Genomic DNA, 69,318 nt, shown 5'->3' with positions numbered 1-69,318 from the left:
CACCAACTGCACGATGTAGCCAGCCCATAATTACCACAATAAACCTAACAAAGACTATAGTTTCTATAACATACTTCTCTTAGTAAATTAAGCAAACAGGTGTAAAAAATGCTCATAATGCTCTATATCCGAACAGTTAATGTAAAACCTTTTGCTTTCTAAAATTCTACCTGAATGTCAGCAATGAGGGACCTTCATTGTTATCATGTAGCAAAAAGAAAGGACCTTCATCGACTAAATTTCCTTGTATAATGTTTTTGACCCTTCTCTCCCACACACACACAGACACACATCCAAATTTCTATTGCTTACAAATAGAAGATACCTTGGAACCTACATACCTTCGGCATCAAACAGCAGGTTGGAGTAGCCCACCAGATCTATTTCACTTGTAAGGAGCAAAAATGATTGATGAGTTGTGACCACCAAACCCAAATGAATTAGACAACGCCACTTTAATGTCCAGTCTCTCTTTCTTTGAGCCCACCAGCACATTTGTGTCCTGAATTCATACATTAGCAACATCAGATAATACGATGCTTGGAGTTAAATCATCATTTTTTTTTATTTTTTTTTTTGGGATGAATAATGTAAGTGTGCGCATCCAGGGAGTGTTGAATCCCAGGCTCCCTGGATTTGCAGTCCCGCAGCCTAACTAAATTGAAGTTAAATCATCACGTTTAAGGAAGAAATAATGCCATGGAACATCATGATATCAATGAAAAGTGATAAAAGATAAAATGGGCAAACACACCACGCCTTCATCTGGGTTTTCCAGGTTGATATTTGGATGAACCCACCCTGTCCGTATTGCCTATATGAAGAAACACAACAGCATGCATATCAATAAGCAAAAAACTGCAACTTGTTATGTCTGCTTTCTTAAATTGAAATTACACCTGCTCAAGGACAAAAGAAAAACAATTCCTATAAACCCTTTGAGAATATGGTTTTTCGAATTTAAAATCACGATACTGGAGACATAAATTGTTTACCTGTACTGCTGCAACAGCTTCCACAGCACCAGCTGCTCCCAATAGGTGACCGGTCATAGATTTTGTAGAATTCACTCTTAACTGTAGAAAGCAGAGATCTTATTCAAGAATGGCAATATCGGAATCCTGTCTTTTATTTGCAACATGATAATATTAGAACCTAGTGACATGACGGACAAACATTATGCATCCAAGTTACCTCAGTATTCTGGCCGAAACAGTGAATAAGAGCTTGGTACTCTTTCAGGTCTCCAGCTGGTGTGGATGTAGCATGTGCATTTATGTAATTCACATCCTCCTTGGATACCCCAGAGTGAGCTAATGCTTTTTCTATGCAGAGGATAACACCGGCCCCTGTTTTTGAAGGGATATGAGAGACATGAATTACAAATTTTAGCCCAAGATGTTATGGAAGGATACAAGGTCCAAAAGCGGTGGTGAACAATATACTTAACTTGAGTGGGGAAAATAAAAAAGCATGCTCGAAAGAAAGTGCTTGTAGCAATTCTGGATGTACTAAGCCATGAATAATTTTGTAAATATCTTCAAGTACTAATAACTATTTCTGGAAATTTATAAACATAAATTAGGTGAAAACTAGTCCAGATAGTAGGAGCTGAAACTTTTAGAATTAAACAATGATAGACATGAACAAGAATGTCATGTATCAAAATTGGCACAAGTTTTGGACATAAAAAGTCCTACACAGGGACACTACCATACGCTCCTACAGACACTACCATACGCTTATGAATCTCCCTAAGGAGCCTGCCTCAGCTTCCAATGTGACACCAACCAGAACAGTTACTACATGACTGTATATAGAAATGTTTATCAAACTTACTTATCCATGGCAGTTTGTATGTGTATATAATGGAATTTAACCCGTCAACTAGGCACCTTGGCAGTTTCAACACAAGTAGGTTGCCAATCATGTTGGTTTGGCCTACCTTTTTTTTTTTTACAAAGATACTTTCTTAAGAGAGGATACGGTTCCAGATAGTCTAACTGAGTGGAGCTTTGACAATTATGTGACTAGTTTTCAGGTTTTATTTGTCCTTCCTGCGCCGTAGTCCTTTGGTATCAATATTTTTGGTACAAAAAAGCATTTTATGATTTGGTCAACTGCAACTCAAATTTCAAGATAGTTAAGATTAAACAGGGATACAATTTCAGAGCAGCATCATATAAATATGAGCAAAAATTATCATGATGAAAAAGAATTCAAGAAGAGTTGGTGCAGGCCATGCGTCCATAGTGCATGTTCACTGAAGACTTTCTTTTTTGGGATAAGTAAAGTCAAAAAAGAAATACAGGTGAAGGTGAATTTCAAAAAAGAAATTTTTTGAAAGAAATACGGCGTTTTCTAGTACCAAAGAGAAGGCAAATTACCATCAGGGCGTGGCTCAGTCATGTGATAAGCATCACAGGAGAAGCTTCCACCAAGAAATTCTGCATAGATATTTGCACCTCTTCTCTGCAATTTTTTTTTTTTTTTTTTTTTTTTTTTAAAAAAAGGGAAATCAGCTGACAGAATTAATCACCCAGAAGAAACATCTTATCACAGGTTATGCAAGGAAATGATTGAGCTTCACTACTTTTTAGCAAGCACGAAAATATAGATAGGAAGATCAATTCATGAAGAATCAGAGGCAGTGGCAGTTGAGAATAACACAATGAAAAGTCATCTCATGATTCACTCCTGTAAGTTGAATACCAATGGATATACAGAGGGGCAGCAGAAATGCCATTGAAAGGGGGTTAAGGTACGTAATGGACAACAATCTAAAAGAAAGTGAGCCACAAGAAGAGCTCACTGGCAAAAATGAAAGTGCCTACAGACATATATTCAATTTAGGGTGAAATACCTTAGCATGCTCTAATTCTTCTAGGAGCAAAACCCCAGCTCCTTCTCCCATAACAAATCCATCACGATTCTGTTCAATAACAAAAATCAGATCTCATGGTAAGTAGTACACATGAAGCTATCAGGATTGAGGTCTCAAATATCTTCCCTCAATCAGCAATCGTAGAATGAATGAAGTAACTTTGTGAGAATTGCTTAAATTTCATTTGGTAGAGAAAATCAGATCCAGAACTTCTTAGTTATCAACATAAGAGCTATATATTGACTACATATAATATCAAGAAATTATGAACATAGTTTCCTATTTCTATGAGAAAATAGAACACTAAATCCACATGACCCATAAATCCAGGTTTGTTTACCCTTTGAATCACAACACTTACAATAACTAGTTTCGCTGACAAGAACACAATGTATAGTTGATCCATTCCTATTTTTATTTATTATTTTCATATTTCAAAAAATATTTTCTAAAAGTTCTGAGATGTAAACAATGACAAGAAAAAAAGAAGATACGGAAGCAAAAGGATTGTTGATAACATACACTATCCCAAGGCCGTGAAGCTTTTGTTGGTTCACCATTCCTCTGGGAAAGTGCTCTACATGCCACAAAACCTCCCAAGCCTGCATCAACAAGTAGAAAATAGATTATGTAAACTTCATGCCATTACAAGTTGCTGAATGATGAGATAAATTTGATATAGGGAAGTAAAAAAGAGATACCAATAGGTATGATTGCTGCATCTGAGCCGCCACAAAGCATTACATCCTGCACAATAATTTTGGTAAATATTGCAATTTATTTTGGACTTATTTCATTGTTAGTTTTTCTTTTCCAGGTTGGACCTATACAAACTAAAATAATACAAGACTCCCACAGTTCCATGGCAGAGCAAGAGTAAATGCAAGACACTTACAGCTTCGCCTCTAATGATATGGTTTGCTGCACTCAATATACAAAAGTTGCTTGTAGCACAGGCGGTAGAGATAGAGTAGTTTGGGCCCATCCATCCCTGTAATTTGATAAGCAAATGAGCCATTAAAATGTCAAGTCCCAAATTGCAAGTCGTATCAAAAGTTTAAAAAATATGTATATTAAGTTAACCAGATCCATCGCAAGCATGGCAGAACCCATGTTTGTAGTTGCAAAAGGGACACAGAAAGGATTCATCTTCTTGTATGAGACCCTTAAAGCTTCAATCGCATCGTTAAAAACCTGTTCAAAACACAGAACACCCAAAAGAAGCAGTCAATTCATAATTAATGCTAACTCGCATAATTAATCTAATTTCCCATCCCATCTGCAGGTCATGTGGCTTCATGTAAGGCAGTATAATTTGGATTCCATTTCCTGCCAGGAACTCATTACAGCCAGAGAGAGAAAGAAAACAAGTTTGGAACATGCACCATTCCAGTACCAAAGCATGTAGCAAATGCTAGAACTTGATTTAAATTGCAAATTTCAGTGCAGTAGGAAACCACATAGGCAGCAGACATGACAGCAACTTACAGTCTTCAGAATTCTCTTGTTGTCAATCAGATTGCATATTAATCAGTATAAGCTCAGGTTAACTTAATATTTTTCAACCATGTTCCATTCTCATTATATATTGAATATCAAACTGCTGAAGGCTTGATGTTACCTTCATGCCACCCATTCCTGAGCCAATCAAAACTCCACATTTTGTTTTATCTAACTCATTCATTACATCTTCTGTAATTCCACCATCTGCCAAGGCTTTTTTACCAGCAGTAAGCATGTAAAGCATAAATTTGTCCATCCTCTTGGAAAGTTTTGGCGCAATCCATCCATCAGTTGAAAAAGACTTGATCTCTCCAGCAATTCTCTGGAGAAAAAGAATTCTAAGAACAAACTGCAGAGCGAGCAGCAGAAGAAGAGAGATCTTAAATATGGTTTACCGTTGGAAATTGGGCACAATCAAAAGTCTCAATCTCACTTATGCCACTGACACCCTCAAGCAAATTATTGTAGAAGACATCTGGCTCATGACCAAGTGGGGTCACCACACCCATCCCTGTCACAACTACTCGCCTTTGCTTTGTGAGAGGTTTCTTTCTTGTGGTGACTTCCTCGACAGGTTGCACTGCTACAGCCATGGCTTCCCCTGGAGTATTCATAAATTCACAAAGGTGGCGTGTGTATGTAGTTAGCACATCAGCACAACTTTATAATTTCAAAGCTTTATCAAAAAAAGATTTATGTATCAAAACAATAAATACTAACACCTGCGTAAGTGAAGACAACCCATAAATATCAAGATTATGATATGAAATTCAGTCCAAAACCAAAGAATAAATATCTACATTAGGTTGAGCAGACAATTCAGTCCACAACCACAAAGAAAAAAATATCAACATTAAGGTTTGAATTGACAGGACTGCTGCAAGCCCTCAACATCAATAATTCTACAAAGCCAAGAAAGTGGGAATACGCCAGCAAGGCCCAAAAATTAATAATCATGTCTGTTGATGACAATATAACAATCAAGATAAGTGGACCATTTTCAAGTAACCAACCCATTCACCAGGGACAGACAGAGAGAGAGCTGCATTATTCTATGTATTTAAAAATGACGAGCCACAATACTCTTGTACTTTGCAAAATTAGAACTTCCATTTCATACACATGCTATAACAAGAACCACCTGATTGTAATTTTCTTCAGAATACTTGTCAGAGATAACATGCCAAAGATAGCCACATGTGCAACTAGAAACAACCTAAGATGTGCTACATTTTCAATCCTAACTCCAGGTATCCCCATTTAACTATATATAAAAAACGAATAAATGAATGATCCGCGTTCTACAATCAGTTCTCACAGAACAAAAACACAAATTGAAACATCCCCTGTTAGTATCAATTTCCCCACCTTCCATAGCTTTGGCATGCAAGTAATATGAAGAACTCTTTTTCCAATAAGCCAAACCAGTAACTGGAGTGGACTGCAGGTCCAATATTGTAAAGAATTCCAGACTCAATTATTTAAATTCTTCGTCTTTTCATAGTTCATTATGCACCAAATGAAGCATGAATAAAACCAAATTTCGACACCACATAAGAAAAACAAGAAACTAAATTAATCAGTCAAATCCACCTACATGCACATAAGAAATCCCATTAAAATTAAGATATTCGAAGCAAACCCATAAAAGATGAACACACGAGAGCAAATAGGAAATATAAGGAATGTTAACAAAATCCCAGATTTCCAATTCAATGAATAAAAATTAAAAAAACAAAAGAGAAAGAGAGGAAAACGAACTTAATTACCAGTCACCAATAACGGCTCAAGCTAAGTATAGCATCACAGAAAGAAGATTACCGGAATGGGGTGGTCGACTCAAACGCCTCTGTCTACGATTCAGAGGAACACTCTTGGATCCGAACAGGGAGGAAAATCCCATAGAAGAGAGGCCCTTGGAGCTATAGTACTCATTGCAGGGCTCGAAAGCGAGGCACGTACTCATGAGGCCCTGAATGCTGGATCCACAGAGGGAGGGAATCAAGCCCCTCTGGAATTCAGAACTGCATTTGGACAAGACCCTCCTCTTGCATTTGTTCGGTCTCTTGCAGGAAGCGAACATGGACGGGCTCGTGGAGTGGTCTGCGCCGCACGTGACAGACATGCAAGCAGCGACCAGCCACGTGCAGAGCGGAGATGTGAAGGACGAAGCAGCCATGAGAGCGATGATTCGATGTATTAGTGGTAGTAGAAGAAGAAGATGATGAAGAAAACAAAGAAGACCCAGAAGCTGAAATCGAAAACCCAGAAGGAAAGAAACAAACTTGGATTGGATTCTGTTAATCTAGGCGAGGAAGAAGATGCAGAGGCTCATGGATGGTGATGGAAATGTGGGAGAGGGAGAGGCAGAGAGATGGCAGTGATAGCGCAGATAAACAGAGGGTGAGAAGGGAAAGTGGTATTCGATTTTTGAGTGTTTGGATTGGGAAAGCTTGGAGACGCCAAGTTTTGGGCTATCTGAGTCGTCCTCGGAAGAGAATGCCAAGTGCTCTGTCTCTCTTCCTCTCTATTTTGTTCGACTACTATATTATGATATGAGAGACCAGAGCACATTACAATTTTTTTTTTTTTTTAAATGTTATCGAAGGATCTTCGACCAGAAATAATCTTAAAAATCATTGGACTTTTTTTTTTTTTTAATCTGTTAATTAAAGGGTGGATGCAATCGGACGCTGGGTGGTGTTGCCAAAGGTTGTCATCCTGTTTTCGCCATTTTGAGCACTACCCTTCCAGTCGTCAAAAAGACATTGCTACCCTCCCCTTGTTGTATATATATATATATGTATTATTGTTATTTTTTTTAAGATGTGCAGCCATATTTGATTATTCTTCAGAAAGCTAACCTATAATTACTTCTCGGCTAATCCTACTCTTCCCACGGGATTTGACTTTGGTGCAGTTAAAAATAATTACAAGAGATTTTTTTTTGTAAACGATGAAGATTTTATTTCAAGTTTTCCTTGAGAAAAAAAGATAAAAGATAAAAGCCTGTTTGAATAGGGGTAAAAATTTAAAATAGCTAACCGCTTTTGAAAGTGGTTATTAAAAACTACGGTTGTTAGCGGTTAGCGGTTATTGAGTTTTTAAAAACCTCTAACCGCTAACCACTTTATATATATATATATATATATATATATATATATATATAATATATATTTATTTGTATGTTGTGTACAAAACTACAAGTGAAGTGATGATTTACAAAAATTGTTATAATTTTATTTGTATTATATGTTGTATAGATTTATAGAAGGTGACCAACAAGAATTTTAGTATATAGCAATTTTTAATGCTAAAATGGCCATGAAAAGGAAAAGAAAAATTGTTTAAAGTGAGCCCCAGAACCGGCCAAAAAAAAAAACCCAATAAAAGGCAAAAAAAAAAAGTGGTTAGTAAAAAAGCGGTTATTCGGATGCAGTTAACCGCCTAGTGGTTAGTGGAGGCGGTTACTAACTACCTAGGTGGTTGCGGTTAGCGGTTTTAGCCACTAACCACTAACTGCAATTGCATTTTCACCCATGGATTGTGTTTGAGAAATAAAGCTTTTAAGTCGAAAAAAGAGCGTTTGGACAAAAGCTTCATTTTTAAGTTTTTGTCAAAAGTGCGTTTTGGACATTTTTAAGTTTTTTAGACTCTTAAAAGCGCTTTTAATTTTTTTATCAAACGAGTACCTTTTTTTTTTCAAACAGATTTTTTTTAATATTAAAAGCACTTTTAGGCCCTCAAATGCAATCCCAAACAGACCCTAAATTTTGAGGGTTGAAAAAACTTGTAGTTTTCTTTTCTTTTTTCCACACTTATTTTGCACCCGATTGACGTAATATTATTTTAAATGACTTTTCATGATAGTCATTAAAAAACAATAACCAAAATGACAGATAACTTGAAATACGTCATATCAAAATGTGTGAAATGCGTCTGATAAATTGTTGTAAATAATAACATTACTCTAATTTGTTATTAAACATTGAAGTCACTTCGGTTACTAAAAAACATTTTATGAACTCTAATCACATATTAACACCTAACAAAAAAGGGTTGTCAAAAAAATTATATCAAATTTATTCATTTTTCTATAATTATTGGGTTATTAGCACGACCCTCTATTAGCAACTGAGCTAATAGGCCAGTTTCTTCTATGATTATTGATAAACACTTATATTAGCCCCCAATACTCAATCCTATTACTAAATAAATTTAGGATTGAATTTTGTATTTGTCGCTTTGGCCACAACAACAGACTTTGTGGTCCTCTAGTGTTTGTCTTTTTGTTTTGCCCGTCGGCCATGGGCTGGGGATTTTGCTTAAAGTGGTAGTAAACCTGTTGTGAGACGCAATTGACATTTATATACAAGTTTAGTGACAAATTTTTGGATTTTTAAATCTGAGCCCTCCATTATATCTAGCGGTCAGTATAAATGCAGAGGTTAGTGTTACCGAGATAAATAATTTTAGTTTTTTTTTTTTTTTTTTTTTTTTTTACGTGTCCGCGTAAGAGGGGGGAGAGGGATTCGAACTAGTGTTATTCGCTTAATTAGGCGTGGTCCCAGCCGATTGAACTACCTCTTGGGAACCTTACAACAACAATTTAAATGAAATTACAAAGCTTAAAGAATAATATATCCATCCTTAACTTTTAATCCAAATCCCTAACAAAACTCTTAATGATAATTAATATTCAGAATCCTAATAAGATTAGATGTCATAAATGACAATAATCTAAAGTCCAGGCAATTACCCTTGCGTTGAAAACTTCTCATGCTCATGTGGGTCCATAACACCTACAAAACGGAAGGTAGAGCAAAAAATTCAATATTCACACTCATTTTTTTATCACATCAACCAATTTTCAACCTCCTACATCAACTCCCACGTTCAACATTTCACGTCACTACTCCTACATAAACTCTTGCATCAACTAATACGTTGCTTTCTTCCTAGGTAGTAGCTAAATTAATTAATTAATTAGTTAGTTATGAAATGGAAGTTAATTACTAAGTAAAATTTATATTAGATTTCACATCATTTTAATTATATGACATTCGTATAAAAATTTATTAAACAACATTATTCTTAACGGTATCTAATAGTATACATAGTATCACAACATTTAAAAATTTTACATAGCATGACAACATAAAAAAACATATGTCATTAGTGGATGGAGAGTGTCACAAATTGTTGCGTTGCTTGTAGGGGTGAAAAAACGGTTACGGTTAGTGATTATTGGCTAAAACAGCTAACCGTAACCGCCTTTAATAAAATTCACTAACCCTCTGCTAAACCGCCTAGACCGTTAACCGGCGGTTGGCGATTAGTAACTCTAATAATTTTTTAAAAATAAAAATAATAAAAAACCCAAAACTATGTGGTTTCTATGGTAATACAATAATATTATACTACATACGACATCGTTTTTAAATTTTTATATATCTTTAAAATTTTAAACACAAAAGCGACATTGTTTCATATATATATATATATATATAGCAGTTAATAATTAGCAAAATATAAAATTACTAACTGTACTCACTTAGGAAGTTAGTACGGTTAGCGGGCGGTTAATAACCATCCGTCTTTTCATTCCTGGCTGCTTGTATATGGAAATGAGTGCCAAAAGAGTAATAAATTAATATGCATGTGTGTACTTACAACTCTTTTTATAACTTATACACGTTTCAATACGTGCTTAGGTGTTAATATAGCTACTGAAACGTGTCAACAAATTGTTCAATTATATTCTTCAATTAGCTAAAAATAAATTTATATTCTTCAATTATATATACTGAAACGTGTCAACAAATTGTTAAAAAAAAAAAAAATGCTGTCCTTTTATTTCGATCTATTTCTAAGCCATGTGTTGGGTGCAGAGAACGAAGTGTAACAAGAGGGGGAAGCCACAAAACTGAAATATAATATACTAGTAGCTTTGCATACCTCCAACTAAAATCTATAAATTAATAAACATAAAATCAGCAAGTCCTATTTTCCTGGAGTTTATTAGTCACCCCAGCACGTGAGTATGGTCGAATATATATATATTATATGAGGATTTTTGTTCATTTGGTCGATGATTAAGCATGCATTAAGAATCAAATATTGTTAGAAAAAAATTTATTAAATAATTGGTGATTTAACAAACATTATTGACCTTTTTTCATTCTTTGGAACCCGTTGGCGTGGTACTTCGATACAGCAATTTTTTTTTTTTAACCGTACAAATTAACCATAAGATTTGAGACAATAACATTGGCTTTTCAATATGAGAGGAGTTTCATTTATAGTTTCGGGTAATTAATGAATTTGAAGCATTGAGCAATTGAGTTCACAATGTTTGGTAATATATATACATCATGCATCGAGAGAGTCGATCAAGAGTGATGGTCCATGATCAACAATATTAAAGAATCCTCTCTCTTGAGTCTCTTTCATTATTAATTCGGGTATTTTTTTTTTTCTTTTTCGTTCATTTCTTCCAATATTAATTAAAATAATTATGCTAAAATTAAGCTTAAAATATCTAGCAGTTTGGACATTAAGAGAAAGAAAGAAAGAACGAAAAAAAAAAAGGCTAAAAGATTTGCAGTAGGAAGTTACGAAGCAGCAGTGAAAGAAACAATGATGTACAACAGTAAGAACAAACTACCCAACATTTGCAACAACGTAGGAAACGTGAATTCAATAGTTGTTGTGTGTCGGAAGAGCCGAGCATCCCACTAGTTAGGCATTTTGTCGGTGCTTTTTGTGTTTGGTTTGAAAAGAGTGCTATTTATGACGCCTGTTTTTAAGATCGAGTGTTTAGTGTTTTGGGTGCAAATCCTTGAGTTGAGAGAAGCGTGGTTTACCTCCTTGTTGCTTGGGTGGCATTCAACAGAGTTTGTAGTGGCGGTCAATGGTGTGGTTTTCTCTAGCTACCACACGTGAATCGTGTTTCCGTGAGAAGAGAAACAAAAATATTGACAAACCTAACCAATTGAAGTTATGGTACTGGATCCGACTAGCCCAAGTTGACCAACCACATCACTAGAAAGCTCTTGCCTAGGAAGCGCCTTCATTCTAAGAAGGAAAGTGCCCCCTTTTTTAAAAGGCGCCCCTTTTTAAAAAGACGGCGTTTTTACCATTAAGTGCTCCCTTTTTTAAAAGGGGGCGCTTTGTTCCAAACGTCCCATTTTTGAAGCGTTTTTTAGTAAAAAAACGTTTCAAACTTAAATTATAGTCGCCATAAAAACCGACGTGTCCCAAGTGCCCCTAATCAAGCAGTGCGAAATCAATAGAGACTTTTTTTTGGCAAAAAAATGCCCCAAATAACAATGTTGTAACCTTATATAAACACTATTTTGCAATAAAGTTGGCAAAGAATTATTTAGCAGAAATCAACACTTGTGTGTTGTGAGGTTTGAGGTCCCTTTAAGGCCTTACGTTAACCATAGGGAAGTCACACATGACTTATCCTATCAACTTTTATGTCCAAGGTCCTATTATGCGGTATGTTTCCGGGCTCATAATAACTTAGTATTAGAGTCAACAATGACTTCATCTTCCTAATCACCTTTTGAGCAACAATTGAAATAATTGGAGACCAAACTAGATTATGAGATGAAGGAGATGCAGGAGCTCTTTGCAACCATGAATTCCAAGTTTGATCAATTGATTGATGATTGGCGCTCTAACACTGAGAGCGAATCTAATAATCGCAATAGAGGGTCATGAATTACCCAAATTGGTTCAAGCACTAGCGGATCTACAACCCCTAAGGTGGCTAAACTAGGCTTTCCATGATGTTGTGGTAACAATGATCTGACGAGTTGGATATATCGTGTCAAGCAATTTTTCGAATTTCATGGCACCAACGAGAATGAGAGACTACCCTTAGTAGCCTACCACCTTAACGGTGATGCTCAATTATGGTACTAGCTATCTCGGGAAGGGAAGACAATCGAGGTCGTGTGAGAAGCCTTAAAAAAGGACCTCCACGCCAAGTATGCTCCAACTCTATTTGTGGATTTTTTTTGGAGCTTTATGTAAATTAGAATTGGTGATACATGCACACGTTATTACAATGTAATAAATACAATTTTATTGCACAAGATTTAGTTAACAAATGTATATGTGTCGAAATCAACATCATGCACCCTCGTTTCAAACGAATAGTATGCAACTCAATAAAGTCATGGCCAATAAAATTAATGGCGGGATTAGAACTGTTAGTTTGAGGGGGCACAATTCTTTTTTTAAAAAAATTATTGGGGGATAAAATTTAATTTTTTTTATACCACCCTATAATTTGGGGGGCTAAAAAGGATAGTTCGGCACTAAAATGAAATAATTCTACGCAAATTGTCAACAAAATAATTATTTGCCAAATCCCGTACTTTGTTCTCTATTTGTGTGATCCACGTGCTATTAATGATTTTGATAAATCACTCACAAACCCATTGACCAAATCTTATCATGCCTATGCCCAGTCATTATCAACTAAACCTGATAAAATTACCGCTAAACAAACTCCAAGGGATCACGATGCCCTTCATATACATTTTCTGAACCAATTATTCTTTTAGGTACAGGGACTTTGAAAAAACTAAAAGCGCTAGGCATTCAACAGGTGGTTGAGAGGTTGGGAAGAAGAAGCAAAAAACCTAGTACAAACTGCTAAATGAATAGTGGACAAGGATGTCCTATATATATATATATATGGGCAAGAATAGATTGAAGAAATATTTATTTATTTATTTATTTGTATTAAATGCAAATACAGAAAAATGATATGTGGAGAGAAAGAGCAAAGAGGGCACGTGCAGTGCAGAACCAAATGGGAAGTCAGAAATTGGTGACCCAAACTCCATCTTCTCAACCAAATTCCCAGATTCTCTCTTCTTCGCTCAAACGACACACTTGACCCTGTGAGTAGAAAAATATCCAAGAGAATGACGTCAAGACCAACTTTCATTTAAGTCTCAACCATCATTAAATTTTTAAGACTTGAGCCTTTCATAAAAAAGACAACATAACATGGGTTCCCATGATGAGCTTCTCATCTCCAATAGTTGAAAAAACATTGGAGGTCCAATAAATATTTCTTCTTTTTTTTTTTTTTTTTTTTTTTTTAAATGGCATTGTAGCTGATAGAGAAACTATTTTACAATTAATATTTTAAAAATAAAAATAAAATAAAACATGGTGCGGGTTCCACTTAATTTAAGATTAAAAATGACACGACAACATATATATAATATTAATTTTGTGAAATCAAGACTTGAAAAGGAAGAGGATTCCAATCTCTGTTAACAAGAACCTATTTTAATTTGTTAACAAGTTGGAAAATTTTAACCTATGTAAGTCGGAATAGGATCCTCTCCAGTCTAAAATGAACTGAAAAATATTTAATTCATGGCTAAGATTTATTCTTAGAAATCCTAAAGTCACAAATAGAACACATGTCCACTAACTAAAAATAATAATAAAATATTATTTTAAATTTAAATAAAAATAAAAAACAAAATAATGAAATATTAAGGGGTGGTCCGGCCACCCCCAAGGGCCAAACGATTTGATATATATATATATATTTTTTTAAGATTTGGCCCTTGGGGCCCCAACCCCAGACTGGGGAGGTTCGGCCACCCCTTAATATTTTATTATTTATTTTATTTAAATATAAAATAATATTTTATTATTATTTTTAGTTAGTGGACAAGTGTCCTATTTGTGGCTTTAAGATTTCTTCTTAGAAATCCTAACCATGAACTGAATATTCTCCGGTCCATTTTAAATTGGAAAGGATCCTATCCTATGTGAGCCAGATAGTTAAAATTGGTAAATTAGGCACAATACCTCTTGGGCTGACCAAAACGGCCCAACAACAAGAAGTTTCAACTGAAGAGCCTGCCAGCATCAACTTACAGAAGTTGACGACATTCTGAGGAGAAGACAATAGCCCAGTGGGCTAAATACTGGCCGTATAATCCCCATGAACTAGAAAAAAGGGTTGCCAAAATGTTGGTCCCAGTACCCAGCCCCTATTGACGCTAGAAATTGCACATTTTACCAAGTCATGGGCCGTTCATTCCGATAAGTCCTGCCACCTTTTGCCCACCCAAGGGTTTAAGAAACCATATCCAGCTATAAGAATCTTCTCAAGAAAGATCATTTTATGGTTCAAGGAAAAAACCACATTTGCATTAAAATTCATAACATTACAAAGGCCAAGTCCATCAACAATCACATGTCCTGTTTCCATCTATATATTTAGTTGACCAACCTCACTTTTCTTCAACAGTGACAGCCAATATCTAGGGGTAAACCAGATTTAAAGACAAAATAAAAAAAACATAAAAAAACATACAGAGACCCTGAGAGGGATGATCAATCAAGATATGTATTTAAGATAATTCATCTGTCAGTAGGTGATAAAATACAAACTAAATGAAATGACCAACCCCATATAGTCAATGGGACTAGTCCAACCTTGTCCACCAACATGAACATGTAAACAATTAAGCAAATACAATTCAATAGTAATTATGAAACTTTTCTAGGTCTAAAGTATCACTCCTGGGATGGTGGCTCAGACACAAATACTAGTATGTGTGTTGGTTCTCAGTCCAAATGGCAAGATATGATATTATTATGTCACTTTGCATCCTGCACTGTAGATTAAGATCTAGGTCAACTTAGGAATAATAACCAGTATACCAACATAACAAAATTAAGGACAAGCACAAAAAACACCAAGTATAAGAATATTCAAGCAACAATCCTATAAATACAGAGTACAGTAAAAGCGTAATCAACTTAAACTTTCATCAAATTCACTTGTATTTTGAAGTTAATTTCTGCCTAAATGAATCTGTTGAACCTTGTCTATATAACATTAACTTTGTCCATGAACCTAAACAGGCTTCTTCAACACAATTTTCTCAAAGTGTATTTACAAGCTGAATTTCACATTCCAAAGGATCAGGATGTTCCAGTCAGTCAATAGACAATAATAAGCTAAAGCCCATGCGACTATAAATAGTTATATCACACACACAAAAACACACATGTTGGATGGTTAGGATTCTGAAACTGCCCCATGGATTACCAATCCAAGAGGCTGCCCATTCATTGGAGGGTCCATACTCTTTTGAAAGACAAGTAAAAGCTTGACGGAAGCAATTAGGATTGCCACATAGTGATGCACTTGGAAGCTTGCCACCAGTCACCCCTAGTAGACTAAGGTTGGTGCAACTACATGTCCATTCAGTTTATTATTCAAAAGATTCAGCTTCTGCATAAAAGAGATGTCCAATAAAGCAAAGTCCACAAGCCAGAAAATGGTCATTCTATTGAGCATTATGAGCTTACTTACCTCACTCTATAGGTTCTTCTGTTTGAGACTGTTGCTCCTCAATTAAAGTTTGAACTCTCTGTGGTGGATACAAGACATATGTATATGATAAGAAAAGAGCGCATACCCAACTTATGGTAGTAAATAAGTCTTGTATTGGTTTCCTACCTTCATAGAACTTCCAACCTCCTCTAGTTTTTGTAGTAGTATTAGGTCCCCAGAATGCGGAAAAGAATCATGCCTGAGATATTTTGATGGAGACGCCAGCTGTTGACAAAAAGTGAGACATATATTGAGAGAGAGAGAGAGAGAGAGAGCGAGAGAGATTCAGTAAATACAATCAAGATGGCTACATAGCTAGCATTTTGATTTCCCTACAGGGTTACTAGGCTCGAGACTAAAATGCTAGAATCATGATTTCACAAGAATGCCAAAAGTAACATAATCCAATACATTAGTGCGTAAAATTAAGTGATGATACCGGTTAATGCTTCTAGTAGCATGTCCGCATATATAAGCATATGATGAATGACCTACCCTTAAATTTGGAATGTCTTCAATTGTGGAAACCTGTCTAGAGAAAGCCTCAGTTCTCATATTCGCGAGACGCATAAGAACAGCCTGAAAAGGGCATCAAGGGAGATAAAGGAAATCATATCCAGCAACTTGAAGTCACCAGACAAATGTGATTTGAAACTAGAGATTACCTTCCTGAAAGCACTTGGATTGGCAATGCCATGGATTTTAACATCGTCACTTGGAGGCCGTCTTACACCAACATTTTCGATTCTAAGAGAGTAGACACCAAACAGGGATTGCAAATACCCTGAAGGTAACAATAAATATTTCTAAAATATTACCGGGATTGAGGTAATTGGAGACCCTACAAATGAAAATTCAAATACATAGCCCCGTATGCGTATCTCCATGCATGTGAAAAGCAAAAGCAGCAGGAATAATTGAAGGTCCAACTTAAGTTATATATTTTGTTCATACTTGGGCATGAACATTGTGTAACAACTAGGTTCTACCAAACCTATTATGTAACAACCAGTAACTCAGGGTCAACCAAACTGCAATCATCTAGTACTTTAACTATGAGGTGAAACATAAATTGAAACACTCCGGTCCCATATTGGAAAGATGAGGAGTAACTCACATATAACATGTGGTTTATAAAAATATTCATGAGTGCTAAGTCCCACATTGCCTAATTACTAGGTGAAACTGGGCTTTATTTTGACTAATCATTTTGGGGTGATAATGCAGATGTGACAAGCGCTTTTTCCTGGGTCATTACAAATGGAATCAGAGCTAAATTAGTAATGCTACGCCGTGGTACTGAAGCACTGCATGAGTTTGTAACACCTATAGTTCCATATTGGGAAGATGGGGAATAGCTTACATAAAGTGAGTGGTTTATAAAGATAGTAATGGGTGTTAAATCCTATGTTGCTTAGTTTTTAGGTGAAATTGGGCTTTTATAAAGAATTTTAGGGAAGTTTCAAATTAACTAGTCCTTTTGCGGTGATAGCACAAATGTGGCTATCGCTATTCCTTGGGTCGTTACATCAGTCCTCACTAGTTATCATTTTTTCCCCCTTACTTTGGGCTAGTAAAAAGCAATTAACCATTACTTAATCCTAATTAAAGAGCAAGTTTGATAGAAATAATCAACAATAGAACACTGATGAAATTTGCCAGAAATTTGAGATAATGCAAAAGAGTAATGCCAACACTTTCTACCTTGTTCAATTACAAGGTCGGCAACCGAAGGCAACAAGACATGCTTCTCTTTCTTCAACACTCCAAAGCATGGAAACGGTACGGGCCTCGTAACCTGAGCTAAAGAAACAGAGTATTATCCAAATGGTTTCCACATATAGTACACTTTCCGCATAGCATCAAGAAAAGCATTGTCTTAAATCCATGAAAGGGGATCCAACAATTTTCACGAGTAATTACCGACGAACTACTCAAAGGAACAAAGGCAAAAAATTCGAAAACTATAAGTGATCGCAGTTTCTAATATCAATTTTGCATGTGATCCAAAAGAATTAACTTGAAAATGGAATTGCTGATTTTACTTTGTATACAATGGCGTTTTGAGTGAGATAGAGCTTTCGGGAGCGGATATCTTTGCGCACTATATATCTTCGGACTGGTAGATAAAGCAACATGAACAAACCAACCCCCCAGGCCAGAATCAGAAGCAACGAGTAGAGAACCCACTGAGCCGTCTGATGCTTGACGAAATTCTCTTCCGTCTCTTGGAACGACGCCGTATACAGAACTGTTTCGTCTTCGGCCTCGGCTTCCAGTTTCTGCTGGGACAACAACAAACCTTTCTCCAAGTTATCGATTTCTTCGACCTCATTTCTCGACGCCATCGAATAAGCCTTCAATCTTCGGCAACTTCTCTGTTTGGTTCCAGCGAAATTAGCCAAGCTTTTCGAAATCTCAATCAAGCTGGAACTTGTTTCAAGAACCGAAATGCAAAACCCTAATCTATACCAAAAACCAAACAACGCCAAGTAACAGAGTCCAGGCACAGAGAAAGGGGCGAGAGCTATTGAAAGCTTATTACCTGAGCAATTGATTTGACGCTCTTTCAACGGAAGTTTTCACAGCTGACTTACAAGTAGTAGACGGAGGGTCGGACCTGATAATTGCTCTAGGATCGGGCTCCGGTGCTGATCCGGCCCAATCAAGCCCACTGGTAGTGGAGCATGGTATACCTTGGCGTTCGGGTCGGTTTCCGGGTAGTGAAATACAAGTACTGTACAAACCGATAAGACCCTGATCCAGACTCTATAAAATGGATAAAGAAAACGACACCGTTCCGATTTAGGTTAAGAACCTGAAGCGGAAGAAGGTCCTCCCCCTCCTCCAAGTCATGGCGACGAAGAGAAGCGAAAAAGCCAGTAGTAAAGAAGCAGAGACGAAGAGCAAGGAACTCAAAGATAGCGAGATATTCGCATCATGCTCTTTCTCCAGCCTCGGCCTCCAAGTCTCCTTATGCGACCAGCTCCGAGGTCTCTCTCTCTCTCTCTCTCTCTCTCTCATTGTACTGAACCTGTGAGAAATCTATGTTACTGATTACATAGAACCCAGCTAGAAATTTGGAAAAAGAAACCTTCTTTTGTTTAATATTTTGGTTGAAATTAGCTTCACTAATCGGAAACGCATTGCTTTGTTATAAACAGAAAGGATGGGCTTCGAAGTCCCGACCCTGGTACAGGCCCAAGCGATTCCGGTTATTCTCTCCGGGCGTCACGTGTATGCTTCTCTTTTCTCTCTTCTCCTTCTTCTTCTTCTACTTGTTGGTGTTTGTCTCTTCTTTAGAGAGTTTCATCTGTTTGCTGTTTTGTGCTCTTCAATATTGAGTGCTGTAGACTTGTGAATGCTGCTACTGGGACGGGCAAAACGGTGGCGTACTTGGCTCCGATTATTCATCACTTGCAGGGGGACCAACCTCGTGTTCAGCGCTCTGATGGAACTTTTGGTGCGTGGTCTCTTTAATGGAGAATAAAACATCCTCGTACTCTTTAGTCATGCATATGCTTTGCTTGTTGAGCTTTCCATGTTATGTTCTTTTAGAGAGACATAAAATGATAGTGGTGGGATTCAAATCCAGGCATTGAACGAGCGTCTTAGTAACTCTATTCATGGTTATGAAAGTGGAATTTTGAGTTTTTTGTAGCTGATTTTGCTCAATCACGTTTTACTGGAGAAATAATATTGGTTTTTAACATGTTTTTATTGTTAGAACCAAGATATATTGCCATTCATTCCTGTCAATGCCATTATAGGCTCTCTTTTTTTTTTTCTTATTCTTTTCGTTTTTTCTTTTTTTTAATCCTCAACTTTAATTGATCTGCTGGTTATAGCGTTGGTCCTTGTACCAACGCGGGAGCTATGCATGCAGGTTTATGAAATTTTGCAGAAGTTATTGCACCGATTTCATTGGATTGTCCCGGGTTATATAACGGGTGGTGAAAACAGGTCAAAGGAGAAAGCCAGGCTGCGCAAAGGTAAGAAATTGTGTCTAGTTTTGATATAATAAATCAGTTTCCTTTCTATTGTCATATCTTTGGACACGTCCATAAAAATATATTGGATATTCTATGTTGTCCGTTTGCAGGCATATCTATTCTTGTTGCAACTCCTGGGCGCCTTTTGGACCACTTAAAGAATACAACATCCTTCTTGCACACTAATTTGCGTTGGATAATCTTTGACGAAGCAGATAGGTATAGTCTAAACCCTACAATCTCTGGTTCCTATGGTACTTTTAACCATGACATATATAGTACTGTTATAACGATGTATCTCCCTGTGCTTTACAGGATTTTGGAATTAGGATTTGGGAAAGAAATAAAGGAAATACTAGATCTTTTGGGTTCCAGGAAAAAGGGCCATGTTGGCAAGGAGAATGATGATTCATATAATTCTAAACCTCAGAGGCAGAATGTGTTATTATCAGCTACCTTAAATGAAAAAGTAAATCATCTTGCTAAAATTAGTTTAGAGAATCCTGTTATGATTGGCCTTGATGACAAGAAGATACAGCCGGTATTATCATTTAAAGGTTTGGGATCTAACGTGAATGATGAATTTGAATATCCTGTTAAATCCACGAGCTCTTCAATTGGAGATTTCCGGGTTCCAGATCAATTAGTTCAGAGATATGTGAAAGGTATATGCTGATAGAAAGCTTGATTTTATGAACCTTCACAGCATTGTTATACAAAAGTCTTGATCCAATTTCTATGCAGTACCCTGTGGCTCACGGCTTGCTGTACTTCTTTCCATTCTAAAGCATCTTTTTGAGAGAGGAACAAGCCAAAAGGTAAGACAGTTGAACTTTTAAACTTTCCATTGTTTTATGTATCATGTGAGGTTCTAGTTTTGTAATGCCCTAAACTGCTTTAAACTGGATTTGGCGGGTAAAAAGGTTTAACTACATGTTTAACCACAGCTGTTTATATCCTCTTCTGTTCCCAGTGTAATTGTGTACCCCTCGTCCCCCTCCTTCCCTTCCCACTCTTGCCCACCACCACCTCACAAAAGGAAAGAAGAGAGTAAGTAATATAAATAGACTCCTTGTGTCAGGTTTACATTCTTCTGTGCTCCCAGTGTAATCCTCCCTGCCCACCACCCCGCCAAATGTAAAACAGAATCCTTGTGTGGGGTTTATTTTAGTTGTAGGGAATCACCATTGACCAAAACAGTGATCACTTTGAGTATGAATTTTATATGAGCTGGCTTTACCTGAGCTGCCTAACTTTGATTTTGATCATCTAGTCCAAATATCTTGGTGAATTATCTTCACATGTTTAGAGTTTCCGAGTGTATCAAGAGACTATAGTCCACTGCCAGTTCTGGAGCATCAATAGCATTTCTTATTTTCCATAATATATATTCTCAGAAAATTTGCAATATCCTCACGGATTCCTAAATTTTTTGCAAAATGTGAAGCTCTTTGTACTTGCCAGATTTCACTGATAAATGTTGTTACTTACTGCAATTGTGTCCTTTTATTATTAAGGATTATACTTTTCCTGAGGATACGGCCATTGTTGCCTCTACTTCCAGACTGATTCTAAAAGTTTATCTTCCTGATGTAATAGTTTTTTCCTTTTTATGGTTCAATTTGTCTAAGCTCCCTCACATACTCATTATACAGATTGTGGTATTCTTTTCAACATGCGATGCAGTAGATTTTCACTATTATCTGTTAAGTGCATTCAAGTTCTCGGCTCATTCACAACCAGATGAAGAACTAAGACAGATGTTAGTTCGTTGCAAAACTTTTCGATTACATGGGAATATGAAGCAGGAGGATAGAAGAACCACGTTTCAGGCTTTCAAAACAGAAAAATTGTCTCTTCTCTTGTCCACAGATATTGCTGCTAGAGGCTTGGATTTTCCAGAAGTTAGATTTATCATACAATATGATTCTCCAGGAGAGGCTACAGAATATGTGCATAGGTATCAGAGACTTCCTGAGTTCTTTGTTTCAAATTTTATTGCTATTGTTATTATTTTAACTTTTTGCTGCTCTAGTCTTTTTCTCTCTCGGTGACTGTTAGTGGTGCCAGGAGTTCTCTTATCTGATTTCATGTCCGGTCTAAGATGACCATTCAATGAATTTTATCTAGAATTCAATTGACAAACATCATTATATAATATGCCCATGTCTGAGCATGAGATTCATACAGGGCAGAGAGTACACCAGATTCATCTGGTTGAATGCATCTCAGAACAGAGGCATCCTAAGTCATTCAAACATCTTTGAAAAATACAGCAAATGTGTTTTCCTCGTATCTTACTGGAATCGTCAGAATAGTGCTCTGATAGGAGGTTAAAGTTACATGAGCATTTGAGATTCCCCAGGCTGGGTCCTTAGAATATGTAAATCTAGCCCATGCAGCTTTCTTGTTGATGTAGTATAAATGGTCCATAGGAGCTTAATGCTTTCTTTGATCCGTGATGCAGAGTTGGAAGAACTGCTCGCTTGGGTGAAAGAGGAGATTCATTGTTGTTTTTGCAACCAGTTGAAATGGATTATTTACTGGACCTGGAGAAACATGGCATATCACTAACTGAGTATCCCCTCCTTAAAGTGTTGGATAGTTTTCCATTGTACAATGAGAAGAACTATGTCAAGAAGGTTCTGACTTTAGAGTTTCATCCCTGGGTGCTACTTGTGCAGAAGGCACTTGAATCATTTATCCTATCCGAGGTATAATCTTTGCACATTGATCCGTAATAAATTACTCCCTCTGTTTGGGTACACTAGGATAATCACATATTTCATCTTTAACAATTAGTATGTTGCTTTTTATTCTTTCTAAATTTAATGTTTTTCCTTTCATATCTTTCCTTAGCCTACGATCAAGAACCTAGCCAAGAACGCATTTTGCTCCTGGGTACGTGCATACACTGCCCATCGTGGTGAGCTGAAAAGAATTTTTATGCTGAAGAAACTTCACTTGGGGCATGTCGCAAAGAGCTTTGCATTGAAAGAACAACCCTCCTTAGTTGGACAGTCATTCCAAAAGCAAACAAAGAAGAGAAAGAGAGATGAAAAGCAAAGGGGGCTGTCGAAAAAGAGGAAGTTTGTGCGTAAAACATGAATGCTGAATATCAAGCAGCAACAATGTGAATCGGTTGTTGAGGGGGGATGCTGCTGCTGCTTATTAAAGCTATGCTGGTAAATTGTTTATAGCTTTTACATTGTCTAGGTAGCAGACGATGGCTAAACGAATGGAAGCTGGGAGTGAGGGAATTGAATAGGTCAATGCTTTTGAGTGGTTCATTTGCAGCGGGCCAAAGCAATTGCATATGCCAAAGGTATTGTTCTTAGTTCAGGAATGATTTGAGGGTCATGTAGTTCTACTGTAGTTTAGGAGCTTGTATTGAGATTTGGTGATTAAAGTTTTGACACACAAACAGAGAATATAAAGGCATTTTGTTTGTGAACGGATCCTGTCTCCAAACTGCTTGCCTGAGCCCAAGACTGGGTTATTCAACAACTGTCTTTTCTGCAGGCCCAATACAGAATAATGTTGAAGTGGAATAACTCAAATCATCCTGATAATACTGAATACAGCTCTTGATTAAAAAATTTAGAAAAAGATTGGAGTGTGAATTATGAAAGGAGTGTGGGGAGATAAATGCGGGTTTGGCTTGAGTCCAATTTTAGTTGGAATTTGACCCGTTAGAATGGGATTAGGGTATGCGTCTTATAACAGAACACAAAGAATACGTATTCCAATTTCAAAAGGGTCCCGTTTCAGTTGAAATTGGATCCAAGCGGATTCGGAAAACACCTAGGTTTAAGCTTATGTTAAATCATTCTTCATATTATTATCGGATATTGGATGGTTGATTACTACAAGCTTGTGGGGCTTAATCACTTGCACTCCATTCGTCTATTGGACTTGATCACCTAATTCGTAGGTATATACGCCAACATGGAGATTCAGATTCATAACCAGTCAAAATCAAAGGGAATGGGATGGGGCACAGAAGCATGTGTACCTCAAGGCTCAAACTCAAAGCGCCCATACGCGTTGACGAAGGGACTACCATAAACACAATGATGAGGTGTCTATACCCCCCACGTCAGGTGAATTTAGCTTCCCTTGGATAGGTTCTCTTTTGGGCCCACTACTTGACCCAAATGGAAGACAAAGTAGGCCGATATTAATTCCTATCAGGTCCATTATCCGTGATTGGGCCCACTTCACGTCCCTGTTGGTGGGGACACCAATGTGCCATCCCCAAATTTTCAAATTTATTGCGACTTTTATTCTCTCTCTTTTGGGGTCCATTTTCACACCGGTTGATATGATGTTTTTAATTAGTTTTCCTAGTTTATATATATATATATATATATATAATAAAATAAACCACTTCAAACAAATCATATTGCCTGATATAAAAATGGGTAATACTAATAATGATAAACTTTTTTTTTTTTTTTTTTGACATGTCCGCACAAGAGGGGGAGGGGGGATTCAAACTTGTGACCTCTGTTTTATTAGGCGTGGTCCTAGCCGATTAAGCTAGCTCTTGGGAACAATAAACCTTTTTTTCTCTTCATAGCACAACGACTCATGTGAATGTCACATGTACATTTTTTTTTTTACATGTCCGCACAAAAAGGGGAGGGAGATTCGAACTAGTGACCTCCGTTTCATTAGGCATGAATGTCACATGTACATTAAATGTATACCGTAAGCATTATATGCCCACGTACATATTAAAATATGATATGATCATTTAAAATTTTAAATGACATGATGACATGACAACATATTAACTGTGATAACACATATTTGACTCTCTTGATGCAACATTAATTTCGCATTGAAAATGTGCAAGAGAATTTGTGTTAGCCGCTAATATTGTATTCAATTATGAGAATTAAGAATAACATTTCAAGATTCCTCTCTAAAATCATAATGCTTAATAATGGTTTTGAAAAGTGTTTTTCACTTTTGTATTTTAAATTACTTATTAATAGCTTTGGGGAAAAAAGTGTTTATTGATTTTAAAAGTAAAAAAAAAGTGTTTTGAAATCCATTACCAAACGAGATCTTAAGGCTGCATAGTTGTTGGTAGAACATCCTCATCTTCTAGATTTTGATGCAGACTAGTCATTCATGCATACATGGTTCTGTGAAGCATTATTAGGGAGGATTATAAGCCATTATCAATATAGCTGCCATCCACTATAAGATTCGATATTAGTTATAAAAACTAAAATTTAAAGTCCTAATTAGCAAAAACAAAAAATAATAATAAGAATAGCTATCATGTCGATGAAAACAATTACAATTAAGCAACATAATTAACATGAAGTGATCAAATTAACAAACTAAAAATGACTTTGTTGTTGAATGCAATGATCCATTTCGCATGATGCTTCATCGTCTTCATTTGTTTACAATCATAAACAATAAAGGAGTTATAAAAAGACACCTTAGCATTTACATCCCGCTCAGTAAATTTTTTATTCATTTTAGCTTAAAAAATCACATTTTTCTATTTTAACTTTCAATTTTTTCAAAACATTTTACATCAAACTCTGTATTTTAGCTATCGACTTATACTATTATATTTAAATATTATTTTTCAATGATTTCTTTATTCTTTATTCTTTATTTAGTGGGAGGAGAAAAGATGATAGAATAAAAAAGTGTCTTTCATTTTTAACATTGGTAAACATTGTAGCAGGCTATCATCAGCTCACCAAATTTTTTGTTAAAAGAGCTAGCCGGATGTGGATGATTTTTCACTTAAATTTGCACTCGGGCTAACTTTTGGCTAGCCAAGTATAAATGCTCTAATGAACAATAACCCATCAAAAAGAAAAGAACAAAAAAAAAAAAAAAAGGCAAGAAGTAGCGACCAGAGTTACTACTTTACATGAACGTAATCGTGATAATATTTGTCCACGTAAAACTGCATAAAAAAAGAAATTAAAAAATTAAAAATAAATAAACGTTTTTTCAAATTCAATTGAACCATAATCTAACCCGACCTTCGGACATCAATGAAAGCCAGCTAAAGCAGAGCCGACTGACTGAAAGAAAAGTAATGAGGCATTATTCGACGTCTCTCAAGATCATGCCAGAAGTAGAGCAGAAGTTGGGCCATGGCTCCTTTATTTTAGGATCACGATTGAACAACAAACCCCTGCACAAATTGATGGTGGCCACAATTATAGGATCAAATTATCACCGTCTTTTTCATAAATGGAAAGCTGGAGATTTCAAGTCATGTACTATTTTTGCACGCACCATTAACTACCACAACCACAACCAAATGCACGGCAAAATTGAGGTTGACTTGCCTTCACTCAAAAACAAATAATAATTGAACTTCTCCTCCAATCTTACAATATTTACTCTTCATTTTTCACAAAAACAAAATCTTGGAGATTTAGAGAAAATAATTTCAATCACGTCACGTCGTAGTGTAAATTAGGTATTTAATTTGTACTCGCTAATAAGAAGCAGATACCTTTGTTTGAAACATCAAAAACTAATATAACATTTTACACCAAATAATTATTATTCTATTGACAAAACCACTGGAGCCATCGTCTTAGTTTCTTTTGAAAACTTCAATGTCAAGAGCTTGAAGGTGGGTGGAGGGCTTGGTGAGTGGTGCTGGCCTGGTGGGCATTAGGTTATAATGAATAGGAAAAAGTTCATTAAATTGATAAAGATACACTAAATTTATCTACATTGTATTTGATATTTTTATATGATGTGTCAAATTTTTATTGAAGACCGTAAAAAAGAATTTTATACCACATTCTGATAAAATGGACTCTCAAAATAGCAAATTAATAATTTAATGTTTTTGACATTAATTATAAGCATGGGAGAATATATACTAGATTCTTTGACAAACACAAACATATATATATATATATATATATATATATATATATATATAATGTTGGATTGCAAGAAAGTGGCAAACATAAGTGAGTTTCAAAATTCCAAGTGTTAGTTTTGGCTGTCTACACCAAAAGTAGACATGATATATAAATTTTTATCATTTCATTAAAACAGACATTTTCAGTAAATTATTAAATGGTCATCTAATGATGATATTTGTCTGGCTACACGTCAGAGGAAGGACTGCAATAATTCCTGGCTTGTAATCCTCCAAAGGGGGCCGATTCTGAAACCTACCAATAATCACTCTCCCACGTGAATGCCAATAATAGCACTTCTAGCAATTACACTACTCCAGGGTGGAGAAAAAAAAATAAAAAAATTCAAAATATTTATTCTTGGCACTCTTTTATTGTACTTATCTTATATTGATATATTTTAAGTGACTTGTGATTATATGAATTATGTATGGAATGGAAGTATGGAGTACAGCCCGTTAGGCACACAGAATAGCCAATTCTCACCAAAATCCAACCTTGCGTGCGAAGCGCACGTCCAAGAGGGGGAAATATCATGTCACTCAATCATCTTTTATAAAAAATAATGAATGCACCCGCTTAAGAAAAATAGTTCATTAAAGGAAGGTGAATCAAAATCACCCGCACAATCACAAGTCAAATTAATGGCCGTTTGACGATAATTTCCTTGTGAAAGCACACGACATAAATGGTATTTAGCTTATATAAGGTTAGTACGTAGAAAGTTAGATACATGCATGCTCTCATGCCTTAATTTCAATATATTTCTTTCATTTTTATCTTTATATTTTACTGATTTAAGTATCAAAAATGGCACTGCTGTCCCCTCCCACTTCCTGACGTGCCACTCAAACATTTAGTCGTCTTGCAAGAATTTTAGAGCAAAGACTAGGCATGAATGATCACCAGTTGATTTTATGCATCAACCATTAGCGCCGTACGTATTTGGGTGGTCACTAGTTGATTTGCTTCATCCACCAAAAAAAAAGAAAAAGGGGAAAGAATATCTTACAAAGGGGTTGTCGGTGTTGGAATTAAAAATAAAAGGGAATAGTTGTATTTGGAAGAAAACAGGGTTTAACCGTTGGTGTTGAGAACAAGAAAGAAGGGAAGCGTGGGGGTGTGGCAGATAAAGGGGACAAGAGCAATGATATTTAAGGTCATTATTATTATAAGTTTCGGACACTTTGATGAGAAGGTTCCCAGCAAGCAACAGTCATCTATGCCGTGAATCTCGCTTCTTGCTCGCTCTCTAGGGTTCTTACTTCTTACTTCTTTCATTAATGGGCGGCCCCTATTAATTATTCACTGTATCTCTATTTATGTAACCCACCTATCCCCTAGGCTTGTACGTAACTTCACAATAATATACATCTTCCATCTATTATTTATTTTAACACCAACATCATTACTAGCTTCCATATATATATATATATATATATATATATTCCATCCCAAAAAAATAAAAAAAATTAGGCGTGATAATCTGCATGCAATGTTATTATATGCCTGCAGAGTACTGCAGCAGAAGTATTTGCACTGATCATTTTATCGATTTCTTGAACAGCTTAAGAATAAGTAAGCTTTGATAAGAATATATGGTATACATATAATAATACATGCATGGCAGCAATGGCTTCAAACCCATCAGCAAAAACTCTAGCCATCATATTTTTTGTCATGCATGACTCTATATATAGCTTGTGATCATGATAAAGGTTGATGAGATATTTCTAGGGCTATTACTTTTTAACATTTTTTTTTCTTTTTCTTTCTAATATTCCGGTAGCATTTATTACTTTTTTATCACATGTAAATAGAGAGAATTGGATGCTAAAATATACACACAAAAATACTCACTGAATTGCAGGAAATTAATGATATATAGGGTGGAAAAAACTAAAAAGAGGGCCAGGTAGAAGGAATTGGTTGCCCAATTCGATCGCCCCACTCCAAAACCCGATCTTTATCTACACCGTACACAAGTTGGAAGTTGATTGATTAAACCCCACTTTTTAATAGTGCGCCCAATTAAAGTGCCTGGTTTAAATGGTCCACAAACACAAAAATATTGTGGATAATACAAAGAACCTTCAGATCCCCCAATAAGAGATATTGTTCAATCGCCTGGATGGTGACCTAAGTGGCACCATTATCAACATCAACTCTCCCCCCCTCCCCTCTCTCTCTAACTATATATATTATATATATTTTCACGTCTCATTATCGTGTTATAATTTTATACGTATGTTTCGACACGGTTGAAATTGAATCACAAAATAATTTAGCATTTTCTGTGCCGTCCCATTAATCAAATAGAAAACCCATAAAGTCATTCACCCCCACCATTTGGAAAGGACACTTTTACTCTGCTCCTCTCATGCGGATGCTGAGTTTCGCAGCGTAGGGACCATGCATGACTCGGGATGCTGGATCCATCAGATAGATATGCATGTCATGTCACTGTCTTCAGATACACTAACATCTCATCTCTCATGCATGCATAAAATTTTCTTTGGAAAGGCATACATCAAAAACACAACTCTCCAGGTTGTTTATTAGCGGGGAATAATCCCATGATTACCTTAATCAAACGCACTTCGTTTAAGAAGACACGCTAATTATGAGTTTATTCCTCTCTTGTCTCTTTCTTTTTTTCCCCTCAACATCATTTTTATAGCACTCCTCCTCCCCCCCCCGCCATGTGCATACCTAACATGGATCATTCTATATTGGCATATATATGGAGCACCCACGGGCAACGGAATCATTCGGTTTGCCCCATTGCTTTATTTCTTCAATTTTTAAATCTCGAGTGTTATTGATTGTTTCCTGAGACTTGACATGATTATTATTCATATATTTTTAATTTTCATCATAGTTTATACAACACAGTATTAAAAACATAAATGACGAAAATAATCTTATACGTATTCATTCAGTATTTATATAATAAACTGATAAAAAAAAAAAAAATCTTTTCCCTAAAATTACCTCTATATAGTAGTTTTTATTTTATTTTATGAAAATGACATGCATTGAAGGAAATTCGTGTCTCTTTGTTTAATCAATTGCGCATTTGAATTTTCATATATAATAAGTTGTTGCGTAACAAACACCCCCAAATGGATTTACTTTAAAGTGGGGTGATCAATCTGAAATATTGATAACGTAATGGGTGTCATGAAAGATATTTTAGGGTTCTTAGAAGATGCATTGGCATGCGGTAATTAGTAATGGCAGACACTCTTTCCGGACATATTTAACGCAACAAAGAGAAAGTTGAACTCCGAAATGACAAATTGCGCGCATTGGCCATGATCATCCTCAACGTGGTTTCAAAATCATATGACTAAGTGTTAGTTATGTCTTGTCTCCTTTGCTTGGTTTGATGGCGTAACGTACGTTTGTAGTTCTTCCCGCTTCGATAAGTAATTAATTTACGTGTCATCTTGCCCTTTCTCCATCAAAATTGTTGCTAATTAAACTCATCCTTATTCTGCTTAAATGGAAGCAGGGGGTTTCAACCCTAAAGTAGAATTAGAAAAGGTGTCATTTATTTAAATTTACACCATTACGTTCTCGCTTGAGCCAACCTTCTACGGAGGTCGCACGAGATTTTTATCCCGCGATTAGTCGCAACCATCTTGTAATTAAGGGTCGTGGGAGATTTTTGCCTCTTGCAAAATCGCATGTCCACACTTCAATTCATAGGCTCTCCTTATTTGCACTCAAGATCATCTCTAAAACCATGCGGCAAAAAAAAAAAATAATAATAATAATAATAATAATAATAATCTAATTACATATAGGCCTTCAATAACATTTTTCGCTTATGTTTTTCATTCTATATTGAAATGAAGATAGTTTATTTTATAACTTTAATTAAATTTTATTATAACATTCAACGATGTAATACGGAGGGACGATGATCCTATTGTGCACAAAAGAATTATATATATATATAAGATTGAAGAATAGTGGAGAGGATCCTATTCCTGTGCAGGCTGTGCACAATCAACCACAAAAGGAGTATGCATATATGTCTTCTTAATTATGAGCTTTTAATTAAGATTTAAGAATGCTGGTAGAGGATTAATAAAAACCCATTGGAATAGGTGTAATTGAATATCTGGCCAAAATTATAAATAGATCGAGAGAGCTACGGCACGTTACACATTTCAATGTCCACATACATTGTCACTTCATGAGTGTGGTGGGGCCTATTAACTCAGACTGTTTTAGAGTCTTCAGCTAGACATAGTAAAAGCTATTTTTGGGATCCCAGTTTGATTATATTGTGATTTGCAGTCAGACGAATTCATTGCAGAAACGTACGACTCTCTCTAATATTCAAAAACTTATGCTAACAAATATACATATATTTATTTATTTATATATATCTATATCTATATATAATGAAAAGTAAATAAAAGGTACGTACTCCGTACAAGGTTGGGTCAGAACTCAGAAGAGAAGAGAAGGGCAGTGGCCAACCGGGGAATCCATGATAGCCAGCCACTCAAATTGATTTTATTTGATTAAAGAAATTAAAACCGAAATTGAAAGTATTTAATTTGAAACCAAAATGAAACCCCACATTCTGGTCAGAGTTGGAGGTAGTTGGCCCGACAAAAGCTGTATTACTTCACATGCTTGGCTGGGCTTTCCCGTGGGACTTCTCTCAGCTCCTCTATCTGCAGTTTTCTTCAAACTCCTCTATTGGTCTCCAAAATTTCACTTATTTGCCTGATTTTTCTCTCTAAAATATTCCGAGGTTCATATATTTTGGTCTTGAAATGTTTCACTTGTTACCATCACGGATGATAGGTGACAGCTTGAATCATTTATTCATTTTAAGTAGTAAAAGTTTTCCTCTGTCACCCTTTACATTGGCAGCTTACTAGTCATGAATACCTTCCTATGATTTATACTTCATAACAGGATCATAGTTCTTATCTTTCTCGTCAACTGCCAAAAAAACTTACCAGCAGCTAAAAGACGCGATAAAACAGTAATAAACACCGAGAAAATATTTTCAGTGATTCTTCATCTAAGAAGGATAGCAAAATCCTTGGACATTTGCATCTAAGAACAAAAGCCCGTGGCAAGCAACCTAAGTCCTTGCCACTTTTGCTAACTTGGTAGGATTTTTTTTTTTTTTTTTTTTTTTTTGAAAGAGCTATCAAGTGAGGGGAATTCATTTGTGTTCTCCAAGGGCATATATACCTCTTGCTCTTGAGGAGGTACCCCAAGCATTTTTCTAATCCAACATTAGGAATGTTAGGATTGTTTGGGACGATGCAATTTAGTGAAAAGTAAATAAACAAACGAGAGAAAATAGAATATAAAAAAATATACGTGATTCAACAATATGTCTGTACCAATAAGAGAGAGTAGCTAATTTCATTACGTCAAAGAATAATAAGTTAGGTTACAACTTATATTAACCGTCTCCCGTTAAAATTCTAACCTAATACATTGAAATTTCCTATATACCCTTACTATATATGCTCTGTTCCGCCCACGTGGCCTTTATGCTAGAGAATTACAAAGTGATTATGCAGAATATGAACCTTAATCTCTAACCGATCGATGATATATATATAAAGGCATCAATTAGTTTTGGGTGACTGGTGGTTACCAAGCTCACAGAATTGAATGATAAATATTATTCTAAACGATTGGTAGCAAATAATGTATTTATTTATCTACGTTATTAATTTATTCTTGGGTTTGGAGGAAAAGGAATATAAGGTGGGGTCCTACAGCATCATAGACGCTCAAAATCAGGATCTTCATATTGTCCAGATTAATCGTCACGCACCATGACTTTCTGCGGAAAAACATAGAGTGGTATATTAATAAAATGGAAATTAATTAATTAATAACAAAAAAAGTTTTAGTTTAATTGCAGTATAATGATGTCTGAAGCAGGAATCACCGAACCTGTGACATGTGAATATCTCCTGCTTTTGCGGCTAGTGGCCTTTCTAACGTGTATATAAAAATTCTTCTTTCTTTTTCCATTCTTCTTTATTTGGGCTGCCTTTTTCATGAGTCAAGAATCAAATATTATTAGTTTATTGACATTAAAGATAAAGTGGTTGTTTTTTTATTATTATTATTATTGGAGGGCTGGGGTGGGGTAAGGCTAGGGATTGGGATTTGAGAGAATCGAGTTTCACTATGCTCGATCTTTTTGTGCCTTCAAAGCTATCTTATTTTACAAGAAAGAAACATAATATGTAGAACATTTTTTAAAGGTAAGCATGAGACTTTATTAATTACACGTCTCGCTATGTTAAATTATTGTTTTTCTTAAAAGTTTAAATTTATAGAAAATGATTAATTTAATTATTTAATTAATATTTTTATTATGACTTAATAAAGAAAGTCCAACATATGAAATATTTAATTAAAATTAAAGGTAAAAGTGAAAACAAGAGAATTTGATGAACTTATTCTAAAAACTTAAATCGATAGAAAATGAATAGTTAAATTGTTGTAAAAGAAATGTCATACATTAAGTAATTAGTGGATCTCATGCACCACTAGCGCTCCGTTCCCCCCGACGGACTCTCCTTTATTGGAATTGCTGTGTTTGTGGACTGGTTGTATTTCTTTTGTTGTTTTATTGTTATTTATCTGTTTTTTCTTTTGTGTTCTGATGTGCTCTTTGTTTTTTTATGGTTTGCTATCTCCCAGTTCTTATGTGGTTTTATCTAGCGGCATAGACTTTTGTAGTTGGTATTCGTTCTTCATCAACGACTCATTTCCAGTTTTCGGCAATACCTCTTTTGTAATAACCATTTCACTATGGTTGTTGTCGTTACTGTTTAGGGCTCTTCATCGAGTCCTTTTACTAGTTGTTAGTTGTTACCGCCTTGTGTGACTCTTAAAAAGGATTGGCTCATTTATGATTCTTTTGAAATCATGAATGAAACCATTACTTACTATTTGTTTATATGTTTGTACTGTCTTTTTCTTTTAGGCTTTGTTATTGAGGTACTCACCCTTTTATAGTTATTTGATTTGTTGTAACCCATTTCACATATTTGAATAGAAGTAATAATAATAATAATTAGTAGAACAAAATTAATAGTGTCAAATTTTTTAAGAAACTAAAAGAACGTAAAGTAATAGATAGGGCATGCGATTAGTGGAGAGAGTGTACGCCAAACAAGACTCAAGTCAATAAAGCTAACTTTAGTTAAAGTGATTTTGATGATTCCCCTAATCCTATACTCCAATTAATAAAACAATAGATAATCACTGAAATCGTGTTTTCCTCGAGAAAAAGATGTGGTTCGGTGGGTTCAATTTCAAATACAGCCAAAAAAACATAAAATTATTTTCAAATAGAAATTTCTTTTAAATTAAGTTAGACAAATATATTTTTTTTTTTTCAATTCTATTTATTAAAAGCATATAATTCTCAATAAAATAAACAAAATAATTTTTTGTTTATTTCAATTTAATAAAATAAACAAAATAAATTTTTTTTATTTTAATTTAATAAAATAAACAAAATAATAGACAAATTAAATTACCAAGGTCGCTAAGCATGGATGTTTTTGCCTTCAAGGATAATGTATAATTTTAAAAAATAAAATAAAAAAAATTAAAGGATTCAAGCAATTTTTTTTTTAAATTAATTTATTAAATTAATATTTCTCTTCAAAAAAATGATTTTTATTTTTTATTTTTTTATTATTATTTTTTTTTTTTATAAATAGTAGTCAATTTTTTTTATTTATTTTTTTTTTTTTTGAGATGGTAAATAGTAGTCTATTTAAACCAATTTGAACGAAAACTTTTTACATTATCCTTGGAGTCAACCAGCAAGAAACTTCCCCCACTACCAAAAATTTACCGTTTATCCAAACGAAGAATCTCGCGCGTACTCCTGCGTATGACATTGACATTACTCTCATAATGAAAAAGCAAATGTCAATTATTAAAGGTTAGGGTCAATAAGTTTAATATATTTATGTTATATTTTCTTACAAATTTAATAGATCAACTATTAGATTTGTGAGATTTATCATTGACTTATGTAGGGTCTATCGTCTACATAAGTCCATAAATTTAATGGATAATTTGTAAGATGAGATGGACAAAATATTAAAAAAAAAAAAAAAAAAAAATTGACTCAAAGCATTTATCTATTGAAAAATATAATATTTTAGAAAGAGTTTTATTTTTGTTTAACATAATTTTTTAAGTATTTTTTAAATTTCTTAACGTAATTTTAACAGATTTTTAATCATTTATAATTATTATTTATTTTGGTATCGGTTAATGGAATTGCCACAAACATTTTGGTTTTTAACATTATTCTTTAAATTACTGTTTATGCGGATAAGAATCAATAAATTTAATAATTTAATTAATATTTTAACAAGTTTGAGTTCAATATATGAAATATTTAATCCAGATAAAAAGTAAATGACTAAATGATGGAGGCATGGTTGAAAACCATAAATTTTACTATGATACATGGGTTGTTTTGAATTTTTAAATTTATAAAAATATATATATATATATATATATATATATAATTAATTTAACTATTTAATTAATATTGTACCATATATAAGATTTGATGGAAAAATCGAATGAAACTTTGGTAAAATTTTACTACTAGTGGTAATTTTTAAGTATTAACCGTGCCTGACTTGCTTCAGCGTGTTTCATATTCATGTCGGCTTGTTCACATAAAAGAAAGCTGTCTTTGCTTAGCTTTGCTTTGCTTTTTGTTCGGTCTCTGATTTCTTCGGCGACAACTCAGGTTCCCTCCACCTTGATCTTCTCCAGCTCGGACCCCAATATACTACACACCCTTTCTCTTCCTTTCCATTTCTCAGCTTGCCGTCCATTTTTCACCACCGGTAACTTATTCGGTCACCGCCACGTTCGGTGACACTCTAACCCCAGTTGTTTGCAGACGATTTCTGGTTCCTGAGCTTGGGGGATTTGGATTCCGAGGTGGGATTGAATTGGAATTGGAATCTCTTTGTCATAGTTCTTTATTTTCCGCAGTTGCTGATTCGAATCTTCAGCTGCAGAAAATCTGATTTGTAGGTTCTTTAGGGGAGTTTATTCTGGGAATTCAAAGTTATTATCAGTGAGCTTTGAGCTGTGGGTGCGAATTCTCTCCAATTTTTGAGCTCTCTCTCTCTCTCTTTACCTAAGAGAAATAGGTGGAAAGAGTCACTTTTTCTCTGCTGGGTTTCTTTAAGCTGGGGAAGCTGCATAGTTAAATGCTTCGGGAGATAGCTAGTAGTGGCTTCTGTTTTGCAGTAGGGAGATGGGGTTTGATTGCTAGGATTCAATGTGAATAGGGCGGACTTTGTATCGGGCATAGAAGGAGATTCTTAAAGTCCCTTTTGGTAATTGGGCAATGGGTTTCAACTAGAACTGTTTGAATGGTGTATATCTTAGTGGAACTGAGCAGGTGATTGAATTTCTTCTTCATATTTCAATTGGCTCCTTCACATCTGTCAGAATGAAGGCTCCCCCAAATGCGTTTCTGCCAAATTCTGGAGAAGGTCTACTTACTTGATTCCACTTCTATGGTTTCAATTTGTTACTATATATATATATATATATATTTTATGTTATAGCTGTTTGTTTGAATTTTTCTCCTTGGAAATTCTTGTGCGGTTTAAACTGATTTTGATGCTTCAGTGTTATTCTCAGCATGTAAGGTTTATATAAGAGTAGGTTTTTCGCTATGGTCCTATGGAGTAATGGATTCTTGTGGTGGAGTTTTCTTTTGTCTTGCTCTTATAAAAACAAAAACAAAAAAACAAAAAAACCAAGATTATCTGATGCTGCAAGCATGAACTGTATACAAATGGACTCCAGTTTGTTGTGAATACCCTGTGTCCGGATTTCGATCGTGAATTCCAGGGTTTCTCTTGGACAACACCCCCCCTCTTCAAGTTCTTTAATTGCTGAATTAACACTGAAGATTTTTCATATTTTTAATTTATTCAATTTTGGTTCTATTACGTCTGTATTTTTTAAGTTCACCATATAGCTTAAACCATTTTATTTTAATTGTTTTGTAGAACGTATAAAATGTGATGATATTTAGGTTGATCTCCCTCTCTGCCTCTCTGTTTAGATGTGCCTTTGAACAACTTAATGTGAAATGATTACCAAATTTCAAAATATGTTGTTGATGATTTGCTGTGATAAGCTGGGAAAATGTAGAAGCATGACTTCGAAACATAAAAACGTTTCCCTTTATTTGGAATGCAGAGTTCTGATCACCTGTGAGTACTAAAGCCACTGAGAGATCATTACATAGTAGAAAACTGATTTTCTATTCTGTATTTTTTTTTTTCCTTCATTTGCTAGCATTTTCCTTTGGCGTATCAGTAACCAGATAAATCAAAATGAAGGTCCTACAACAATGGCAACAAAGAAAACAAGCAGGCTATTACGAGACCCTTTGGCTCTCACTGATATTAAAGATTATTTGTTAATACAATAAATACTTTTCAATATTTACGTCTTTGAGTCAACTATAATTTTAAGTATTTAATTGCAAAAACCAGAACCTGTTATCTTTGTGGTTTAGCAATTATGAGGCCTTCCTCAGTGTTTTTATTTGATCCCAGTTATTGGAATACTCTCTCCTAAAAATTTATGAGAGCATGGAATTAGTTTGGCTGCGCCCCCACAACTATCTTAATATCAGGGTCTTGCAGTAATGATTGTAATGGGAAAGTGTGAAACAATTTGTCTAACCCTTGAGCTTAATAGCAGCTTTTTAGCCCCTGCCTTAGGTAACAATTTCTCCTACAGTTCTCTAACCCTTGTGCGTTTTTGCAAATCTAAATGAGTTGTTTAATTAATTTCCATATCTGAAATTTGAAATTCTTTTATCTAAGTTTCATAGGAAATAAAATTAGTATGAACTATTTGAGCAATTGACATTTATAGTTCTCTCACGATTTCTGAGGTTTTGTATGATGGTGATAACATTTTGTTTGGATTGAGAACAGGGGAGAGGAAGAGTATTAATTCAGAGTTGTGGCATGCTTGTGCGGGACCTCTGGTTTCTTTGCCTCCAGTTGGAAGTCTTGTAGTTTACTTTCCTCAAGGCCACAGTGAGCAAGTATGCCACTTTTTTCCCCCTTTCTCCCTCTTTTACTTCTATTGGAAATGCAACAATTTTGGGATTCTGGATTTTGATGGAGGTTTCTGGCCACTGACTTTTTCAGGTTGCAGCGTCAATGCAAAAGGAGACTGATTTCATACCCAACTACCCTAATCTTCCTCCAAAGCTGATTTGCATGCTTCATAATGTCACATTGCATGTATGAGAGTATCCACAGTAACACTATTGTTTTAAATTAGTGAAATCTTATTGGATTCTTATGCATGTGTCTACATTTTGAATCAGGCTGATCCTGAAACTGATGAGGTTTATGCACAGATGACCCTTCAACCCGTAAACAAAGTAGGTCAGCTATTCAATTTGAAAATTATAATATCCATATTGGCACACTTCTCTTTTCACATGTAATCATGTGTGCATATATAGAACATTGTTTGAAATGGCTGTTCTACAGTATGACAAGGAAGCATTACTGGCATCTGATTTGGGCCTCAAGCAAAGCAGACAACCTTCTGAGTTCTTCTGCAAAACTCTTACAGCTAGTGATACCAGCACACATGGTGGATTTTCAGTACCTCGTCGAGCAGCTGAGAAGATCTTTCCACCTCTAGTTCGTACCAGTTTTTGAAATTTTAATTTGTGATTTCCATTAGAGAATTCCATCTTGTACATTCAGTATCTATCTATCTCTCTAAGTGATCGCCATTTTTTTTAAAATAGGATTTTTCAATGCAACCCCCAGCTCAGGAGTTAGGAGCTAGAGACTTGCATGACAATTCGTGGACGTTCAGGCATATTTATCGCGGTATGGATCCTTTCAACACATTCATCCTCTCCCTTTTTCCCTCTCATTATGCTGCTTATTTATAATCTATTAATGTTTTCTTCTAGATCGTTTGTTCCAAACGAAGAATTTGCATTGGATATTTGTATGGGTTGGATTATTGAAGGCAGGTATAATAATACATTAAAATTGCATAGTGCTTTAATTGCAGGCCAACCAAAAAGGCACCTGCTGACTACAGGTTGGAGTGTCTTTGTTAGCACAAAAAGACTCTTTGCTGGAGATTCTGTTCTTTTTATAAGGTATAAAACAGAGACGTAATAAGCTAGATTATTTTCCCTTCCATTACTAAGCTGAAATAATCCTGTTCTGTGTAGAGATGAAAAATCCCAGCTTCTTCTGGGCATAAAGCGTGCGAATAGACAGCAGCCAGCTCTCTCTTCATCAGTCATATCCAGTGATAGCATGCATATTGGAATTCTTGCTGCTGCAGCTCATGCTGCTGCAAATAACAGTCCATTTACTATATTTTACAACCCAAGGTACTGCTGTAAGAGTTTTTAAGTTGTCATTATTATTATGTGATAAATACAATTTTATAATTTTTCAATGACAGGTTCTGACAAAATACATTTAATTTTGACAGGGCCAGCCCTTCTGAGTTTGTGATTCCCTTAGCCAAGTATAATAAAGCAATGTATACCCAAGTTTCACTTGGCATGCGATTTAGAATGATGTTTGAGACTGAGGAGTCAGGAGTACGCAGATACATGGGTACAATTACTGGTATCAGTGATTTGGATACTTTGCGATGGAAAAATTCACAGTGGCGCAATCTTCAGGTATTCTTTAGCATATGTAAGTTGGTTTTTAATAGAATCCATGGCACCTGTTAACAAGCAATAATATGTTACGGTGTTGTGCCTTCTAGGGAGTGTATTCACTACTTATTTTCTTAGGAATTAGCTTTGTAGTTGCAACATGCATTTAGTAGGTGTAGATAATCTATATAAGGCATTTCAGGATGTTTCCAAGTTATATGGACTTGGCAACAAGGTAATTTCTTTACCTGGCCTAGTTCTTTAAATATATGCTAGTGTTGGGGGTTAAGTCGTAGTCCGTCATGCTGCTTAATTTTAGACCTCTAGAGTGCATTGTGGTTTTAAATGTCAATCATTCTGGGTCCATTTAAGGGTGTACCCCTCCATGCCATTGAAATAGCTCTTTAGTTGGTATGTTGAAGTCAAAATTTATGGGCATTGTTAACTTTCTGTATCAGCTGACCTAGTTGATCAATGTTCACATTTTTTACAGGTTGGATGGGATGAATCAACAGCTGGTGAACGACCAAGCCGAGTTTCGATCTGGGAAGTTGAACCTGTTGTAACTCCTTTCTACATATGTCCACCTCCATTTTTCAGACCTAAGTTTCCCAGACAGCCAGGGATGCCAGGTAAACTGTACCCCCACCCTTCCTTCTAAAAGTGGCGTTACAGTGTGTGGAAGGTGGATTACCTTTGAGAAATATGATTTCATGCCTAATACAGAAATTGTAAACAAAGTAGTTCTTGTAAATGAGCAATGCATCTAAGAGCTGTATTAGGCACCTTAATAAAATGGTTAAAGAAACTTGGTCATTCTGGATCTAACATGATGGAAGGGATGAATTTTGGTTTGGATGTGAGTTATTTTTTATGAAATTTTTAAGAACCGAATTTATGTTGCTTTGTTCATCATTATTGCAAATTGGTACCCTAATCATCCTCGGTGCTAAACATGGTACTTAAAATTAACTTATAGTAACAACATGAGATTCTCTCTCTCTCTCTCTCTTCCCCCCCACCGCCACCCCCACCCCGTCCCCCATCCCCCTGGGGGGTGGAAAAAATCGGTTTTTCTTTGGCTCAATTAAAAGTTGGACTGTGTATATGGTGTGTGTGGATCTGTTTAGTTTCAAAATTGTTTTAGAATCTCTCCAAGAACAATGAACTACTACCTGCCTTCTGAAAATCGTGGGTCATTAGGCTTATATAGGTTAGGTGAAAACTAAATTTTAAAAGCTAAGTCGGCCTACAATTAAAACTGTATGCAGCCGTTACGATCAATTTAAGTTTGATCGAACTTTAGGGTTTCAATTTCGATCGAACAAACTACAATCGAAGCTCTCGGATTTTTGTTTGGAAACATGATACACACTTCAATTGAATGAACTTCAATCGAACTTGCAATCAAACCTTTATGAAATTTGTATGTGAACTGTTTGCATCACTTCAATTGATCCAATGCGACCGAAGTCTTCAAATCTTCAATTCCTGCTTTTCTTAAACCCCATTTTATACTGATTCAACCCTAAACCAAAACCTAAAGTAATACAACCCTGACCACATGTTTTGACACCTAACTTGTCAACATTGAACTTAACAGTCTGCAAACTCAAAGGACTATCACTTGGCAAAATCACTTAACAGTTTGCAAAACCTCCCCTGCCATATGTTCCATAATTGTAATCTTTGGAAGTGCTTTTACAGATGATGAGTCTGACATAGAGAATGCTTTCAAGAGAGCCATGCCCTGGCTTGGCGATGAATTTGGCATGAAGGATGCCCCTGGCTCAATCTTTCCTGGTTTGAGTTTGATGCAGTGGATGAGCAGGCAGCAAAATAATCAGTTTTCAGCTGCTCAATCTGGATTTTTCCCATCCATGGTTTCTTCAACTGCCCTGCACAATAACCTTAATGCTGATGATCCATCTAAATTATTGAGTTTTCAAGCCCCTGTCATGTCTTCACCAAGTCTCCAGTTTAACAAAGCCAATCCACAAAACCAAGTCAGTCAATTGCAACAGCCTCCTGTCACATGGCCCCAACAGCAGCACCTCCAGCAATTATTGCAGAATCCTACTAACCAACAGCAGCTGCAGCAACATCAGCAACATCAGCAACAGCAGGAACTACAACAGCTGCCACAGCAGCAGCAAGTGCAGCAACAGCTGCCACAGCAGCAGCAACTACTGCAACAGCAGCCTCATCAGCAACTACAGCAACAGCAGCCTCATCAGCAACAGCAGCCGCATCAGCAACTACATCAACAGCAGCCCCAACAGCAACGGCAGCAACAACTGCAACAGCAACAGATATGTCATCCGGGTCTTGTAAATAATGGTGGTGTTGCTCCTAACCAGATCCCAAGTCAGAGTTTGCAGCAACCAGTTCTATACTCTCAGCTTCAACAACAGCAAATACTGACAGGCAATACCCAATCTCAGCAGAGTATCCACTCTAACGGTAAAAGTTCATTGCAGTTGACATCTCTACCTCAAGACTCACAGTTTCAGCAACAAATTGAACCGCAAGCAAGTCTCTTACAAAGGCACCAGCAGCAGGCGCAATTGCAACAGTCCCCACTGCAGTATTTGCAGTTGCAACAGAGCCTGTCACAGAGAGCACAGCAGCAGCCACAAGTGCAACAGTTGTCACAGCAAGGCCTTCCGGAGCAACAACTTCAGTTACAGTTGCTACAGAAATTGCAACAGCAACAACAGCAGCAGCAATTGCTCTCCCCACCAAGCTCACTTTTGCAGCCTCAGCTGCTACACCAACAGCAGCCCAATCAGCAAAATCAGCAAGTACAACAACTTCCTTCGTCTCAACATCCGCAGCAACAGCTAAGCAGCAATAGCTTCTCAACAGAGAAGCTTCTCAATGGTAATAGCTTCTCAACTTCTGCACTGATGCAATCTCAACAGATTCATGTGAACCAGCCCCAGAGCCAGCAGAAGCCACTTACAGCAATCGGAGCCCATTCTGGTCTTACAGAAGGAGATGCTCCTTCTTGTTCAACCTCACCTTCTACTAATAATTGCCAGGTTCCCCCATCCAACCTCCTGAACAGAAACCAACAAGGACAAGCCATATTACTGGGGGATTCATTGGTTGAGCCTGCAAGTAATCTGATTCAGGAGATGCAGTGCAAATCTGATATACAGATCAAACACGAGTTGCCCTGCTCAAAAGGACCAGACCAGCTAAAATATAAAAGTACCATCACGGATCAGTTGGAAGCATCCTCTTCTGGAACATCATATTGTCTGGATGCTGGTACCATCCAGCAGAACTTCTCAATCCCCACCTTTGGTCTAGATGGTGATGTCCAATCGCATCCTCGGAACAATCTCCCATTTGCAGCTAATGTTGACGGATTGGCGCCTGACACTTTGTTGTCAAGGGGGTTCGACTCTCAAAAAGATCTTCAGAACTTACTTGCTAATTATGGTGGTACTCCAAGAGATATTGATGCAGAGTTGTCCACTGCTGGGATCAGCTCTCAGTCATTTGGGGTGCCAAACATGCCTTTCAAGCCTGGATGTTCAAGTGATGTTGCTATCAACGACACTGGAGTTTTGAGCGGCGGATTGTGGGCTAACCAGAATCAACGAATGCGAACATATACAAAGGTTTATTGATTTACTTATTCTCTTTGCTTTAGAAATGCTTTACAAAGCAAGGTAGATTTTACTCTTTTAACTTTAGCATTGGTTAGGTGCAACAATATATTCTGCAAGTCAGTGCAGCCTTATTACCAAAAAGAGTCTCTGTTGATACCCAACTGTGCTAGCCTTCATTCAAAGTGGATCTGCATGCTTCATTACGTTTCCTGAGTGTACGAGTCTCCAGAGTTATTTGAAATAATGCAATCTTATGCAGCAAGATGTTCTGCTTTTAAAGTCAAATATCACTGTGTGTCTGCTAAAATTGAGCTCTTATGCATGTTTCAGTGAAAGCATGTGATGCAGTTGCCATTTACTGTCTATAGCAATTATTACTTTACCTATTTTGAGTGGGAATGAGTGCTTTAGATTAGAACTTCAAATACACACGGCACAGTTCCAATGACATTCTCTAAATGCCTAATAATGCTTTATTCTTGAAGGTTCAAAAGCGTGGCTCTGTGGGGAGATGTATTGATGTAACACGTTACAAAGGGTATGATGAGCTCAGGCGCGATCTTGCCCGTATGTTCGGAATTGAAGGGCAGCTAGAAGATCCACAACGGAATGACTGGAAACTTGTTTATGTGGATCATGAGAATGATATTCTTCTTGTTGGTGACGATCCTTGGGAGTAAGTTCAGCACCCCATGTACACTTTAGTTACTTCATTTTGATTTTCCAGTTTATTTTTTTACTAGTCATTCTCTAATTGCCCTTCAGGGAGTTCGTAAGTTGTGTTCAGAGCATAAAGATATTATCATCTGCTGAAGTACAGCAGATGAGTTTAGACGGAGATCTAGGCAATGTCCCTGTCCCAAATCAAGCCTGTAGTGGGACTGACAGTGGTAATAATGCATGGAGGTATGATGATAACTCTGCTGCCTCATTTAATCGATAAGGGTTCTCAAGAATGCGTTAAGAATGCGGTTTTCTGGCACGGATCATGGTTTGTTTAAGATTTTATCTGAGAATCTAGTTGGCTTCTCCCAGCTCTAACAGGAGATGTGGAGGGAGCCTATTCCCTCTCCCCCCCATAAAATATAAGTAGTTACTTGGTAACAGAACAACATTGCTATCGAGCCCTGGAATGATGTCATTGATTCTTACCATATAAAAAAAAAACACCAAGTTCTACAGGGGAAGCTTTTCGTAAATGCTGGTGCTGACCTTGAGCTCAAGCCGACATTCATCCAATGCTTGATCCTTGCACCTGCTTTTGTAGCTACTGTTAGCTTGAAGGGGCGATATTTTTCGGCAAGATGCATCAAGAAAAAGCGGATGAGATGTATAATATGATCCTTAACCCTTTCTTAATTAATTTGACATTCACTTTAGTGGCTATTTGTATATTGCTAAGACAGACAAATGCGCAACAGAATGTGCAGTAGCTGTAGTATGACTTCCGACCAGACATATTATGCACCATGTATGGTGCCATTTGTAAGTTTTGTAACCCGTGCTTGCTATTTCCCACGAGATAATTACTGGGCAGTTTCATCATCGCGGAAGAAATTCACATTACAATTATGTTCTCTTTCAACAATGCAAATAATGCTATCTCAGTGAGATTTTAGTGTTAAGAAACTTAACCATATGTATATAATTTATTTTTTTTCTTTTCTAATTTCCATGTGTATAAGTTATTTGTGGAGGAATTATGATTCTCTTTATTCGTTCCGACTAGAGAAGTAGACAAAACTGCTGACAGAATGAAAATCAGTTGCGATCGAATGGGGAGAACAAGGAATACGCCAAGTAGGCAAATAAGAGAAATACAGTTTGAACAGAACTCATCATCCTCTCGCAACCACCAACCCTGCACGGCTGCACCTCATCATACACAACATCAAGTCCTCCGATTAATAAAATGCTTGCCCGGGGCTGTTGAACCATGCAGGAAACGTGATTGCAATGCGAAAAGGGAAGGTTTTCCAACAGTTTTTGGGTGAATTGAATTAACCCCCACACGCAGTAAAATTTTTCTCATGGATAGTCTAGTCCTCAAGTTTGAAACCTGTACTCAATATACACGAGGTTTTCTAATCGTTTTTGGACCACGAAAATTTATGAGTTCAATGGGCTTAAAAGTCCTCCAAACAGATGTTTTACTAAGATTATGAGGGAAGAAATTTCGAGTGGATGAGGAATTAGGTTGGATGTAATACAAAATATGGTTATAAACTCACTTGCAGGATGGATTTATTCACTATCAGATGAACCTGCGATGTTTCAATGAACTTGTATTGACTATGCAAAGAACTGAAAATACTGAAATTAACATACTCTCAAGGTACGGTTACATTCAAAATCCAAATGCCTTGAGGCACTTTCGCCTTAAAATTCCGGGGTACATGTCAAGCACATGATTAATCGAGACCTAAGAAAGAACAGCCATAACATCTGAAGCCCTCAAAGCAATGTACTCAGAACCGTCTTTGCCCTTAAAGTCATTCCCAGCATACTTGGAGTACATAACTGTGCTCCCAGGGGTAATGGATAACGGTTTCGTGTTGCCTTCATCATCTAGAGGACCAGGCCCAACAGCAATCACCTACCACATACAATGCAGAATACACATCAAGTATCGATCTCACAGGCTACACACCAAAAGCTCTACTAATATAATCCATCCTATTTTAAGTATTCAGGTAATGCCTGGGATAAAGAAAACAAAGCTTAAGGTGCTATAACGCTCACCGTGCCAATGGAAGGTTTCTCCTTGGTTGCCTCTGTCAGCAACAAACCTCCAGAAGTCTTTTCCTCAGCCTCAGCAACCTGCAGTCAGAGTTCAAACACACAAGGTAAAACACCAAGATTACCTTTATCTTCTGAGCGACCCCCACGACAAACCAGAAAAAAGAGTAACTGATGCGTAATGCAAAATCAAAGAAAGAAACCCTCAAGCACAGCTACCTACTTGTGCGAACTAAGTCTACGGGTGAAAACCTAATTACACCCATTTCCAAGATTTATTTCCAGAGCATGCTAAAGGCAGCAGCACATTGACAACACCCTAAGTATTAGATATATACTTGTGTGAACACGTGATTTATGCTTGGCTGTACACCGTGATATATATACTTGATGAAAATACGTGCGAGAGTAACAAACATTAAAGGGGCAACAAACAAACCTTGATTAGAACTCTATCGTTCAAAGGTTTGAGATCCTTGACATCATCTGTTTCAAGAATACCGACAATATCATCATCCTTCAGAATAAGATGCTTTGAGCCATTGAACTCCAGCTCAGTCCCAGCGTACTTGGAATACACAACTTGGGTGCCAGTCTGTACAAGCAATTGGTGAAGGAAAAGAGAAGGAAGAATTGGAAGCTAAAAAGATGTAGTATAAGAAAAAGTTACCTTCACACTGAGGTCCACTTTGGTCTTCCCAACAGTCTTACCCTCTCCAATAGCAACCACCTCGCCTCCTTGAGGCTTTGTTTGAGAAGTTGTTGGAAGTAAGATTCCACCATCGGTCTTTTCTTCTGCAGTTTTGATCTTCACCAACACTCTGTCACCCAAAGGCTTAAGCGAAGTGTACTGCAGAAATAGGAACAGAACACTACAATGTCAGATAAGCCACAAATAGCATGAATGGTATAAACACTTCAATTTGTCAGATTGTCTGTAACAAATGCTGTGCATGTATGGCAACCACAGTTTGATCATAATACAAGGGTCTCCTAACCAAGCCCAGGAAATAGCATAAATTAAAATGACTTATCTTTCTAAAATTTGCCCGTAGAATTGAAGATAACTAAACTCGATTAAGAAAAATAATTTTTTATCAAACAAAAACTCAATAAATCACATTGCATCAACTCCAACCCTTCAATGACATATTCAAACCAATATCCATAACCCAAATTATAAGGGAAATCTATCCCAGAAAACCCAAACCAGCCACATACCAGTACGTTATTCACAACAAGCAAAACCCCACATACCACATAATAACAATCTTTGAATCAAGCACCCAATACCGAACACTCTCATCACTAAGCAAAAATAACACAAATCAGGCAGAAATGGGTGAGTTAAATCCACTACCTTGGGAGTGACCACGGTTGCGGCTTTGACAACCAGACCATTAAACGACCTCTGAGTGAGACCAGCCCCTACTCTCAAGTGCCCCGCTGAAGCACCAAACTTCACAGCCTCCAAAGGCCGAAGCCCCTGAAACGACGCCAAGCTCCTAGTCGAGATCGACGATGCTGTCAGCTGAGCTGTAGCCATTTCTGGGTCTACTCTCACCGAAAAAAAAAAGAAAAAAAGAAATTGAGAATCAGACTATTAAGCCAGAATTTGACAGAATTTCAAAATTACACAAACACAGCGACACAAAGCATAGGATTCAAAACGAGAAAAGTGAAGGGCTTATCTTCGTACCTTTTTAGGATAGAATGAAGAGAAGAAATGAGTGAGTTTTGTTTTGCAGTTTGGACGCCTGGAGAGGATAAAACCCTAGCGAGTTTAGGAGAGGGGTTTTATCAGAAGATAAAAGACTCTTCTAGAATTTTGGTGTAAGAGGTTTGCTGCAGACGCTGTAACTCACGCGCTCCTTGCACTCAGTCTTGCTACCCCGAGTAAACGGGTGGGTCATGGGCGGGCGGGTAAAGGTTTTATAAAGTTTATGTCTTGTGAAAAACTGCCGATCTATTATGTCAGATTCAAGTTATTTCGAAACATGAATATATGATTATATAGTATTAATAGGATTTTAATTCGTTAATTTTGTATTTAGCTCACGTCAAATGCTCCGGTAGTGTAAAAAATTAACAGCCATACTCATACTCAATCCCTTAAATACTCAAATCTCAAGATTTTACGTAAATTTTTTATATTAGAGATTCTAAGGTTTTGTTGATTTTTAATAATAATTTATATTTTTCTATCTTAATATTCTATCATGTCTAGAAATTAAATCATTAATTATCATTTTATTTAAAATATTTTGATCCTATTTTTTAGATATATTTTCTATTAGTTTGTCGAAGCATATATTTTGATAATAAACAAATTAAAATATAGATAGAATAAAAGTGTAGTATATAAAATTTTTCATTCAAGAAAAAGTAATAATAAAAATTATATGTATTTTTATCCCCAGAGGTTTGCTGACTTTTCTCTTGGACTCGGGTGAACCAGGACCTCTCTCTCTCTCTCTCTCTCTCTCTCTCCTCCTCCTCTGAGGTTTGTTCCTTTCTAATTTTCTTTCTTTTCTTCTTGTTTTTTCAATAGAAATTTAATTTCCTGTAAGGGCTAATGGGGCACACGTAGAAGACGACCAACCCGCCCGATTTAAAGTAGTATCATTAACCATTATATTTAATGGTCCTGTTTGTTAATGGCCCTGGAACGGTGCTGTAGCCTTTTTTTTTTTTGGGAATAAGTGTTTAAATGGTTTTAGTGAAAAAATATATTTTATATGAAAAAATGTAAAAAATTTGTTTTGTAGTAATTTTTTTATTTAAATAATAATAATAAAAATGATTGATATTGTATAAAAAGTAGAGATATTGAGATTAGTTTTGAGGTGAAAAGTTTTTTTTTTTTTTGGATTGAGGTAGGCCCTGTAATAGTATCATTCCAGGGCCATTGGCAAACAGGGCCAATATGTATACCCACGCGCTGTAGAGGGCCGAGACACTGCCTTACCAAATCCACAACAAACCAACGAACACATGGACCGTAGAGGATTCTGGAACACAACATAGTGATTAGTGGGTGCATTTGGATGCCATGGGCCGTAGAAGCCCAGCTCTGTATAGGGAAATTCAGGGAAGTATACGTTGTTAGACCTTGATTCAAATTTCTTCGTCAGACTACAAGTCGTTTGTGCGTGGACAAGATATTCACGGAAGCATTTTAGCTGCTACTCTTACGTACTGGGTTAATCTTTCGTACAAATTTCTCGGTTTGATGTAAATTATATTAATAAAAAGTTTCTATTGGAAGAAGATGCTGCTAAATATGGTAAACAACGTATCTCGTGTTAACGTTGTTGTTGTTGGTTTTTTTTTTTTTTACATTTTCATGCAAAGAGAGTAGAAGGAAGAGAGAAAATTCGATCTAATGATCTCTACTTTATAAGATGTAGTTTCTAGCAGATTGAACTTATCCATCGAAAACTCTTGTTAACGTTGTTTGATCACCCGATACAGTGACATTGGCCAATTAGGACTGCAAACTTAATTAATTAATTAGTTGTACCTACCTTAAACATGGTTATTTTGTCCGTACATTAATTGTCAAAGAGTCGCCGAGGTTAAGGTGCTGTTGAAATATGAATTCAACGGTTTGAGTTGCTGGTTTCATAATTCAACGCTTCAAAAGAATATATATATATATATATAATAACAGATAGATTAGCAAAGAGAATGTACACAAAACGCGTAACTGTATCGGGAAATCAAAGTCGACTAATACTTTTCTTAATTCGACGAGAAACATGGAAAATGAAGAAGAAAAAAAATTGGACTGATCATTTGACCGTCGGCTTATTATACGCAATTAAAAAATGAGCAATATATTAATATAGCATGCATGAAGAAAGTGAAAATGAGGCAAAAAGTAGTACACCGTACCTCTACCAGCTGGGCGTCAATTCTGAATCAAGGAATAAGATTCAAATATATATATTGTAGATTCTTTCGATGGGAACACACGAGGGGGGGTGGGGGTTGTCAAATGTCACTTGTCATCATGTGTAGGGGGAGGTGTAGTAAACGCTAGGATGGCCGGCCAAATGTATTTAGGAGCCTTAGAAACAACTAACAAGGACGGAGGGCCAGTCCCCCCAAATGGCAATTTTTTTTTTTTTTTTTTTGGCTAATGGCTCCTACCCATTAAATTTTTTCAGCCATGGCCCTGCCCATTCTCAAGGCGTGCTTCGTCCTTGTTTAGACAAAACTTTAAAATTGAACCTTATTTTTTTAATATTTAAATATTAATTAAATAATATTTATTTTAATTTGACAGAGGATTGCACTTAGGATTTTTTGTTTGAGACTAAATTTACCATTTTGCCCTTACTCATTGTTCTTTATACTTAAATTAAGCAGACTTATTTTTGTCTTTCAGCATTTTCGTAGATTAACCATTTTAACCTTTTTGAAATGTGAAAAGTTGAACATTTTAACCTTTTGTGAGGAGCTGAATTTCTGCAAAATAACCACAACGGACAAATCTGCTGAATTCTCAAATTTTTTTTTTCCTTCTTATTTTATAGAGGACCTCGATATTATAAACAAATAATATTATTTAAAAAAAAAAAAACATGTTGACTGATGAGGGCCTCGTAGCCGTTGTGCAAAAGGCCTCCATATTATAAAAATATATATATTATTTTTTAAAAGCATGTTAAGGCATTAAGAAAGCATGTTGATGGCCTTTATACAAAAATTTTTTTGACTTTATTAAAAAAATATTTTAGACCTTAAAAAAAATTCTTTTAAGCCTTAAAAATTTAGAGCCATAGGCGCCGGCCTAATTCAGCAAACAGTTGGGCCGGCCGCTGAGGTCACCCTCAGCTTCGCAGTAGCTAGCTGGAGATGGGGGACAATCTAGAATTGGAAGTAGGACAAAATCGTTTACTGTTTTGACGCATTTCCTGCGACCTCATGCATGACGTATGCTTTGGGAGCAAACACGCACGCGTGTGGGAGAAGCCAAATTGGAGCTTCATCCGATCTGATGCTGACTGGCGACTGCAGCCACGGCTAAATTGAACACTCAGATGAATTAATTGCTTGTATTAAATTCGACTTTCAATTCTAATAATAATTATCTATGGTCGATCTAGTCACAAAGAACAAGTAGGGGGTGTTTGGCAAATGGGATGGCCTAAATACTGTAATTGATGTAGATTGATGTGAAAAAAAGTAAACATGTTTGGTATAAAAAAAATGAAAAAGTGAAAAAGTTTTGTTTTGTAGTAATTTTTTTATTTGAATAATAATAAAAAGTGAATGATTTGATATTAAAAGTGAAAAAGTTAAAATGTTTTGATGTTGATTTTTTTAGAAAATGGTGATGAACAGTGTTTAGGCCAACCCCATCCCCATTACCAAACAAAGCCTAGACGTATCGGCAAATAACACTCCCATACTTAAGTTGTGAGGTATTCAAAAGATAAAATAACATATAATAAGAAACTGCTAGTCACCATGTGTCTTCTGGTAAGGTGATCGCTGATCAATCGAGGGAGATTAATATTTGACCCACCAAGCACAACCTCACCTAAGGATGGATATGCCGTCTTTAAGTCTTGTAAGATAACAAGTTTTACCAAGTTTAAATGGGCTTTACGAAACTATTTACAATTAACAGTTCAAATTACATGCTCAAATTACATACAGTAAATTAAAGTTTGTTATAATTGAGACAATTACAAGCCACAAAAGGAAGCATATGTGGGGGCAGGCAAGTAAGTCGGATCTGATGGATGGCGTTTCTCTTTGTACTGTTCAAATTACGTCGCAGTAGGAGTGTTCCGACTGTAGAGAATTGGGTGAGATGCGGCGGATTGGGAAACACAGTCAACACCTCTTCGGGAGCCAAACCGCTACAGGGTGTCAATAAAACCTGAAAGAAAGGACATTCGTATTTGTCTATTAGCACGACTTTTCAACATATGGCCACGAGGAAGAAAAGACACACATGGTTCAAACCACAGTCACAGTACCCGCGTAAGCTACTCCAAACCCATCTCCTCTCGCCGCCACGTGTACGCTCTCTTACTCTTTACGGCCCCTTCTTCATCGAAACGCGCCTATTCAGTGTTGACCCATCAGTCAGACCCACCAAAGTTCCAACACCCACACATATATATAACACACCGAGCCGCCAATCCCATTCTCAAACATCATTCCTCAGCAAAGCGAACAGAGCAAAAAAGAAAAAAGAGAAAAAAAAAAAGTTTGCAGGATTCGGGTTTGTCTTGTAATTGTCAAAACCACATACAAACCTCGAATACCAGAAACAAGTTTTTGGCAAATGGTGAAGCAGACGAGTGATAAGCCGGCAGCGCAAAGCGATTTGAAGTACAAAGGTGTCCGGAAGCGCAAGTGGGGCAAATATGTGTCCGAAATTCGGCTACCCAATAGCCGGGAGAGGATTTGGTTGGGCTCGTATGATTCGGCCGAGAAGGCGGCGCGTGCTTTCGACGCGGCGCAGTTTTGCCTGCGTGGCCGCACGGCCAGGTTCAATTTCCCCGATAACCCGCCGGACATCGCCGGTGGGCGCTCTCTCACCCCGCCTGAGATTCAGGCGGCTGCGGCTCGGTTTGCCAACTCAGCCGAGCCACCGAGAAGCAGTAATTCGGATCGGTCGGCCACCGAGACGTTACCGACGGAGTCACCGTCACCGTCTCCTTCGGTTTCGGAGGGGACGGTCCAGATGGATAGCGAATTGACAGCGGACACGCCGTTCTCGGATTTGTTTCGGACAATGGGTTCTGTCAATGTCGGGTCGGATTATGGAATATTCCCAGGTTTTGATGATTTTACACACGAATTATACGCACAGCCTTTGCCTAGCTATGATTACGGAGAAGAAAATTTTGACGGGATCGTGCCTCAGGATTCATTCCTGTGGAATTTCTAAAGAACACTCGGCTAATAACAAGCCGTAGCCGAGTGGGGTCAGAGGCCCTGGACAGTTTTAGTTTCTGGAGCTACTGACTTGTGTTTTTTCGACCCGCCAATATTCAATCCGGATATGGATGGACCAATTTTTGTACGGCCATCTTTCCAATCATAATTAATTTGTTGGTAGGAGCAAATTTTTTTTAATTTTTTTTTGTGTCTGAATCTACTAGATAATATTCAATTGTCCAGAACTTAAAAGTGTCAAAGTGTCATGTCATGTATGTAATTTTAGATCACTCATTTGAATGATTGTAATGAATATTGGAGAATATACTACATCCATCTTGTAATGAAGGGGAGACCCTACCTGAAATTATTAAAGTATCTGCCTCTTTTGTGCACGTTTTTGTTTTTCTTTGCTTTTTGGATGTGCACCAATACTATTGCTTTTGCTTCCATCTTGGCATGTGGATATTTATATATGTATATCAAATATAATAATGCATTGCCTGCCTCATCCTCTTTTTTAATCCACCTTATCTTCTTTCTAGCTAGCTAGCTTCCCAACATATGGCCTAAATCGCGTTTACATAAAGTAGACAATTCTACAGCACCAAATTATTCATTTCTTCTCAAATAATTTTTAATAAGCCTCTCAAGTGATGTGATATATATATATATATATATATATATATAAAATATGTGTGTTCAACTATCTATATACATATTTTAAGAATTTTTTCTTAACTATTCCGTCCTTGGATGAAGTCATTTCACTTTGCTAATAATCCATTAGGTAATTTTCTTTTCCTTGATTACTCATGGGATAATTTTTTTCCTTAATTTAAGAATTTATGTATTTATTCAACAAGAACAAAGGAAAAATTCAGAGGTGATTAATTACCATGCATGGAAATAATCTCTATTCACATCTTACTGTATATAGCAGTAGACATCTATCATTTTACTCATTCAACTATATATATATCATCATATCTTACGAGACTAATCTAGAAGCACTGAACTATCATCCTTCACACTACTCATTACTTGTGAGATACTATTTGTTATTTGATTTAAGTTTTTCACTCAAAGAGAAATGCATTTACTACACTCCCATGTCATTAGGATGATGCAACAGTGTTAATTAATTCTTAAATGTTATTTTTAATAAGGATTAATTCAGAGCTGTAAACACTGCCACCTCGGCACAATAAAAAAAAGAAAAAAAAAAAATATATATATATATATATATATAGTACTATTCATGGTGTAGTTTTTCAACTGTATAAATTTAGCTTTACTTTCCCTATCTCAGGAAAATACTTTAGAGTTTGTTAATTTACAGCGGCTAAATATTGAATGAGAAAGTTGATGTTCATATTGGATTTGTTTACTCGGGGAGTGGAAGTATAATTTGACGTTCTAGAAGAGTAGAACGAGTAGTCAACTCTGGTCCGCTCCCAATGCACTAGAAACCGTGTATCCATCCGCATCCAAAGGATCACACAGCTTAGCTAGCCGTCTTCTCCCGCGCGCTTGTTTTGCCACATGGCAGACACCCACGTCACGTGTACGTACCCAGGCCTGCCTTCTCATGAGTAGAGTGAAAGACGAAAGAAAAGCAGCGAGAGAGAGGAGATCGATGTGGTGAGTCGGAGAGGTAGAAGAGAGAGAAGAGACGGTGTTAGTATTAATTTTGTTTACGTGGACGGTGGACCCTCCGCAACTCTTAACATTCCGGCGAATCGCCAGACATTTCTAGTGCCGGTGATCTCTAGACTCTCGCCGTCGAACTTTCAGGAGGGTTCTTCTCAGACATGCATGATTCTTGTTCTTTTTGTGGGGTTCTTTGGGTGAAGAGTACTGTTGTTTGCCCTTGGAGCATGTGGTAGTCGTGGGAGTTGAAGTAAACAGCATAAACTAGCCCCACACACACACACACACACACATATATATATATATATCCCATCTCAGCCATGCATGTTGATTGTTGATGCTACTATTAAACCCATATATGCATCATGCATGCTACGAACTATTACACCCATGACCCTTGCATCATGCATGTTTTTAGTTGGTCGGAGACAAGCAAGAAGTAGTCGGTGTTATTTTTATGGGAAAAGTAATCGGATAAGAAAGAATCTTTTAAAAAAATTGTGGATTATCTTAGATCATCTTTTGTATCAAATGACTTGAAAAATGCCACAAATTACAGAAATAATAACAACTATACTCGATTCTTATTGACGGCATATTACATTTTTAATAGGTGCTTTTTTTTAGCCTTTCGATGCAAGAAATTGCTTGAATTTCATAATTTAAGAATATAATCTTGACACAAAGTACACATATTCGCTCTATTTATGACCCCATTGTCAATGTTACCTCCCCAAACTATCAATTCTATCAACGTCCCTCATAAATTACATAAATAATAACAAATGCCCCCCTAATGTTAGCAAAAAGGCAAAAATGACCTTCAAATTTTTTCAATAAGACAAAAATATCATTATAAACTTGAAAAAAATAAATAAAGATTAATCATTTTTTTTAGTAATAAAAAAAAAAGAAAAAGAAAATTAAATGACCCCCTTGGTTTTTCAAATTTTTGGTTTAGTTTTTTAATTTTTCATCTTCGTTTTATATTTTTTTTTATTATTTTTTTAGTTTTTATTATTTTTTTATTTTTTTAGTTTTTATTATTATTAAAAGAAGAACATTTTCTTTAATAGCAATAGAAGAGTTGGAGGAAAACTCTATCATTGTTCTACTTATTTTTCTTATATATGGACTGTTCTCATTTTTACACTTGTAGATCTTGAGAAATTAAATTATATAAAATTACAGAAGAATAAAGGCTTATTAAGGCAAATATTGAGGACCTTATCTTAAAACAGCAAATATTTTGGACGCAATATATGTATTTAATTCGTAGCTAACATGTGTAACATGTGTATATAATATTATTGCCAGAAAATAATTCAAAGTTCGACTCAACCGTGTCTTGACCACACCAATTGTGGTTTTGTTACGAAAAAGTTCTATTAAACCCACTATTGCCTATGCAACAGCCTTATTTGAGGGCCGTCAATTTTGACACGACCCATGAATACGACACAAAATTATTGAGCTTGGGTGTACTCTTAACGGGTTTGGATCATAAACGAATTGACCCGTTTATGACCCATTTATTTTTGCTCTTGGCAGGTCAACCCATGGATGGCTAACCTGCTAGACACGTTTAATTTTTTTTTTGGTTTACCCTTAATGAGTTTGGGTCATAAACGGGTCAATTGACCCGTTTATTTTGATAAACATGTCAAGTGACCCGTTTATGACCCTATTCATCACTTTTTTTTCTTTTTTTTTTTTTTAAAAAAAAAACATTTCTAAGCTAAACGGGTTAAGTGGGTCGTGTCGGGTGATCTGTGAAATTGTCGTGTCGTGTCTGAGTTTAGTGAGGTCGACCCATTAGCTAAACGAGTTGTGTTTGGATTCGCCCTTAACGGGTCGTGGGTCATTGCAGGTCGACCCACCGACCCGTTTTGCCGCCTCTACAGTTATTCTTAAGCTTTTACCAAGGCGAATGTTTTCATCTTAATTAAGTCCACTAAAAGTCTCCGCTGCAATAGTTAATAATCATTGTGAATTTGTTGAGGCCTGAGGGAGCTCGACTCCGGCCAGTTGAGCCGTAGACAGAGGCAAGCTCGCTTGCTCCAGGCATCCTTTATGCGCTCCATGTGTTCTAAAAAATTTTCAGATGATCACTGCCTTTATTTTCTTAAAAGAAGTTGAGATCGAATTTGGAGCCTCGATCCTCTATTCTCACTTTCAGTATGGACGGTGAGATGTTACATTTAAAGTTGGGATGGAATGATGCAACCATGATTGCTCCATCACAATATTGTAAATAGGCTATTGGTGTGACATAGGATGATCATGACGCATCTTTTGGTGCAATTGTTACATTAAATAATCACTTGTCTTAAACGTTTTACATGCATGATCAAAATGATAAGTTTAATTAGTATTTTAATATATATTCTTTCTCATAACATATTCAGAATTTTCCTTAATAAATTAAGCTCCCTACATGGTATATTTTATTTAAACATAAATAATTAGGCATAAGGTTTTAGTTAAGATGCAAGCGATACTCGAAGTATAACACGTAGTCAAGATTTAAATTCAGAAATTTTTATTGCTAAACTCAACCAACGAAAATGAAAAAAAAAAATGTTTACAAGGGACAATCCATTGATCTCAGGTTGATGATTACGTGCTTCCTCTTTTGTCAAATGGGTTGTTCTCCAATAAACAAAACTTTTCTTCACTTATCGCAAACACCTTGCACTAGTAATCTCTTGGAGTACTTGTGGCCACAGTTGACTGATCCAAATGTAGCCTCCGTGGCATTAAACGAACAAGTCGTTTTTCCAACACATGCCTACATATACATACACACAAGAATTCAAGAAGAAAATCTTAAGAATGAATAGATATTATATTAAGAATTTTGATTGGTTGATTGATTAATCGATTACCTTTTGCACGGTAGATAGGCTGTTAACGGCCTCACCAGAGCCTTTCTTGAATGAGCCGCAATTGCCCTGAGGGTCCCCGAAGCTAGCAAATTGGATTTCCGAGATTGTCTGTCCGCCTTGACATGACAGCTCCAACGTTTTCCCTTCGTATACGCTCCCACATACGAATCCGATCGAGAGTGTTTGGAAGGAAACTTGTGAAGGGTCTCCGCCGATCTCTTCAAACAACGTCAATGTGTTTGTGTTTGTGTTTGTATGCTTTCTATTTCCAAGGTATGATCTCGGGATGTGGTACCATCTTTGAGTAGGATTCCCGCAATTCATCCCACATTTTTCTGAACTGTATTCTCCTCGGTAATCACAGGTGGTATTGCAACCATCCTTGTTGGCAAGGAATGAAGGCCAATAACGCCCGATGCTACGTCCGTTCACCCATGCTTGCCCTTTCCCCATACCTTGCAAGTCCACCACCACCGGGTCTGTGCCCGAAGGAGCGTTGAAGTTTGTCTAAAAACATGAACATTATTATTACATGTCAATTTAATAGACTGAATTAAATGAATATTAATGGAGGTCGATGTAGTACATACCCGATACCATATCATGGGTTTACCGCTAGGAAGTCCTTTGAAGGCCCATTTTCCGCGGCCCGCCGACATTGGTGACTTATTAACTTTGTAAAGTTTTACACGCTCGCCACCCAACCCAATCTATGTGGGAAGAATAGCAATTAATTACAAAATTTGTAAGCATTGAAGCCATGGAGGAAGAAAAGAAAATCTATAATTTTCTATATATTTATTTGCCAACGATCTTAATTACCTTATAAGACCAAGGATTTGATGATAAATCTTTAGTAACGTTGCCCTTTCCGATCAATTGAACAGGGCCTCCCACAATGCCCGCTGGCGACAAATCATAGAAAGAACCGTAATTCTGCCCATATAAATAAATATGTTAAGAAATTAATTTGTTATATATATATAATTAGCTTATAGCTATCCATGTGAAAAACATGCCTGTAGTCCAACTGTGGCACTAAGTAAACTTATAAAATTAGTCCCAGATTTCAGCGTGACAGGTTTCTCAAATATGAAACGGTGATCACCATCGGCGGTCCATTGCGAACCTGATATCATATATATGTAAGAAAAAAAAAATTAAAGTAAAAACTTCACTTTAGACCCTTGAATTATCAAGAATTTTGAGAGACCACCTAAATTTTAAAAACTCTAAATTTAACTCGCTGAACTTTCAATTTCAATTAATTTACCCCCTTTGTTATTAGAAGTTAACTGTTAAAACTAAAGGAGGGGTAAATTGATTGAAATTAAAAGTTTAAGGGTGTAAATTAAGAGTTTTTGAATTTTGAGAAGGTCTTTTTTAAAAGGTGTTGTAGGTCAGATGTCTAAAGTGAAGTTTGTCCTAAATTAAATGCGTACTAAAAAAGGGCAAAATTGACCGGCAAAGTTAAATGTAACCTGTGAAGTTTTGGTTAACATAGGCATGGAGTACATGGCCGGTTGTATTGACACGCAAAATTGCATTGGTCCACGTCGCTGTATCGTTAATCTCAACACTGCGATCACAAAGATAGTCAAACCAGGTGAAGTCCGAACAACGTTATTGCACGGGGGATCTGATAAACGAGAAGAAACTTACGTAGTCATGTACCACAAATAATCACTCGCGTCCCCGGTTGCTTCCTTTTGTTCAAGAAGCTTTGTCTGTCTAAATCTACCTTTCCCGGTGAGGACGTCCCACATGGGCTCCGATATCCACGCCCATTGAAGTTTGGCTGCAGACTCATTTTTACTCCCATCCGATTTCTTTACTATCACGGAGGTCTGGGTGTTAACCTATATATATTAATTAATTATTATATATATCCACAATGACATATATACTAACTACGTTTAGCATGCATGGATGACTGATGATCGATCAGATGGAATTTAATTGCGAGCGTGCATGCACAAAAAGTTAATCAATCCTTTCACCTTTGCAGTGTTGTAAATTTCCTTGTTGCAACCGGCAAGTATGGTAACAGACCAAGCAGGCACAAAATAGTTGCCGTCTTGTTTCAAATCAACATGGGCATCTTCTGTCGTGTTCTTATTGCTTAGGAAACAAAATTTTTCCCCAACAGGATTGTTGATGTACGTAGTCAACTGATAAAAATAATGAATGAATAGTAATATATATATATATATATACTCCTTTTAATTGGTATATAAATAATTAATGCTGAAAATTTTAGTACGTTCATGGGTCACCTACATCAACTCCATTACCAATCTGTGTTGTTGAAGGGGAGCTACTTGTGAGAACCTTTTGCCCAGATTTAATGGCCGCATGGAGTTGCTTAAGATGTCCCCACTTGGGCTGATTTAAATTCCCTGAAATAATGAAGTTTTTATCATTATATTTATATATCATGTAATGTAGGAATATTGTATGTATATTAATCCGTCCAGGATTGTCAAGTAGTGGATATTTCTTTGTTTCTTGGATTAATTAATTAATTAATTACCATATTCGTCGAGAGGTGCATTGTAATCATACGATGTTGCAATGAATGGGCCTCCTGCTGAGCGTCCAAAGTTGGTCCCTCCATGATACTGAAATGGGAAAAGTAAAAGATTAATATGTCAATAAATTTCACATAAAAATGATATGTAAATAGAATATTGACTACAAAATTTCAATTAAAGGCAAAGATATCTAACCATATAATAATTTTGGAACACCCCGCCAGTTTGGAAAAATCGTGCCACAGCATATGCTACGTCTTCAGCAGTTCTATAGGGATCCTTGCCACCCCAGTTCTTGTACCTAAATGTAATTTCCAGCTCATGATATATATATATATATACTTGAGGAGCTCTAAATCTAATATATCTAGAAATTAAAAGGCAATGGAAAAGTGATCAAAAGCAAGAAGATTTACCATCCTGTCCAGTTCTCGGTCCACATTTTTGGACTCTCTGGATTATTTGGCGTAAATTTATCACAGTAGAACCCATTGCACGTGTTTATCTGAAAAGATATACATATGAATCATATATAGAAATGCAGCAAATTGACAGCTGATCTGCAGATATATATATATATACCATCGTTTGAGGAGCATCACTCTGCTGGCACATAATCCAAGGGACACTAATGTTGAGGGATTCGGCCATTGTTGCACACCATTGAATGTATGATTTCCCTGCTGCTCCATAAGGTTCCATAATATTTCCGTATTCATTCTCAATCTGTAATGTGTTTCATGATATATATATATGTCAACGTCCAAAAAAAAAAAGAGAGAGATTATATACGCTGGAGCAATTATGAGGTGAAAATTAACCTGTGCAAAAATTATGGGTCCTCCTTGTGGCGCAAATAGGTTTGCTTCTTTGCACAAGTTAACTATCTTGGTAGTGAATCTCTGCATCTCATCCTGCATGTGAAAAAGTAGAAAATTGAGATGCTTGCTACCAAATATATATATCCTAGTTGTAGAACAACGTATATATATATACGTAATTACCTTGTATACTTGATTGTCTGTTCTTAGTTGAACTCCCGGCAGGTTATGCAGCCACACAGGGAAACCTCTGCACGTTGACAACAAAATCATGTGTATTAATTCAACCGACACTTAATTTTGAGGTACTTAATTGAACATATTACAAAAAGTTACAACATATGTAAAAAGGTTTACCCATAATTCCATTCAGCACAAACGTAAGGACCAATTCGTAGAATCACATGAAGTCCCGCCTTTTGGACTAGCTTGAAGAACTTCACGAAGTTCAGGTTTCCTGAGAAATGGTACTGATTGATTGCCATTGCAAAAACCAAACAGCATAAATCAAATCAAATCAAAAGCTAATTAATTAAGCTCGAAAATTTTGTTTCTTTGAGCTGATCAATCAAAGTTAATTAATTAATTAGAACCAGACCTTGCCACGCCGGGGCTCATGGTGGTTCCAAAATATATACGTTTCAATTGCATCAATGCCACCTTCTTTTGCCTTTTGAATCAAATCTGGCCACATCTGTAAACATATATATATATATATAGGAAGAAAGAGATAAATTTAATTATTTAATGATTACTTTAACGTATATAAAGCTTCAAATATATGAAAAACATATCAAAAAGACACAAACAGAGGAAGGAAACAGTAAAACACCTCCGGGGTGCTGCGTGGATAATGGATTGCACCAGAGAAAAGAACTCGGCGTTCACCATTGATGATAATAGCCCTTGAATCATAGGAAACATCGGTGGCAGCTGCTAACACTGATAGGCATGAGCCCAGCAAGGCTAAGCTAAGAAGAATTGTATTAATCCAGTTAGTCCAAGAGCTCTGCATTTTGATATTTTGACTTAATTACTCACACTATACTACGCTTGCATGCATATATATATATATATATATATAGCGCAACAAAATATCCATATTAGTAGCAAAGCATGAGATGTACACGTAAGCGGATGAAAAATATTCAACAAAACATATCCACACTACAAGAGACTCGCTCAGGTTTTTAATTTCTAGTTCTAATTAATTAACAAACTAAACATTGTAGGGTTTAGCGTAATATGCTCCATAGATCAATGCTTCATCACAACTCCACGTACGGAGTCTCTCTCACTTGTTGTAGTAAACGCTAATTACCCTCAATTAGGAGCTAAATCTATATCCCACGTGCGTCATATATACAATACAATCCTATCCATTTCTGATTTTGTTTGTTGCAATACTTGACCCTGTATATATATAGAAATATTTCCATTTTAATGCAGCGGCTAGCTCTTATTGAAGCTAACCTACCAGGACAAATCAAAGCTCAAAGACCCGAGTCCGACCAACCATCCTAGCTAATCGTAAACCCAAAAACATAGACCGAGTGATATAGGTCCAAAACATTAAAGGGGCCCAAGAAACGGTGCTACTTTTCAACGTAGTTTGTGTTTTCCTTCTGGCCCAGTGGGCTTTGTAGAAAACTTTTTAGAATATGATCAGTGTTGCATCAGATTCCCTTCGTAGGTCATATGCATGGCCCTTGAATTATATATTCAACATAATCTTCAACGAGGAGATTGATTTGTAATCTTATTAAGAATTCAAATACAGCATCAGACAACTAAATTAAACATCACGACTTGTCAGTTTATGAACATTTTATATGTTACAAAGCAAAAAACAAAAGAAAGAATGTCACTATTGCCATTGATCTCCTTAGATTTGATTTCTTAAAATACTAAGTCGCTCTTAAGCGTGGAAAAAAAAAAATTTAAAGAAATTGCCAATTGCCTGGTGAAAGCAACACCCCTGTTGTCAATTACCCTGTACCTTAACAAAGTTGTTTAACTCAAATGGCATTTTTTTTATTTTACATTCTATTCTAATGACCCACAATAAAGTGAAATGAAACTCAATCTATAATATTTTTTGGTCAAAAACCACTAATCTAACTTGCAAAGAACTTCTTTTTGTCCATTAGTTAATTATTTATATAATAATCTTGGGTTCTTAGTGGTATTGGTTTATAGTTGGTAAAGCAGATTGGTAGTGGCATAAAATCATGAAAATTCAAGGAATAGAGAAAAATTATTTAAAGAAAATTAAGACAATATGGATGGAACCCCATATGATTTTTGTGATTGACTATCATTTTTTGTCACGCCAAATACCGAAAAATATAGAACAAAACAGAACCTAATTGATTTCCCAACATAATATATTATAATTTTTATTTATTTTATTTTATTTTTTGCCATTAGTTGAAGCTATGGTTAAATAGTTATTAGAATTTAATTGTCAACAATCCCCATAAAGATGGATGCCATTAATTGAAAGTTGAGTGTGTTTGAGAACTATACCACTAAGGAGACAGTAATGGAATAAAACTGTTTAGGTTAATAAAGGTGATGCACTCACTAGCCCTTTTGGAAAAATCAATTCTTATATGAATTATGGTATGACGACATTATCACTTGATCACATTATACACTTTTCAAAATCTATAGAATCACAACACTATCACCTTATCACATTTTACACTTTCAAATCTATTCGAATCCCTAAAAAATCATCACTCAAAGGAACCACTTTTTCTTTTCTACCAACTTCCTTCCCTTTTGTTCAACTTTTTGCCTTAACTTGAAATTACTAATAATTTGGACAAGAATTACGAGAGGTCTACTTGCCCAAATAAATTTTCGACTGCTTAACCATTTATTTTGAGTAAATAAGTCTTATATGAACTTATCACCATTGTTGTTCACAATAAATTGTTAGAGATCTCAATCCGTGTTTCAATAATACTTTTAAGTTGTGTTTTGAGAGTCTTGACTTGGGTCTAATTTGAATTAAACATAAAATAAAACAACTTAAACATATCATCATAATTAGGGGGTGGAAGGGTGGAGCTTGAGTTTTTATATAATATGGCGATTGGAGTGTGAGTTTGATTATATCATAGTAATAATTACATCCAAAGATAAAAGTGATATCCCTTTCAGTCATTACTGAAAAATAATCTTTGTCCTAGCTCCTAAAGACTATGGAAAAAGGGTAAAAAATTGTCTCTAAATTGGCTTGGCATATATCAAAATAGTAATTCTGTAAATATTGAGAGTAAAAAAAAATATAATTTTGTTTTGTTTGAGATAAAAATGATTTTTTTTATTTATTTATGAAGTTTAAGCATGAAAAATATATCTTAACAAAAAATTAATAATTGAAATGTGTCGACTTCTTGAAGGTCACTGTCATTGGATGAACCCCAATACATGTGGCTTTATTGGGAACGGCCAATCAGAGATTTACGCGTATTTGGCTCCGCACGTGTGTGGGTCCCGCATTGCCTTGTTATCAATGCCATATGGGCTCCAGGTTTTGAAGGCCCTTTTCTTTTTCGTAAAGCCTAAAGCGACCATTCTGTTGGCTACTAGGCGGCTACCACTTGTTGTTTTATAACTCGAATGACTCTAATGCCCCTTCATTTGCAGTAGTTCATAATTGATAAAATAATTATGAATGTATGGCCGACTGATGTAAATCGAATAACCTACGATCACATGAAAAAATTTGAGGAGAATGCGGGTTTGTACATGTCACTTCCAATTCCAAATCAATTCTGGGCTAATTTTGGGGTTGTCGATGACACAATAAGATAATGAATCTATCTTTACTATGGCTAATCGATTGTCAAAATGGTTGGGGGCGTTACAACTTCATTACTTGCAAGAAGATAATGAATCTATCTTTGCTATGGCTAATCAATTGTCAAAATGGTTGGGGGCGTTACAACTTCATTACTTGCAAGAAGACTTATGATACAGTTAGTGTGGTTCAATTATTCTTTCAATTGTCTCTAATCAGAATACTCGATTTTTCAATCACTTATAGAGAGGTTTAGGGCGTTTGTCCAATACTAACATTGACTTTAGAAGTGCTTATCATTCTCAAACTGATAGACAAATGAAGTTTGTCAATCATTTTTTGGGAGACTTAGTTTGAAGTTTGGTGGGTGATCATCTCAAGCCTTGAGATAAAGAATTCTTTCATGCCAAATTTTCTTACAACCATTCTACAAATTGAAGCACTTGATTTAGCTCGGTCTTCATTGTTTACGAGGGGGAATAATCCTTGTACACCATTAGATTTGGCTCATGTTCCTCTAATTTGAAGATGCTGAGGAAATTATCCTTTCACCCCATGAACTTTCACGCGATGACCATTTCCTCCCATTAACTACCAACTTTACATTACGAACCCATCAAACTATCATTTCATTACCAAAACCTTCATTTCATCAGTCAATCTCGTTAAGTCAAACAGTCAACCCATCACGTGCATGTACAGTACCTGTGATCAGTGTTGTGATTTGTGAACAGTAGTTATTTCGTGAACAGTACGATTAACTGTCCGACTTAACGGCCTTGATTGACGGAATGAGAGTTTTGATAACGAAAAGGTAATTTGATGGGATCGTAGTGTAAAGTTGATAGTTGATAGAAAAAAAAATCATCGCGTTATAGTTTTTGGGAAAAATGATAATTTTTCCGAAGATGCTAGTTCCTAATTGTGTGAAATTTGAGGATGGTGATTTTGTGTGGACCATGCTGATTAAAGATAAGTTTCTTTTGAAAAAATATAACAAGCTTACTGTAGAAAGATTGGACAAATGAAAATTGTTGAGAAGATCAATCCTAAAATGTATTAAAGAAAAAGAAAAAGAAAAAGAAAAGAAAAACCAACACTTTACATGATGAGAGAGAGAGTGTGTACTGCAGGGTATTTTAGTCATTAGGGTAAAGCAAGCATTAGAAACGTACAGCCCTCCACATGGCCCACATCTCGCTTTCCATTTGGCGAAACAGTGGGCCTCCAATTTCAGTGGGCTCAGTTGTTTCAGTAATGATTGCATCTCCACCCATATCGGATGTTTGACACGTGCCTCACAATCCAACGGTTCCATTTCCCCAGGAATCTTTTTTTGTCGATCACAGACCGCTGTGGGGCAGATCCCTAGATTGGGTCACCATCATTCGACATGGACACTGACAATGGCCCAAAACAAAACCACTCTACTCTAAATCTATTGGAAATCCCATTTTAATAATCTTAATTTAATAAAATAAGATCGTATTCTTTCAAGAAATAGTTCAATCAGCCGTAAACCACGTTTCATGAAACGGTGGTCACAAATTCGAATCTCTCTTCTCCCTTTTTTTGTATGGACATGTCAAAAATAAAAAATAAGACCAATGCTATTAGAAATGCTATAACCAATATTCTTATTTTATTTGCATTGATGTGACAAAATTTGTTAATTTTTTTTTTCTTTTAATGAGAGTTGATTTAATAACCTATAATCATTACTATATCAATCTAATCTAATAAGAGGTCAGAAAAATTTAGTATAATTATTTCTAAAATATTCTTAAAAACCTAATAAGATTAAATATAATTTAATTAGTAAAACAACCCACTGACAATGACCCAAAATAAAAGCACACTAATGTAATGGGAATCCCATTTTAATAATGTCACTAAAATAATGAAGAGATATGTTGGCTTTTTCTAAAGCAATTATCACCCACATAATTCCAAGCCAAACCCATGGGCTTAGTCCAACCACCCCATCATAGGATTGCTTTCTGGCCATTTTATAAAGCCATCCATATCTCCATTTCTTCATAATATTTCTGCAAATGATCGGAAAGCTCTCCCAATTATTGGTTTCCGGCAATCGTACCGGAGTTTTAGACGTTGCCACAATGAGTCCAAGGAGTCCGTTAGACCTCAAGATGCAATCGCCTAGAGGCTTAAAGAAGTATGATCTTGGTGGGGTTGGATTGGGTATTGTGGCTGCTCTTGAGAAGTCCAGCGATGGCGGACGCGAAGTTTTGGCCAAATATGCTGTTTGTAGTTGCAATTTGATCAATCGATCCAATCCTGTTCCGGTTAACTCCGGCAAGAATTGCGGCAGACTAAATGGATTCCTTGAGGACTTGGAAGAAGGAGAGAATTCGGAGAATTATACATATGTGACTTGTCGGGGACCCAGCAAATCCTTCACCAGGGTGTACTACGATGAAGGTGAAAATGGGAGAACTGGGCATGAAAGACATGGCGTTGATAGATGTAACAACATGGGTGTTCTTCAGGACTCGCGGCCAAGATACGAGGACAGTTTTTCAGCGTACCCAACTTCAGATTTTCTCAGTTCATGTAACTTGTGCAGGAAAAAACTTCAGGGAAAAGACATATACATGTACAGGTACAATTGCTTCTCGTTCTCTGTCTCTCTCCCAATACTTTTTTTGTCTTTTTTTTTAATCTTAAATGGAAGTTTGTGCTTGGATTTGAAAAGGGAATCGATTACGAGAGTAATAATCAATGTTTATTTGATTTTGCAGAGGAGAGAAAGCATTCTGTAGCACGGAGTGTAGGTCAAGGCAAATAATGATGGATGAGCGCAAAGAACAGTGCAGATCCGAGGCACCAAGATCTGCGGATGTTTCAAGCTCCCCATACACAAGAGGGCAGATCTTTTCCCCGGGAATTCTTGCAATTTAGACAATGAAAAGATGACCGCTGCCTGCAATGGTGGTGATGCTCCCTGAGTACATACACGGCTATTCTATACATATATACGAGAAGTAGTCAGCTTTTTGTTAATCAATAAAAGAAGAAAACTGGGAAAAATATATATATATTATATATATATATATAGAATAGAAATTTTGTATTGAATCTTAGAGGAGAAAAATATGTTTCGATGGAGGGATTATGAACTGCGAATGAAAGAGAAGTACAAGCTTCAATGCGTGTAGGACTTCAAGTTCTGTTGCTTGCAACATAAACAAATTCCAAGAGTTTATGCTAGTCGAATTGAAATCAGAAGTTTGGGTTGAGTCCCACCATGCTAGAAAGAGATTACTATCAATTAAGTGATTTCTATAAAAGCATTGTCTTTTACGTAGTTTCATAAAAGAAAAAAAGTTCCTTCTCTTTTTTTTTTTTTTTTTAACTATAATTTTCATGTTCGATTTCATTATAGTTATGGAATTTGATTGAAAAAAAGAGAGGAGTTATTAGATGATATGGCAGACATGAATTGAAAAAGGTCATGCTTGATACAAGGAATGGTCGACACAAATCATCATATCAAGATGATCATCATGATTTTGTAAGAAATGGAATACGGACGGCTCAGTTTTGAACCAAATTTCAAGCATCGTTTAACTTTAACCCAATCTCAGGCATTGTTTAAGTAGACTTAATCATGCTTAGTTGATAGTACCATTGATCCACTAAAACATGAAGTGTTTAAAATGGGTAAATGGCACGCCGCGTGCAAAAAATTTTTTTTTTTTTTTTTTTTAAAAAAAAAAAAAAAATTTATACGGGCGTGCCTTGCACGCTGCGTACCCTGTATCAATGCTCGTTTAAAATATGGATAGGACCATAGGTATCTCCTGTTAGCCAACCGCTGGGCTCTGTTTTTTACTTACGATCAAAGTAGAGCTATTTTGCAACCAGTAATGTTAGAAGGAGAATTAAAGTCTTTCTTGTTCTCTCAAACGTGACTCTACTTTTAAAATCGTTCTTGAATTTGATATAATTATTATTAAATTTTAATATATTTGTGATTTTAAAAAAAACGTCTCCTAGCATTACTCTTTTGCAACAAAGACTCGTTATCACCACAGGTGTGCCTACCAACAGCCAATCCTTTGGTCTAACCCCGAAACCACCTTTTTTGGTAGCCCTTTTCCTTTGGGTTTGGAAGTTATTAGACCAAATCATTTATTTATCCCATTTTCAATATATATTTTTTTGGTTTTATTTGACACTGCACCACACCATACCACAGACCATGGATCAAAACTTTAGACATTAATGTCCACATTCATTTAGACACAACGTATACTTTTCAAGCTTTTGCTTTACCGGGAATTACAACCAAAAGGGAAAACAAAGCAAACGGGAAAGAAAAAGACATCAAGCTGGGTCCATCTTCATCTTTGTCCACAGAATATTGAAATATAATCTAACGGTAAAATTGTTCCCTCATAATCAAAGAAAAGCTGTAATGTGATAATGCTTAAGCTGAGTTGGGTCATCATACCCTCACAGAAAATGAAAAATTCTATCGCACACAAAGCAGGTATGTAACAGAAATACAGCAATCTAACCAGTAGAGAGAGAGAGAGAGAGAGAGAAGAGAGAGGAGGAGGAAAAGAAGAAGAAGAAGAAGAGGAGGAGGAGGAAGAGGAAGAAGAAGAAACCGAAAAAGCACGACATCCTAAAGGCTACAAGGAAGTTGTTCCTCCCTGAAAAGGTATAATGGGAGTTTTCAACTTATAATTACTGGTAGTACATGAGCTGCTGGGTAGTTGCAACACCTTGGAAACTACCATCGTAAATAGGCTGACCAGCTCCAGCAGAACCCATTCCCATGGCTGCCTGCTTAAGGGCATATTGGCCCTGTGGATGCATAAGGGCTTGTGCACCCCCAATTTTACTTAATGCAATTTGTCGTTCAT

At 36.2% G+C, this 69,318-nt stretch overlaps 9 protein-coding genes across 14 annotated transcripts in view; 4 read left to right on the top strand and 5 right to left on the bottom strand.

The window, feature by feature from the left end:
- The window catches only part of LOC132165435 (3-oxoacyl-[acyl-carrier-protein] synthase II, chloroplastic), a 7,419-nt gene extending 438 nt beyond the window's left edge, over window positions 1-6,981 (bottom strand). The window contains exons 1-14 of one of the 2 annotated variants that reach the window (XM_059575998.1): window positions 6,209-6,981; window positions 4,783-4,988; window positions 4,506-4,709; window positions 3,968-4,078; window positions 3,780-3,875; window positions 3,586-3,631; window positions 3,407-3,486; window positions 2,864-2,932; window positions 2,388-2,472; window positions 1,195-1,349; window positions 996-1,076; window positions 758-814; window positions 342-502; window positions 1-6 (exon numbers count right to left, since the gene is read on the bottom strand). The exon at window positions 1-6 is cut by the window's left edge and continues 438 nt beyond it. In XM_059575998.1, coding sequence (XP_059431981.1) covers window positions 386-502; window positions 758-814; window positions 996-1,076; window positions 1,195-1,349; window positions 2,388-2,472; window positions 2,864-2,932; window positions 3,407-3,486; window positions 3,586-3,631; window positions 3,780-3,875; window positions 3,968-4,078; window positions 4,506-4,709; window positions 4,783-4,988; window positions 6,209-6,566 — 1,665 coding nt within the window. In that variant the 5' untranslated portion in view covers window positions 6,567-6,981 and the 3' untranslated portion in view covers window positions 1-6; window positions 342-385. Of the gene's footprint in view, window positions 7-341; window positions 503-754; window positions 815-995; window positions 1,077-1,194; window positions 1,350-2,387; window positions 2,473-2,863; window positions 2,933-3,406; window positions 3,487-3,585; window positions 3,632-3,779; window positions 3,876-3,967; window positions 4,079-4,505; window positions 4,710-4,782; window positions 4,989-6,208 lie in introns of both variants that reach the window. The other variant, XM_059575996.1, reaches the window with a different exon arrangement.
- Window positions 6,982-14,772: 7,791 nt separating this feature from the next.
- Window positions 14,773-18,356, bottom strand: LOC132165325 (uncharacterized). Of its 5 annotated transcripts, XR_009438485.1 has the most exons (8): window positions 17,828-18,356; window positions 17,487-17,580; window positions 16,448-16,566; window positions 16,278-16,361; window positions 15,909-16,007; window positions 15,762-15,819; window positions 15,533-15,680; window positions 14,773-15,057 (listed from the first exon to the last, which is right to left on the bottom strand). XR_009438485.1 is itself a non-coding variant. In XM_059575837.1 (7 exons), exons 1-6 carry the CDS (start codon window positions 18,128-18,130, stop codon window positions 15,763-15,765), a joined length of 756 nt encoding a protein of 251 aa, XP_059431820.1. In that variant the 5' UTR covers window positions 18,131-18,356; the 3' UTR covers window positions 14,773-15,680; window position 15,762. The 5 variants fall into 5 exon arrangements, 4 of the variants coding, with proteins under 4 accessions (XP_059431820.1, XP_059431821.1, XP_059431822.1 ...); XM_059575837.1 differs by having other exon boundaries at window positions 14,773-15,680; XM_059575838.1 differs by having other exon boundaries at window positions 14,773-15,677.
- A 233-nt stretch (window positions 18,357-18,589) lies between these two features.
- On the top strand, window positions 18,590-23,228 carry LOC132165324 (DEAD-box ATP-dependent RNA helicase 17). Its single transcript, XM_059575836.1, has 10 exons — window positions 18,590-18,775; window positions 18,947-19,019; window positions 19,136-19,245; window positions 19,631-19,774; window positions 19,885-19,993; window positions 20,090-20,439; window positions 20,519-20,592; window positions 21,430-21,734; window positions 22,242-22,488; window positions 22,634-23,228. The coding sequence occupies exons 1-10, from the start codon at window positions 18,637-18,639 to the stop codon at window positions 22,880-22,882; spliced, it is 1,800 nt and encodes a 599-aa protein (XP_059431819.1). The 5' UTR covers window positions 18,590-18,636; the 3' UTR covers window positions 22,883-23,228.
- Window positions 23,229-35,430: 12,202 nt separating this feature from the next.
- LOC132166648 (auxin response factor 19-like) lies at window positions 35,431-44,613 on the top strand. The gene is made up of 13 exons (XM_059577498.1): window positions 35,431-36,257; window positions 37,725-37,837; window positions 37,944-38,039; window positions 38,126-38,182; window positions 38,295-38,450; window positions 38,561-38,645; window positions 38,836-38,926; window positions 39,002-39,166; window positions 39,271-39,466; window positions 39,939-40,077; window positions 41,153-43,077; window positions 43,554-43,744; window positions 43,834-44,613. Exons 1-13 carry the CDS (start codon window positions 36,215-36,217, stop codon window positions 44,009-44,011), a joined length of 3,435 nt encoding a protein of 1,144 aa, XP_059433481.1. The 5' UTR covers window positions 35,431-36,214; the 3' UTR covers window positions 44,012-44,613.
- Window positions 44,614-45,361: 748 nt separating this feature from the next.
- LOC132165570 (20 kDa chaperonin, chloroplastic) lies at window positions 45,362-47,619 on the bottom strand. Its single transcript, XM_059576193.1, has 6 exons — window positions 47,507-47,619; window positions 47,168-47,361; window positions 46,478-46,657; window positions 46,247-46,402; window positions 45,811-45,888; window positions 45,362-45,664 (listed from the first exon to the last, which is right to left on the bottom strand). The coding sequence occupies exons 2-6, from the start codon at window positions 47,351-47,353 to the stop codon at window positions 45,491-45,493; spliced, it is 774 nt and encodes a 257-aa protein (XP_059432176.1). The 5' UTR covers window positions 47,354-47,361; window positions 47,507-47,619; the 3' UTR covers window positions 45,362-45,490.
- A 4,379-nt stretch (window positions 47,620-51,998) lies between these two features.
- Window positions 51,999-53,108, top strand: LOC132166456 (ethylene-responsive transcription factor ERF017). Its single transcript, XM_059577271.1, has one exon. It carries the CDS (start codon window positions 52,115-52,117, stop codon window positions 52,721-52,723), a length of 609 nt encoding a protein of 202 aa, XP_059433254.1. The 5' UTR covers window positions 51,999-52,114; the 3' UTR covers window positions 52,724-53,108.
- Window positions 53,109-57,040: 3,932 nt separating this feature from the next.
- LOC132165232 (beta-galactosidase) lies at window positions 57,041-61,543 on the bottom strand. Its single transcript, XM_059575715.1, has 18 exons — window positions 61,442-61,543; window positions 61,208-61,303; window positions 60,967-61,079; window positions 60,793-60,859; window positions 60,610-60,702; window positions 60,371-60,514; window positions 60,205-60,293; window positions 59,984-60,089; window positions 59,788-59,875; window positions 59,535-59,653; window positions 59,255-59,425; window positions 58,917-59,113; window positions 58,736-58,833; window positions 58,274-58,383; window positions 58,077-58,190; window positions 57,845-57,964; window positions 57,255-57,761; window positions 57,041-57,157 (listed from the first exon to the last, which is right to left on the bottom strand). Exons 2-18 carry the CDS (start codon window positions 61,301-61,303, stop codon window positions 57,041-57,043), a joined length of 2,349 nt encoding a protein of 782 aa, XP_059431698.1. The 5' UTR covers window positions 61,442-61,543.
- A 4,852-nt stretch (window positions 61,544-66,395) lies between these two features.
- LOC132166038 (FCS-Like Zinc finger 13-like) lies at window positions 66,396-67,789 on the top strand. Its single transcript, XM_059576779.1, has 2 exons — window positions 66,396-67,046; window positions 67,186-67,789. Exons 1-2 carry the CDS (start codon window positions 66,478-66,480, stop codon window positions 67,343-67,345), a joined length of 729 nt encoding a protein of 242 aa, XP_059432762.1. The 5' UTR covers window positions 66,396-66,477; the 3' UTR covers window positions 67,346-67,789.
- A 1,034-nt stretch (window positions 67,790-68,823) lies between these two features.
- LOC132165902 (oligouridylate-binding protein 1-like) overlaps window positions 68,824-69,318 on the bottom strand; it is a 5,565-nt gene continuing 5,070 nt past the window's right edge. The window contains exon 12 of the mRNA XM_059576601.1: window positions 68,824-69,318. This exon is cut by the window's right edge and continues 106 nt beyond it. Within this exon, the coding sequence (XP_059432584.1) occupies window positions 69,140-69,318 (179 nt within the window). The 3' untranslated portion in view covers window positions 68,824-69,139.

The sequence above is a fragment of the Corylus avellana genome, chromosome ca11 (assembly GCF_901000735.1).
Source record: "Corylus avellana chromosome ca11, CavTom2PMs-1.0".
NCBI lineage: Eukaryota > Viridiplantae > Streptophyta > Magnoliopsida > Fagales > Betulaceae > Corylus > Corylus avellana.
Note: the sequence above shows the minus strand (reverse complement) of the source record. Positions and strands in the feature narration are given on the sequence as shown.

Coding starts and splice junctions, on each gene's coding strand:
- LOC132165325 (XM_059575837.1), bottom strand. CDS start 18,130: ATGGCGTCGAGAAATGAGGTCGAAGAAATCGATAACTTGGAGAAAGGT. Junction 17,581..17,827: donor AAAACGCCATTGTATACAAA/GTAAAATCAGCA, acceptor TCTTTAGCTCAG/GTTACGAGGCCCGTACCGTT. Junction 16,362..16,447: donor ATCCAAGTGCTTTCAGGAAG/GTAATCTCTAGT, acceptor TGCCCTTTTCAG/GCTGTTCTTATGCGTCTCGC.
- LOC132165324 (XM_059575836.1), top strand. CDS start 18,637: ATGGCGACGAAGAGAAGCGAAAAAGCCAGTAGTAAAGAAGCAGAGACG. Junction 20,593..21,429: donor AGAGAGGAACAAGCCAAAAG/GTAAGACAGTTG, acceptor CTCATTATACAG/ATTGTGGTATTCTTTTCAAC. Junction 22,489..22,633: donor AATCATTTATCCTATCCGAG/GTATAATCTTTG, acceptor ATCTTTCCTTAG/CCTACGATCAAGAACCTAGC.
- LOC132166648 (XM_059577498.1), top strand. CDS start 36,215: ATGAAGGCTCCCCCAAATGCGTTTCTGCCAAATTCTGGAGAAG. Junction 37,838..37,943: donor CTCAAGGCCACAGTGAGCAA/GTATGCCACTTT, acceptor TGACTTTTTCAG/GTTGCAGCGTCAATGCAAAA. Junction 43,078..43,553: donor GAATGCGAACATATACAAAG/GTTTATTGATTT, acceptor TTATTCTTGAAG/GTTCAAAAGCGTGGCTCTGT.
- LOC132165570 (XM_059576193.1), bottom strand. CDS start 47,353: ATGGCTACAGCTCAGCTGACAGCATCGTCGATCTCGACTAGGAGCTTG. Junction 45,889..46,246: donor ACGATAGAGTTCTAATCAAG/GTTTGTTTGTTG, acceptor CTCTGACTGCAG/GTTGCTGAGGCTGAGGAAAA. Junction 45,665..45,810: donor AGAAACCTTCCATTGGCACG/GTGAGCGTTATA, acceptor TGTATGTGGTAG/GTGATTGCTGTTGGGCCTGG.
- LOC132166456 (XM_059577271.1), top strand. CDS start 52,115: ATGGTGAAGCAGACGAGTGATAAGCCGGCAGCGCAAAGCGATTTGAAG.
- LOC132165232 (XM_059575715.1), bottom strand. CDS start 61,303: ATGTGGCCAGATTTGATTCAAAAGGCAAAAGAAGGTGGCATTGATGCA. Junction 60,090..60,204: donor ACCGAGAACTGGACAGGATG/GTAAATCTTCTT, acceptor AATTACATTTAG/GTACAAGAACTGGGGTGGCA. Junction 59,654..59,787: donor TGCACCTCTCGACGAATATG/GTAATTAATTAA, acceptor TCATTATTTCAG/GGAATTTAAATCAGCCCAAG.
- LOC132166038 (XM_059576779.1), top strand. CDS start 66,478: ATGATCGGAAAGCTCTCCCAATTATTGGTTTCCGGCAATCGTACCGGA. Junction 67,047..67,185: donor AAAGACATATACATGTACAG/GTACAATTGCTT, acceptor TTGATTTTGCAG/AGGAGAGAAAGCATTCTGTA.